This window comes from Tenrec ecaudatus, chromosome 3 (genome assembly GCF_050624435.1).
Source record: "Tenrec ecaudatus isolate mTenEca1 chromosome 3, mTenEca1.hap1, whole genome shotgun sequence".
In the NCBI taxonomy this organism is placed as follows: domain Eukaryota; kingdom Metazoa; phylum Chordata; class Mammalia; order Afrosoricida; family Tenrecidae; genus Tenrec; species Tenrec ecaudatus.
Window position 1 is genome coordinate 74564877 of NC_134532.1, and position 72089 is coordinate 74636965.

At 42.0% G+C, this 72089-nt stretch overlaps 1 protein-coding gene and 1 pseudogene across 1 annotated transcript; one reads left to right on the forward strand and one right to left on the reverse strand.

The window, feature by feature from the left end:
• The first annotated feature begins 3677 nt into the window (after positions 1 to 3677).
• On the forward strand, positions 3678 to 4413 carry LOC142443436 (protein tyrosine phosphatase type IVA 1-like; annotated as a pseudogene).
• A 19292-nt stretch (positions 4414 to 23705) lies between these two features.
• ZNF330 (zinc finger protein 330) lies at positions 23706 to 42532 on the reverse strand. The gene is made up of 10 exons (XM_075543758.1): positions 42351 to 42532; positions 38760 to 38891; positions 37119 to 37138; positions 36959 to 37029; positions 34119 to 34198; positions 32503 to 32629; positions 31712 to 31816; positions 27865 to 27911; positions 25675 to 25792; positions 23706 to 24644 (listed from the first exon to the last, which is right to left on the reverse strand). Exons 2-10 carry the CDS (start codon positions 38877 to 38879, stop codon positions 24373 to 24375), a joined length of 960 nt encoding a protein of 319 aa, XP_075399873.1. The 5' UTR covers positions 38880 to 38891; positions 42351 to 42532; the 3' UTR covers positions 23706 to 24372.
• Positions 42533 to 72089: the final 29557 nt, after the last annotated feature.

Sequence of the window (72089 nt, forward strand, 5' to 3'; positions counted from 1 at the left end):
TCACAATTGACCTAAAGCGATGGGGCCAGGAATCACTAGAGGATACTCTTTTCCTTGAATTTTGGTTTTTTTTCAGTGCTGATTCAAGAATTTTAAATGCTTAGTCTCTGAAATTCAGTATGCATGTGTGAGATTGGGGGAGTGCAAACCTTCTGTAACTTAAGCAATGGGGCTTTACTTACCTGAGGCAAGAGGGGGGTGGTACTCCATGTCTTCTCTTCAAGGGCACTGCTGTTCACGCTCTCCTGAGGTGTCCTGCCATGGGATTTTCTCTCGGTGTCATGTACCCAGTGAGTTTGAATTAGTCCCCTCGCCGCGTGGCCCTGCTGTCTACATTACGGCCAGAATGCCCATCCACGTCAGGCCTCAGTGAGATTCAGCACAGCATTTTCCTGCGGCACCACCGTTTCCTTTCCTCCTCTCCCAAGTGTGTCACCCGTCTTAGAAAACAAACGAACAGGGCGGCAGCTTCCTCTGATTGGCTCATTTCTCCGTCCTCTCTGTGGAGTGTTAGCCAGCAGCATCCTAACTGGCTGGGCTGAGCAAGCGCTCCTGAGCTTAGTAGGCAGGTTCCCCGGGCTTCTGTTACCTCCTTCCTCCTGTCTACCCCACGCAGGACTCATGCTGACTCTCCGCAACTGCAGCCGCCACCCAGACTCCTGACCTCCTTGTCTAGGGGGTCAGTCGTTGGGGAGGCTTTGGTAGCCTCTATTTATGTCACCATCGTGCTCTACCTGGGCAATTGTGGTTTCTACGGGTTCCTTTTGACAAGATGGACAAGCTGTATTTGCCTAAGGAAATAACATTCACGCTGAAATTTTAATTATCCAGAAAGAGTCCGCTTTCCCACAGTCAGAGGGAGGGCATTCTCTTCAGAGGGAAGGACTAGTGGAAAGGTCCTGTGGCAGAATCAAGCTTAGTTTGAGGAAGAAAGAGGAGCTGACTGGTTGGTGCCTAGCAAGTAAAGAGCGGGCAGAAGTTCACATCAGAGAACTTTTCAAGGTATATAAAATGAGGCTTCTGGATATTGCTCTAAGAAATGTTTAGCGTTTGGGTATAAAAGAAACATGCGCTATCAGGTTCAAGAAGATTGCTGTGTGAAAAAAATTTAAAAAATAAAAAAAGAAGATTGCTGTGTGAAAAAAAAGGTGGTAAAGGTACATGAACGGAGATAGCAAGACCACTTCTAGGATGCTACATGGTTCCATTGAGAGATGGTGGTGTCTGAGGCCACAATGAATTACTTATACAATAGAATGAAACAGGTCCCAGGCCTGCACTCTCCTCACAAATACTGTTATGTCTAAATTCATTGTTGCGGCCACTGTGTCAATCCAACTTTTTTTTAATGTGCAAGATAGAGCTTTACATCAAGAAGCTTGCAGTATCAGGAAAACAGACCAACGCAGTCCAAGTCAGGGCCATAAATCCGATATTAGTACATAAGTCCCTCTTCAGACTTATGCTATGACACAAAATGCAGGAAAATCACAGGCTAGTGGGTGAAAAGTCCTGTGGATCCAATGGCCGTGGAGGCATCATACGGCTCTGGCGGGTATCAGCATGGCTCGCCAACAGGAAGGTAAAAGCAGAAAGGCATGCAGGGTGGGGGCTGGGAACTGGGGTTGGGGTTCTTGGGAGCCCTCCTTATGAAAAGGCCAGACTCACAAGAGGCATCATCACACTGTGAGCTAATTGATAGGCGAGACACCACCACTACACTTTTACTTATCAAGGTGACATGAAATGATGTGACTACCACAGAGTACCCCTGTGTCCACTTGACCCCTTTGCACAACTCTTTAGCCAAACATAATTTTTAAACAAAAATAATAATAAAATATTATTTGTGCCTAACAGGATAAAACTAAAATACATACAATTCAAAATGTGCCAGTCTCATTTAAACATAATATTCTATAAGTGAACAAAACAAAAATATTCTATGTCTAACAAGTGCAGTTACGTGAATACTTATACCATAATCCCATAATCCTGTGAATATATTCCTCCATCCATGGAAGCTTGCAAGCCAACACATCATGCCTTTATACTCTCCATTTTGTGTATCCAATTTCTACACTGCCCATTTATATCAATCCAGTGCTCTGAGGAGACAAGCATGTTCTTTGAAGTGAAGAATCTTCCTTCCAGTTAGAACCTCGTGCGTCTGCACCCATAAGCAAGGTGAAATCAGGACAGGTCACCCATAAAGCCAGCAGCAATATGCACCAAGTCACAGGCTTATAAACCTTATCTTCATCTGGTTGGGTTTTGGTCAACTCAATGTGGGCCATCTCCCTTAGCTTCACCAGGGTGCCCATTGGCCACCTTGCCTTTTGACCACGGGCCCCATCACCATTTCTCAACAAGTCTAGCCCCATTGGGATAGATCGTGCCATAGGCTCAGTTTACACACAACTCTATAAACTTCAGAGCAGTCAACCTGCTTTCTTCTCCGCTAGTCCCTGTGAGCCAGGTCCATGGGTCAGTGGCCAGACTCAACCCATCTCTCTATTGCTGCATTTCTCCCACTTCCTCTCAACACGTGGATCCAGGTAGTCACCTATTGAGCATTGCAGGATGCCCACAGGCTCTTTAACTTTCAGTCCTAGAGAGGAGAATTTCTTCATGACCTCACAATTTTCCAGCTTTAGGTGCAAACCCCTAGTTAAAAATTCAACAGGATCCTTTCTCTTGTATGCTGCCACAATAGTTGACCAAGCATGATGTACTTTCCCACAGACCAATCCCTTCTGGTCACATGTCCAAAGTAAGTGAAACAACATCTCACCATCTGGTTTCTAAGAAGCATTTTAGCTGTATTTCCTCCGAGATTGATATTTTTAAGTCCTTCTGGCAGCCCATGGTATATTCAATATTCTTTCTTCTTCAGCATCATTATTCACATGTGTCGTTTTTCTTCAGTCTTCCTTTGTCATTGTGCAGGTTTTGCACCTATGTGATATGATTGAAAATACCCTCGATTGGGTCAGACACATCTTGGTCATCAGAGTGGCATCTTTGCTCGATATGATTTCACAGATATTCTTTGGATCTGCCCTCCAGAGACCACCGCCCCCTGCCCTGCTGCCACTGCCACTGCCTGTGTCGCCGCCGCCTCGGGATCGGCTGTTGGATCAGACCACAATCTTCCATGAGGAAACATGGTCCTCAGTTCTATGGTGTCCCAAGTCACACATTCATGGAATTTCTGAGGGTTTTGGAGACTACTGCCAGGCACAGCATGACCCAAGTGAACCGGAGAAATGCATTGTTACTCCACCCAGAAGCCCCCATAAGAACTGATAACGTGGACACAGAGTGTTGAATTGAAATCCACGCACAGAGAAATTTTCGAGAGTTCTGACCTTGAGGGGGTAGACCTCAGTGCACTTCCTTTCCATTGCCTCAGTGTTACTGGATTGGAGAATGGCTCCTTCTTATTAGAAGGTTCATTTAATTTTCCATTACTAAGACCATCATACTCAGAGGATTTCCCTGAGTAAAGCATAAACTGAGAATTTCAAGTGGAATATTTTGAAAAAGACTTCAATTTCTTTACATCATTTCTGTATTCACTTAAAAAAATCCATTCATAGCCCTATTGAGTGCTTTTAAAATTAAATCAACCCGGCTTGATTGAACCAGCTGCTGTGGAAGTCACGCACAAGAACATGAGATTTCTTATTACACACCATCCAACCAACGAGACCTTACACAAATGTATAGAGCAACTTAAGAAGTATGGATACCACAATAGTGAGATTGTTAGAAGCAATTTATTACACTGCTCTTGTGGAAAAAGAAGGCTTTCAGGGTCTTTTTTTTATAAAAAAATATTTTATCAGGGGCTCTTACAGCCACTGTAACAGACCATACATCAATTGTATCAAGCATATTTGTACATATATTGCCATCAATATTTTCTAAATATTTACTTTCTATTTGAGTCTTTTGTGGCAGTTCCTCTTTTTTCCCTCCCAGCCTCGTGACCCCGTGATAAATGATAAATTATTATTATTTTCATATTTTACATCCTTCACCCACATTTCTGTTGCACACACCCCTAGGGTTGGCGGGAGAGTCAGACATTCAGGTTCTTGATTGGCCTTTGGAGGGTGGTGCACCACCTCCAAACAATTGTGGATGACTGGTTCCCGCTCCTAAAAATTAGGTTTCATGCAGAGCTGTTCAGCTGTTCGTGGTGTTCAGGATGTGGAGCACTCCGGTACAGTACATGCTGCCCTAGCATTAAGAGAAGGTGGAATGAAACAAGGTGCAGTGCAGCTCACAGGACAGAATGCCGTGGGACTTTCAATAATAGTAAGCGGCTTGGAGAAGTATCGCCCTAAAATGCAGCTGCACTTCAAAGACTCCTATAGCCATAGAAACAACTTTTGCTTTCAATAAACAGATGTCTGAATGTGTGATAATCTTCCCAACATGATTGCTAAAGGCAAAAAGGGGTGCAGAAGCAAATGTAGTGAAGAAAGCTGATGGTGCTCAGCTATTAAAACACATAGTGTCCAGGGTCCTAAAGGCTTGAAGTTAAACAAGCAGCCATCTAGCAGGGATTCAGCAAAGCCCACATGGAAGAAGCACACCAGCCTGTGTGATCATGAGGTGTCGATGGGAATAGGTATCAGAAGTTCAAAAACAAGTAATCAAACAGAGGTGAAGGAACATAGGCAAGGTGGAGGAAACCCCAAGCCCACCTGTGAAATAATGGGACAGCCCCGCATAGAAGGGCCATACGGAAGGGAGCTATATTGAGGGTGCAGTAGAGCACTGATGAAACACAACTATCCTCTAGTTCTTTAAAATTTCCTCCTCCCACTATTATGGCCCTAGTTTTACCTCACTAATCTCGCTAGACCTGCGTAAGTACATGGGTACAATGAAACTCTTTCAGTTCATGAAAGTCAAGATAGATAAACCCTCAGAAACAGTAAGGGAAGTAATGACCCCCTGAGGACATGGAAAGAGAGGGGGAGGGAAGGGAGGAAGGTGGAACAGATAGCAATGATGACTGTATACCCCTACTAGAAGGGAACAAACATCAGAATTTCAGGTGATTGGATAAATGGGATGGTGGAAGTTATGATAACCTTTTCAAAAGCAATAATAATATATAACCTATTGAGGAATCAGGAGTTGGTAGGGTGGTGGAGGGAGGTGAAGAAAGGGGAGCTGACATCAAGGAGTTCAAGAAGAAAAGAAAACGTATTGAAAATGATGGTGGCAGCAATTGTACAATTATGCAAGATCTAATGGGACTATGGATTGTAATGATATCTGTAAGAGCTCCCAAAAATATATTTTAAAAAATTAATTGATTAAATATAAAATAAATGGGTACCAGACGGTACTGCTTTGAAATTGGAACTTGAGACAGGACCTGCTTTGTCAAGCACACTGACCAGCATGTGAGCTTGGTGAATAAGTCTAATAAAGCTTCCGTAGAGCATGGAAAGCAGTTCTACCAGGTTACACATGTGACAGAACATGCAGGTTCCCTGTTTGGGTTGAGATCCAACTTATCTGGACAGTTAGCAAAGGTGTCTTACGATTCATCACTTAACATGTGTTTATCATTTGCCCCAATTGACCTGTCCTGAAATCATGCAGTTTGTTTTTTTTACATCTTTAAAATGTTTCCCATGCCGGGACCTTATCAACATGTGAGACACTTAGTGAGATTAGGTGTCCAAACACGCAGCCCAATATTTGTGTATTTTCAGGATCAGGCAGAACTTAAGAAGAAAAAGAAACCCCAGGAAGTTGAACACGGTAGACCGTTTGTGGTTTCTTCCTTCCGTCATTTAACATTGAAAGCGGGACCTGGATGGTTATTTGCCGGTTCATTGTTCGTGCCCCACATTCATACAGATTCATCAGGTTTTCACAACCAGTGGTTTGGAGAGATTGCTACCAAGTCTTACAGTCCCACTAATGTCTTCGTGTCCTTTTGTGCCTTTATGGAAAACCTTCACTTGAAAACAAACTACATTACACAGAGCACAGGTCTTTAATGTCTCCAGACCAAAGAAAGAATCATGAGAAGCCTCACAAATAATAGAATGCCTCCACTTTGGGTGCTTCCGAACAGGACAGGCCAGGAAAAAGAATGAGAGGGGAGGGAGTTGTTAAAGATTTTTAGCAAAATGTTACTTTTGTCTTGTGCAGAACAAGTAGAATATTCTCTTTAATTGAGTAAATATTTTTAAAGGCAGAGATGCTTTGTTGTAAATAAAACAATTCTTAGGCATAAAAATCTCTGAAATTGCCTTCATATCAATTGGAAGCTGTTTAATAACTTTTTGTTTGAAGTGTTACTTCCACCCCCCCCCTTCTTCCCAACCTCTTGCAAAAAAGGGGGGGGTGGAGTGGGGTTTCTGCTAATGGATTGAACAGCCTGCACTTTGTACAGATCTTTTGAGCTGTGTAACTTAATATTTGGACACTTGATCACTTGTTTTACTATGTAATTGATAAAATGGTGATGTGGATTAATGTTAGTTCAACCATGTATTTATACTGTCTGGGAATATGTGGTTAAAATTCTGTGAGAGAAATACTTTGTCAGTGTTCACCAGCTTGTAAAAACCTAGTTGCAAGAACTTAAACAGCTTAATAAATGATGAAATTAAAAAAAAAAAAAGAATGATTGAGAAAGATTCTTTGTAGCAAATTTGACCAAAGGAATACATCTACCTCTATAACAGCATTTTTATATAATATGTAATTGTTAATATAAGTAACCAAATTGGTTGTATGTTTAACTGTTTTATTTCCTTAAGAGTGCATTTGTTTTTATTGTTAAAATGAAATTTTAAAAATGTTTTCCTTTGTTTTGTTTCTTTCACTGAGAGAGTGGGAAAGCACTTTCCTTTGAATCTACCTTATATTTGGGTGATAAAACTAAAGCCTTGGGGCTGGGTAAGATCATGTATGCATACATTTACATATTTCGTTTCAGCAATTAGCTATGATAGAGTGGGAAAAAGAGAAAGGAGATGCCAGAATAAGAGAATAAGATGGAAAGCCCACTAGGATGAGAGAAAATCTGGAAGACTGCTGTCCTCCACCAGTCTTGCTCCCTCCTGATGCCATAGCCAAAGTGAGACGGACAATCTTCTATGGTAATCCATAAATCTTTCACTGCCTAATATTTGAGAACCGAGTACCACATCTTTCTTTGTAGCCTGTCTTAACCTAGAAGCTTCACCAAAACGTGTTTCACATGTGTGACTTTCCTAGTATTTGAAATAACAGTGGCCTAGCTTTTAGCATCACAGAAACACACACGTCACTGTAATAAAATGAACTGACACGTCGGGTGGAGAGAGAGGTTAAATAAGGTTTGAGAATGCAAATCATTGGGATCATGGATCACTGGTAGACTTAAAAGTGGTCTGAGAAGTCATTGGTCGGATAGAAGCCAGACTGGAGTTCAGGAGAAAGCATGGAAGGAGGTGCCTTAATTAAAGCTTCATTAAGTATTTGCTCCTGCTACCAAAAGCTGCGTGGAGTCCAGGTGGCGAACCCATTGGGCTGTGAACGACAAGGTCAACATTTCCAAACCACCAGCTGCTCAGAGGGAGAAAGCGGTTTTCTACTCCTGTAAAGAGTTACAGTCTCAGAAACCCACAGGTGCAGTTCTCAGTTCTACGCTGTCCTTCAGGGTCTCTAGGAATCAGAACCCACTCGGAAGGCACCTAGCAATAACCACCACCCAAAGCTGCACATTTGGCTGTGGCCTCAGCAATTATTTCTACCCCAGAGTTCAAGGTGCACCTGGTGGCACCCCCTGCCAGTCCTGGGGGCTTGTGGGAATCCACTGGCTTCTATAGAAGACAGTCCTTCCCAGTCTCTTCCACAATTACATTGATTTTCTTTATTCTGCCTTATCTGTTAAGAACAATGCTCTCTTCCATTTTCCTTAGTGTCTCTATGACATTAGGTTCGCTGGGGTTATGGTGTCTATTTCTAGTGTCAGCTCATAGACAAAATTCAAATTAAAGTCTCCGTAGTCTTGCACTCCGCTGTTAGAACACGTCACTGTGCTGAGAAGTCAGGAGCTCTCTGGATGCCAGCCAAACTTTTTACTTTATAAAGTAACGATTGAGTAAAGTGACAAATGCCAGAAAACAATATCATAGGTTAACATTTAATGCTTTAATTTTCGAGAAGTAGTCCAAAGTGCTACAAAAATGCATTTGTTTGAACTACACACAATTATATTATTACTTATTAATGGTGATCATAGTGGTTTCCCACTGAAATGGGCTTTCTGACATATTTTAAGCTAGCAGCTAAGTTGCTTGATCCAATTTAGAATTTTTTTAACCTCTATTCTATTTCCACCAAATCAAGGCAATAAAAGAGGTATCCTGCGAAGAGCTTATCCCAAGGTCAGAAAAGGTCATTTAAAACAAAGATTGGGCTCATCTTTTCCTTCTCGTCGACTTATGTGACACACACTTTAACAAACTCCATTCCTCCCTGTATTGTTCTTTGTGTGTGTGAGCGACTCTTTTGGCTCTCTATTCTGGCTACTCTTCACACTCATCTATATTTTTCCACTTTCATGGAAAAGAGACATGGAGTGGGCATTCCAGCTTCATAAAATTTAGGAATGAGTTTTTCATAGAGCTCAGCCTAGATCAGTAGAGTTTCATAATAAGTTAAAGCAAATTGCTCACCTGGTAATACAATATATTTGTCTCTTTTTCCACCCCCTCTACATATTTACAGTGAAGTGAAATTCCCTGATGTGGCAATCTGCCTCGTCCATGATCTTTGTAACTGACACCCAGAGAGTGCATATACCCAGTTGCTTTTATGACAATCTAATATAGAGGACTCAACTTAGGGATTGGTCCATTTCTGCCATTTCTCTGAGTATGTAAGTGAGCCATCTCAGAGAATCCTGTGACCATCCAGGAAGAAGCGTCACCAGCGGCACACACGTGAGATCCCTCCCTGCAGTGGCAGGGCAGCAGAAACACCAGAGACCAGAATTGAGATCAGACAGCAAATGAGCTGCTCCAAGACCATGAGAAAGAGCAGAGGAGCAGGACCGAGCCCGTGAGCTGGAGCCACGAGGCCGAGACGTAGGCTCTGATTCCCTGGACCACGTGAAACTGAGTGCCTTTGGGGCAGAGGCTGCCTTTCAGGCGAGGTACCTTTTGAGTATCTGTCAGTGATAATGGAGCTTTATAACTTTGGCTGGAGCAGGGCAGAGGGCAAGGGGGCTGAATGGCTGAGAAGCCGGGAAACAGAGAGGGATGGAAGACTAGAAAGAGACATGTCAGCCACCATAGTTCAGAAAAAGTGTTGCCATGGAAAACAGGATGGCATCCTTAATGTCTCTAGTAAATCCCCCATACTGTAAGCATTGCCTGTGAGTTCTGTGAGGCAATGGATTAACAAAGCTAACAGAGTACAGTGCCCTGGGGCCAGCAGCAGGTGTCCTAACAAGGTAAAGAAGTTGGGGTGGGGGTGGGCCACACAACTAACCTCCACCTCCCAGAAATTTTCCATGGACAGTGGTGGAGCTGGACTGTCTGTCTCCTTTGTGTAGCTGAAGGAGGTCAGACATGGTCCCCAATAGCTTTTTGCTTTTAATTCATTTAAGGGGAAATAACTGGATTCTAGAATCCTTAGTAATTTGACCAAGAAACATAATAATAGTTGGCAACAAATATGTGTTGTTCCAGTAAGACCAAACATTTTTGAATTTATGAATCAAGAAGTCACTTTTAAGTTTCTTTCATATTAACCACAAAACTCATTCATACTAGATATGGCAGCTTATTTTTCAATCAATATTAACTTTTACCACACAGAGGAGTCCCAGCAAATATTTTTGAATGGAAAAAATATTCACATTGAGATGCTTGTTTGTTTTTGTCTTTCACACCTCTAAGAAGCAAAACCTAATACTCCCAATTCTTATTCCCAAACGACTACAGGAACAACAAGATTTTAATGAACAATATTTTGGGGGTGACAACATTGTGCTGAGCATAAACCAAGAAGACTCATATTTAACCCCCGAGAGCTTTACATTTCGAAAACACACTCTGAAACATAACCAAACGTGAAACAACAAGGAAATTTCAAAGGAAGAGAAATGTTGGCAAGTTGAAAGACAAAGAAGATCAAACATTTCCTTTAGGCTCAAGTTCAAAGCTGGGTTAAGAGGCCTGGGAAACATTCCAAACTGAAATGCAGAGGGAAAAAAAATCTTTCTTTAAACTTTCCTCTTATGCCAACAAAAAGAGTTTCCAGGTAAATAAAACCCCAATAACACTATTCCGTTTTTTATGATTGGTAACATTAAATACAGACTTCCCTTGCAAAAATAGTGATACTGACAGAAGATGAAGCCAGTCTGAGGAACTCATATTGAAATTCAGGTAGACGCTATCCCTGCAGATTCACAAGTGGTTGGCACAAGTACCTTAAAGGTCAGCCCTGCAAAGGTCACATCAGTCTTACATTTGTGATGTGTACTGTTTTTGAAATACTACATCTTCCTTTGGGGGTGGGGGGCTAAGAAAAATTTGGTATTTAAGTTTAGAATCAAGTGATACATCCGAAGTTATTATAATAAATCCTTACAAAGGTATTGGTTCCTGCATATGATGTGGAGTCTTGCAGACAAGTTACACAGGTTTGAGGTTACATGTTAAACCTTAAATGTTATGGTACTATCGTATGTGCGTCCTGATTCAGCTCCACAGTAGCCCTTTCCTTGCATTAACCGTATACATATTATCTCTGCTTTACAGCTGCATGCACTGGGAGCCTATTGCTGGTTTTACTCTGCTTTTTATACCTGTAAGGAGCCCTGGTGACATAGTATTTTACAAATTGGGCTGCTAACCACATGGTCAGCAGTTCAAAACCATAAGCCACTCTGAGGAAGAAGATGAGGCTTTCTGCTGTGGAGACATACAGCCCTGAAAACCCACAAGGGCAGTTCCACCCTACCCTCCAAGGTCACAGAGTCGGGATCCACCCCATAGTGATACATTGGGTTCTAGTTTTCTTTCTGTGGTTTTCAGCTCAAGATTGTGCTCAGAAAGAACTGGGCACTGTTAATTGATATGTTCATGGATTGCAGGGACCCGCAAGCACATTCTCAGTCTGTATATGTTCACACATACGGGATATAGTCAGAAGCAGTTCTTTCCCATCCTCTGTTTCCTTCTTTTAACAAAGATGAGGAATTCTCAGCAGACACCTAACTCAGAAAACTCCTACTGCAACAAAGCTTATTTGTCCAACGTCTAGACTGAGTTTGTTTTGAGGCTTCATCATGACTCAGTCTTCATTGAGCTAGAAAGAAAACACACAGCAGTACTGGATAAACAACTCCAGTTACCACCAGCTGATTTTGACTCATAATGAACCTCATATGACAGAGTGGAGCTGCCCCAGACGGTTGGTTTCCTCAGCTGGCATCTTTATAGAAGCAGGATGAGCAGATCTTTCTCCCATAATGCTGTGGAACTGCCAGTCTTCTGGCAAAGGACCGAGCACATCACCATCGTGCCACTAGGGTTGCTGGAATTAAAAATTACTATTGCTCTAATGACTATTTCCTGTAGTTGAGTCAATTTGAGTTAAAAAACTACACATGCAAAACTAACAGCCACAGTAATTGCCAATATCAATGACTTGCATCTTTTGTTGCATACTAAATAGAGCCTGGTATAAATATCTGAAAACATCCAGATCCTTGAAAGAGTGGCCAATGCTCATGTTAGAACATGTTCTTGCAGTGTGTAAGTCTTGATGTGAGAGGCTTTGTGTTTATCTACCTGCCTTTCCTTTTCCTCTATTTGAAGAACTGATATTGCAGTAAATAGGTGCACTTCACTCATGGTTTAATGCATACTTCACAGTAAGCTCTTGGACATTTTACAGTGCTTAGAAACAACAACAATCCTGTGTGGAGAACATTTGATCTTAGAGGCACATGAACTAGGACAAAGTGGCTACCCTTTCCTTGAAGGTCTGTAAGAAGCTTAGTGGCTTAAAACACCACAAACTTATTTTTCTACAGTCCCGAGAATTAGAAGTCCAGCAAAGAGCTCACTGGGTTTCCAGGAATGCAAATCCTTAAGGAAGCAGATCACTACATCTTTCTCCTGCAAAGCAGCTGATGGGTTCAAAACACCAAACTTTTGGTTAATAACCAAGCTCTTAACAGCCTGTGCTGTAACTGGATCAGTCCTTCTTGGTGAAGGTCTTCCTATTTTAATTTTTTTGCTGACCTTCTACTTGACCAAGATGATGTCCTTCACCAGCTACTGGGCTCTCCCAATAATATGTCCAATTGAAGTGAGACAAATTCTTACCACCTAGGGAACATTCCAGTTGAAACTCTTCGAAGACAGCCTTGTTTGTTCTTCTAGCAATCCATTATACCCATAGCATAGTACAATTTTACAAGACTCTTATCAAGTTCTACCAAAAATAAAATCTGCTAAAATTATGTTATGCTCAGGGTATAGTGGTCTGCTAGAAGAAAAAACAAACCTCTCTTGGAAGAAGCACAGCTAGATTTCTCCTTAGACGCAAGGGTGGTAAGAATTTGTCACATATACACATGGACATATTATTAGGAGAGACTCTTACCAAGAGCTGTGGTGGTATAGTGCTATGAGTTGGAGAAACCACTAGCTGATCTGTGAAGAAAGACAATGCTCTCTACTCTTGTAGTGAGTTGTGTCTCAGAAAACCCACAATGGCAATTCTACCCTGCCTTTATACCCTGCTGTTCTACCCCATAGGGTTGCTGTGCGTCAGAATTGACTAAAAGGCAATGAGTTTGGTGGTTTGCTTTTTTGTTTTTGATATCAAGTGTTTTTAGAGAAAGATGAGGCCATTTGATTCCATAAAGATACAAAGTTTCAGAAACTCTATATTGGGTCACCATGATTCAGAAGCTACTTGATAAAAATGGGTTTGGTTTGGGGGTGATCGCGATCTAAGGATCACAAATGGCACAGTGGTTAAGAGCTTAACGATTTACTTTTTTTTTGGAAAACCCTATGGGGACATTCTATTCTGTCCTCTTGAGTTGCTATGAATCCAAATTGTAAAAGGGGCTTCTGTTGATCAAGTTCTAGGCTTCTGCCATATCAGAGATGTGATGTGAACTATGACACAGTTACTATGTCTGAAAGAATATTGCAGAATTCAGATGAATTTATATTGTTTATTTAATCTTCAAAATAGTCTATGAGGTATTGAAATCAGTTTGGAAATTGATCCATTTATTCTAAAAGTTCCAAGAACATCTTTTTAAAAATCCTCTTTTAGAATTTCATACAGATGTCTTCAAAAAATCATAAATCATTTTTTAACAATGCTTCTCAAATTTAATTTCTTGAAAGACCAAGAATTGTGTAGAGCCAGTATAGCAGAGGTAAGAAACTAACATAAATTTAAAATCTAAGTGACAATAATGCTTACAAAATTCAAATGGCTCCTGAAGAAATATTAAATAATACAAGTATCACTAGCAATATATATAACCCCAAGATTATCTACTTGAAGAAAGCATTCCAGATATCTTTGTTATTTAGCCTAGAGAGTGTAAGGAAAGAAGCGCATGTGTGACCCCATGGGTGAATTCAAAGGCAGCTAACAACTTCAACTATCAAGATCATTATACTGCATCTTATTTTTCTTATAAAATATAAACTTTAAGGACATCGATCATACTTTGTTTGGCTCTAACCCTTTCACCTATATTTCCAGTCTAGTATTTTGACGATAAGTATGTAGCAAGACCAGTGGAAATTCTGCCTGGTTGTAAAGTAGACATGCTGCTGCTTATGGCTAAATTGAAAAGCACAGGATTTAGCCAATATCAGGTACCATATTATTTTGCTTTCCTTCAAAGCATCTATACTGTTTTCATTCAGATACCGTACTAAGACTGTTTCAATGTCTAAGTTGTCATTGTACTATGTCTGATCCCACAAAGGATGCTTAGCCCTTCGATGTAGTGAGATTCAGCCACATCAAGCAAATCAGTAGCCAGGTCATTCTGTAAAGCACAGGTGTTCGTGCTATATGGTCTATGCACTTTCTCAAATGGCCTAATACATCCTGCAGGAACAAAAGCTTGTAGGTGACTTATAAAGGTCACCCTCACACATATCATTACAATATTCTACAAATGAGTTTACCAGACCATGAACAAAATGCAAAGGAGGGAAGCATATTTACCTTTGGTAAGTGTCAGCTATTAAATTCTAGGCCAAGATATTAACATATTAACTTGCTATTGGTCATAGTTGGGCCATTTTGAGCCCAACTCTGCCTACTGAGAAGAGGACATGGAATAAGGGACATCAGTGCTGTTGGCAGATGGAGCTCGGCTCCAAGCAGAGAAAACCATAACGATATTGACTTGACTGAACGATGTTTCACTGACTGTGCCAAGGCATTAAACTTGTGTGGAAAATAACAGACTATGGATGGCCTTGAGACGAGTGGGAGTTCCAGACCACTTGGCTGTTCTCATGTGGAGCTCGTGCATAGGCCAGAGGCAGTTGTGGGAATGGAGCCAAGGAATGCTGCCTGGTTTAGAATGGGGGTGGGGGGGTGGGATTTTATCCTCTCACCAGACTCATTAGGTTTGTGTGCTGAGCAAATCATGGGAGAATCTGGATAAAATGAAGAAGAAGGTGGCCTCAGGATTGAAGGAACGCTTGCTGGCAGATGATACAACCATACTTTCTGCAGATGGGGAAGACTTGGAGCACTTGCTGATGGGGACTGAGAAGAGTAGCCTTGAATGGGCATGGCAACTCAATGTAGAGCTGTATTTGCCACTCAGCAGCAGTGGAATATGGATCAGCCTCCCTCAATGGGAACACAGGATATTTGCCCAATGGGTAGTTATGATTTCTGCCTTCAGTCATTTCATTCTTGAATCTTTGTGGCAACACTAGAGTGGCCACTGACAGAGGCCAGCTGACCTGCATTTGGGGCATTAGTTTCTCATTGTGTATCAGATGTTTTCTGGTGGGCCCGAACCTGTGCTATACAAAGATTTTACACTCAGTGCCCACTTCCACATGACTTCACGCCACATTTCCTTGTCTCTGGTCTCCCAATGTGTGATGAAGGCTTCTGACTAGATAGTTAGGCCATTAACACTCCTCCCAAGTCTGTGTAAAAAAAATCTTAGCATGAGCCACATGAAGTGAGTGACCTACTAAAATCTTTAAAACTGTGTGATGTGAGAGGACTCTCCCTCACCACTGTCTTTTGGGGCCATCCAAGTGATAATATTAGACCTACCATACAATCTGGGGCTTATACCCAGCCATACACTGAGCCAACCCATTTGTAATGTAAGTTTTCCATTTCGTAAGTCATATGAGAGCCCACTGTTCAGTGAGAGGTGATTAGAGATGCTCTGGGAGAGCAGTAGCTGATGTAATAGGTTTCCAGTCTACTGCCTTGCTTGTGACCTTTACTCTTACCCATGCTTAATCCTTGAGTGTTACTTGTATTTTCTTTTCTTTTCTAATGGCATCATTGTCTTCCTGACATTATAATCTAGTGGTTCTGATGATGTCGTTTTGGATGGGTAATTCTGGCTGTGTAGTCCCTTAGTATCTTCAAGCCAGCAGCAGTCGGCAGTCATTTTTCAATAGGTGTACACATCTCTAATGGACATGGTACGGTCTCCCTCTAAAGCTCTAGGTGCCTGCATCATGATTTTCCCATTGGGCCTTGTCGCCAGCTCCAAACAGCGCACTCTGCATCTTTTCTTACTACTGATTGACAATACTGGAGCAGCTACTTTCTGACCCTGGGACCAGCTTGCTGAAGCTGCCGCCTAGACCTGTTTTGGAGCCCTTTCCTGTGGTGGCCCACATTCAACCACCTTTGCATCAACCAGTAAATGGGTCAGGCTACTGTCCTCAAGTGTGGAATATGTTTCCTCAAAAACCCAAGGGTGTTAACCATATACTGTGCTTCCTTACTGATGGGAGGAGGTGTAGGGAGTAATTTGTCCTTTCCTTCACCAGTAATGCACCTACCTGTCTTTGGCAAATGGACCCTACATTTTAGGGATGTGACGAATTTTTCTAAGTTTCTAAGGTTTATCTCCTTCACACTGGACCATGTATGTCTTACCAAGGTCTCAGGGCTCCTCATTTCCTACCCATACAGTTTCATCAGCATAATGACACATATTCATATTCTTCAGGGTGAGGTAGAATACATAACAATGTGTTCTTATGTAGCCCTGGGATAAACCGATGAATGCATACATCCATTCCATGTGCATGCAAACTCTCTTAAACCCTTTACTAAATGGAATAGATAGGAATGTATTAGCAAAATAAAAGACTGCATGCTATGTATATGGGGCTGAATGTATCTGCTTTAAGAAATATACCTATATAGCATAGTAGTTGCAATGAGGGCCAATGCTTGGTTGAATTGATGGTCATCTGAAGTCCTTTTCCAGGACCCATCTATTTTCACCACTACCACCGTCTCTAATTTCTCATACTGTAGTGACTTGTGCGTTGCCTTGATGCTGGAAACTATACCATCAGTATTTCAAATATTAGCAGGGTCACCTACAGTAAGACAGGCTAGCACTAAGAAAGAGGCGTCCATATCTAACAATCTACTTACTGAAAAACTACATGAAGTGGAACATTACCTAATATAGTTCCAGAAGATAGGCTCTTCAAGTTGGAAGGCACTCACACGTAACTGGCAACAATGGCTATCCACATGTAGAAAGATGAAACAAGGCGTTTACCTCACCCCAAGCACAAGAATAAACTCAAGGTGGATCACAGATCTAGAAGTTAAACTCCAAACCATCAGGACTAACCTCAGAGCACTGGCCCAGGGAACTCATAGGCTCACTGCAATAGGGAAGGGTACACACACAGGTGAACTGGAAATCAACAAATAGGATTTAATAAGAATAAAGCACCTGTGCACCTTGAAAGACTTCACCAAGAGGGTGACAAGACAACCCACAGACTGGGAGAGGATTTTTAGTAATGACACATAGGACAAAGGGCTCAGTACTAAAATCTACAACACCATCATGACCTGCAAAAAGATGAAAACAGTTAACCCCCTAAGGAAGTGGGCAAAAGAACTGAAAGAACTTTCACTAGGGAGGAGACCCATATGGCCAATAAGCATATGAGAAAGTGTTCCATGTCCTTAGCCATAAGAGAAATGCAAATCAAAACAACCATGAGATACTACCTAACACCCCTGAGGCTAGCCCAGATCAGCAAATCAGAGAGCAACAAGTGTTGGAGGGGCTGTGGTGAAGTAGGAACCCTCCTCTACTGCTGGTGGTCATGTGGATTTGTACAGCCACTGTGGAAAGCAATCTGGAGATACTTAAAGAAAATGGAAATTGATCTACCTTATTACCCAGCCATCCCTCTACTGGGCATATACCCGGTAGAAACAACAAACAAAACATGACCAGTCATATGCGTTCCAATGTTTATTGCAGCACAATTCACAGTAGCAAAGACTTGGAAACAGCCTAAGTTTCCATCGATAGATGAGCGGATTAGTAAACTTTGGCACATACACACAATGGAGTACTATGCAGCACTGAAAAGCATGGACAAGCACATGAAACACGTTATTTCGTGGGTAGAGCTGGAAGGAATTATATTAAGCGAGGCAAGCCAGACTCAAAAGGACCGGTATAACATGAGTCCCCTGAGGTAAGTATAATCAGCACGCCAGGAACAGAAGAATAAACATCTATCTTGCAATAAATGGGGGGAAGCATAGATAGTTGGAGGGAGGGCAGGCCACACCTAGGGAGGTACATGAGAGCCCAGCAAAAAGAAGGGAAAGTGGGGCAGGTGGAGGGAGAAGCGGAGTGGGGAGAAACCGAGTGGATGGCATGGGGGAACAGGGCACTAACCCACTCAGGAGAGAGTATTGGTTGTGTCCCCACAGAACTGGAACATGCATACAGACCCCATTACACGCCAAACCAGGAGGGCAACGTAAAGTGTGGAGAAATACACAAAGAGGCTGGACCATACGCCGGCCCGAACCAGAATTAGCCCGATCCCCACCATTGAAGGGAGTACCACAGAAAATGAAAATAGATCGTCTGGTGTGGGAAAGGAACTGACCTACCACACCACACCCAGAAGGAAGCTGAAGCAAAGGAAGGAGGAAGAACAGAGCGGAGCACACCTGGGACCACCAAGCTCAGAGGACAATAGCCCGGCTCGAAGGGCGCAGTTTACAGAGAGGACCATACAGCCGGCCCCAAGGAAAGATGCAACATCGTGCACTGACCCACGACGCTGTACGGGACAGCACCTGCAAGACGGTGGGGGATGTGTGACTGAGCTGACCCCACCACACTGAGGCAAAACACTAGGGGCGTGCAATGGAGCGGCGGGGGAAGCAGAGCAAGGAGGTCCCAAGGGAGTATAAAGGATGGACTTTGGGGCCAGGACGTGGCACCCCATCAGACTTGTCCGGAAAACACTCCTGAAGGTCAACAGACCTCGAACTACTAACAGGTTTTTTTTTAGGGGTTTTTTTGCTGTCATTTTGGCTTTTTCTTTTCTTTTTCTCTTCTTTTAAATTTTGTATGTTTGTGGATATTTTGTTTGTCAGCGTGTTGGTGTTGTTGCTGTCAAAGCCATGTTCTTATGTGCCACTTTGGTGCTGTCAAAGCCATCTGCATTACTATAACAGCAGGTCCACCTAGATAGACTGGACAAACAATGTGAGAGGGAAATAACAGGACCAACAGTCCCAGAGGGACATGAGAGCGTGGGAGGTAGGGGAAGGGAGGAGGTGTTGGCCAACTCAGGTACAAGGGAACAACGAGTGGTTCAAAACCAGTGGAGGAGGGGATGGGAGGACTGGTAGGGAGTGACCAAGGGCAAGGTAACTGAGAGGAATTACTGAAACCAGAATGAAGGCTGAACATGGTAGTGGGACAGGAGGAAAGCAGAAGGAAATAGAGGAATGGAGTAGGAGGCAAAGGGCATACATAGAGGCCTAAATACAGAAATGTGCATATATAAATATATTTATGACTATGGGGGAAATAGACCTATGTGCATATATTTATAGGTTCAGTAGTAGGGTAGCAGGCAGACATTGGGACTCTTCACGCACACTCTCTCAATACAATAGTACCTTGCCCAGCTAAACGGTCATTCCATGATACACACTTTCTTGACATGATCGCTGAAGACAGATGTGTGTATAAGCAAACATGGTGAAGGAAGCTGATGGTGTCTGGCTATCAAAAAGATATAGCATCTGGGGTCTTAAAGTCTTGAAGGCACACAAGTGGCCATCTAACATGGTAGCAACAAAACCCACAGAGAAGACACACAAGTCTAAGTGAACACAAGGTGTTGAAGGGATCAGGTAGCAGACACCAAAGAACAAAAACCATCATTGTGTGATCACCTTCCCCATATAAACGCTGAACACGAATGTGTGCATAAGTAAGTGTGGTGAAGAAGGCTGATGGTGCTCGGCTACTGAGAGATATATCATCTGGGACTTAAAGGCTTGAAAGTAAACAAGTGGCCATCTAGGCCAGAAGCAACAAAGCCCACATGGAAGCAGCACACTAACATGTATGATCATGAAGGGCCGAGGGGACCAGGTTTCAAGCAACAAAGGCGGGGGAAATATATCATCGTGAATGAGGGGAGTGCGTGATGGGGACCTAATACCCATCTGTAGACAACTGGACATCCCTTGCCGAGGGGTAGTGGGGAGATGAGTCACTCAGGGTTTAGTGTAGCAACAATGAAACTCAAAACCTTCCTCTAGTTCTTAAATGCTTCCTCCTCCCAACTATCATGATCCCAATTCTACCTTGCAAACCTGGTTAGGGCAGAAGATGCACAGTGGTACAGATGAGATCTGGAAGCACAGGGAATCTAGGACAGATGAACCCCTCGGGACCAAAGGTGAGAGTGGCGATCCCGGGAGGGAAGGGAGTGTAGAAAGGCAGAACTGATCTCGGGGATCTACATATAACTTCCTCTCTGGGGGATGGGCAACAGGAAAGTGGGTGAAGGGAGACGCCGGGCAGTGTAAGATAAAATAATAATTTATAAATTATTAAGGGTTCATGAGGGAGGGGGTGCGCAGAGGAAGGGGGAGGGATAAAAGGAAAATGAGGTGATTCCAGGAACCCAAGTGGAAGGCGAATTTTGAGGATGAAGGTAATGAATGTATAAGGGTGCTTACTCTATTGATGTATGTATGGATTGTGATAAAAGTTGTATGAGCCTCAATAAAATGATTTATTAAAAAATAAAATAAATGTGTAAAACTGGAAAAAAATGTTACAGTGCCCAAGAGCCAAAATATGACCATGAGTACATCCTACTTGTGTTTAGAGATCATTTCAAGAATAGATTTGATGCATGGAACATGAATTAAGACCAGCTGAGTCGTGGGATGTCATCAAGAACACCCTATATGAAGCACAGTGAAATATATATTTATATAAAATACAAATTTATATGAAATAAAAAATCTACATAAAGTATATATATGAAAGATAATACCAAATTGGATGTCCAAACAGACTCCAAAACTTGCTTTTGAGCATAGCAAAGCAAAAGCAACTGAAAGAAATTATGATATTAAAATAATTGACCAGAAAGCTTCAAAGGGCAGCTCAATAAGATAAAGTATTATAATGAAATGTACAAAGACCTGGAGTTAGAACACTGAAAGACACACTTCACATTTCTCAAACTGAAAGAACTGAAGAAAGCATTCAAGCCTGAGCTGAAATATTGTAGACGCTCTGGAAAAAATAATGAATAACGCAGGGAGCATGACAAAAAGATATAAGGGCTGCATTAACTTTACCAAAAATTGGTAGATGTTCACACATTTTAGAAGGTAGTGTATGATCAAGAAATGATGATAATGAAGGAAGGCCAAGCTATACTATAAATAAGACCAGACAATTACTGCATTTGAATTATAGTATTTGAACATTGAAAATACTGTGGATTGAAAGAGCAAACACACACACACACAAAGAGCTAACACACATTATGGAAGAAGTACAGCCAGAATGACCCTTAAAACCAAGAATGGAGAGACTTAGCTCACATTATTTGGATATGTTATCAGGAGGCCCAGTCCTGGAAAGGCTATCATGCTTGGTGGAGGGCCACCAAAAAACAGGAAGCCCCTGAGCAGATTAACTAGCTCAGTGGCTGCAACAATAGGCTCAAACACAGCAATGGTTGCAAGAATAGAACAGGTCTGGGCAGTATTTTGTTCTGCAATTTGTTCTGTAACTCTTTTAAACATCTTCAGAAAGATTTTACTTCTCTGTCATTCCTGATTTTAATCTGATTTTGTTGGATCAACTTTTGGAATGGGCACAAATAAAGCTATTTACCCAGCGGTTAGCTGGTAGCTCTTTAAAATGTCTTGGCACAGAGAAGTGCACAACTCCCAATTTGTATTCATCGGTTGACATTTCAGTTGGTATTGAGTCAATTCCGAGCCTTGTTGTTGATGTTTTCACAAACATGGAGTATTTGTTTTTTGTGAGAGGGTGGTTTTGTGTCAACTTGGCTGGGCCAGGATATTCAGTGCTTTGCCACTTACGGCCAGTAAACATTCATGATCTCAACTAACAATGTAGTCAAAGCCAGTCAATCTTAAACCTCTATAATGAGCTAAGATTAGGATGGACTACAACACCCTTATAATCAGCTCACAGCCCTGAGGGATTTAAAAGGTTGTTTCCTTAGGGGTGTGGCCTCCTTCCAATAAAAGGACCCTATGGAAAAGTCTGCTTTGGGTTTTACTGGGTCTGGAACTTGCAACTGCATTTACCTACAATTCTTTGGCCTTGAGTCAACAGTGTGCCACGTTGCCTGCCCATCCTGGGTGTTATCAGAGGCCTGCTATCTGATCCATTGACCGTGTATTCCGCCTCTACAGCCAAGACTCTGTGGTCTTCTTGCTGAGCTTGGATTCATCAGCTTCCAAAGTTATGCAAGTTAAAAATCCTCCAGCTTAACATGTGACCCAGAGCTGGAACCTGCTGGACTTGAGCTTCCTGGTTTCTAAAACTACAGGTCAGTTCGGCCCTCAGTGTCTTGTATTTCCTCTTACCACAGATAGAATTACCCAAGTAAATGTCTGCAGGTCCCTTTGTGGAATCACTATGAGAATTACTACTGTGCCCTGGGCTAACAAGGTCAGCATTTCACTCACCAGACACACCAGGGTTCTCCCATAAAGAGAGAAACCAATATAAGCCACTATGAATCAGAATCAACTGGGACCCTGGGTCATTTTCACTTTACCAGTCATTAGAATCACTGCATCTCCTAGACTTTTGGCAGTTTTAAGTTTCAGGGTCTTGCCCCCTTTGCCATCAGCAAGTGCAGGTTCTCAGGAGATAGTGTACTACCAGTACAGAGCCTTTGCTAAACTTCTGAGTCATGCTTGTGCTCATCAGTTCATGTCTTTATGGACTTGCTAACTTGTGTCCCTTCCTGCACACTATAACCATCTGTTATCTTTCAGCTGAAGTCTCTTTATTCTAGCTCACACACCTCCCTCAATGTTTTAATCCCTTCTTTCACCAAGACAATCCTAGCAATTCAGTTTGTTCAGGATGGGCCATTGCTAGTCCATGTTTCTAGAAACTACCCTTGTAGTGATTTCCTACCACTTGCCAGGATCCTTGCCAGGTTCTTCAAACTTAAAACTGATGCAACAATCTGTTTCCAGTCCTAGGGTTCTACCAGTTCCTCATGCCTGATTCTGGCAACTTTATTGAGGTAAAGTTCAGCCCAGCATCATCTTCAAAGTTTTGCTTAACCCTAATTATAAAGTGTATGGCCAGAATGAGAGTCAGGTCCTGAGGTCACGTGTTGCCTGGGGAAAGACCTATGCAAGGTGGAGGGGGAGTAACTGCTCTGAATAGCAAGGGGTGCACTATGACCAGACTCAGAAAGGTAAGGAGCCTTGGGAGTAAAAATCATAAGACACCTCCACCTCGCTTGCTCTGCGTTTGTATTCCTAAAACAGTGCCCTGATCTTGACAGAGCACATCCACAGTGCTTGCCAACTGTCTGAAGTTTATCCATGCAGACCAGTAAATCCTGAGCTTGGTCCTAAGTTTTTTCAGCCCTCCTGCTGCAAGAGATTAAATATTTTTAATAGGCAACCAGCCAACTGTTCTCTTTTACACCTGCCTTTCCAAGGCCTGTTATTGGCCTCCGTTGTTCATAACGTGGCTGTAAAGGAGGGCTTAGCAATAACCATTCAACCGTGTGTTCTCATAGCTACAATTTTTCTCCATACACCTCAAAATGCCACCCACCCGCTAATGCGTCTTTTTACCAAGACACGATCCCAATTTATTGCCAGTGTAACTTGTAACAACTGGATCTGATGCCAAGTACTATCTAGCATTCACTTAACACCAATGATGGTCCAGCCAGCATCTCTTTTATCTGCCACACTGTTAATCTCCGCTACCTCTCTGGCATATCAAATGAATGAAATGAAGTCATTGAATCAAGTATCTTTAAATGCTTCTAAAATTGAGTTTAAAAAAATTAACACAAAATTAAACATCAGAAACAAAGTTAAATAAAGTTATCAGAAATATATAAGTGAAATACTAGTTTTATTCAGGGAATTTTGGACAAAGCATCTACATAATTCACTACGGGTGACTGTGTCACTGAAAAGTGAGTAGTCACCTTTGTCTACACTCCGGCACTGATGACAAGCACGGTTCTGGCCACATACTGTAAAGACATAAATAAGTCCACTGCTGAAACATACGTATCGTTGACTGTGTAAGCGAACATGGATATGCAATGAAAACTTAGACCACAACACACGACTTTTATTCTGTGGACAGAAAAGGAAAAATTCGGCAACTCATTTTATCCATTACATTTTACAAAAAAATAGTGAATTGATAAGCGATGCTGTGTTATAAAGACAGCAATTTAAATTCAAATATATTAGCATCCTATTCCTTTATCCTGTGTATGGGTTTATTTGGCAAGCCCTACTACTAAACTACAGAAATCAATAGTGAGCCACTTCATGGTGCTGCAATTGCTTGCATCAGTAAAAATGTACATTGGAACTCAATTTTTTTTCTTATCGGTCTATGAGTTCCTGTAAAAACTGCCCTCCCCGCTCCTGCCCCTCTCCTGCACGGGCCCAGTGACAGTACTTGGACACCACGCAGGTCGGTTCCATCAAGCACACAGCGCTCGGCGCCTCCAGCACCAATCCCGCTGCCAGCCGGCACGCAGCCTCCTAGCTCTCCTGCTCCTCATAGTGAGCATAGCCACTGGCATACGTCCTTCCTAGATTCAGATTGGTAAACAAGTCGGACGACTCCGCGTCAGAATCCTTCCCTCCCTCGTCTTCCTCGTCATCATCGTCTGCGTCATCCTCATCCTCGTCCTCGTCCTGGTAGCTGGTATCGCCGTACTTGTTGGATGCGAGGTTCTTCCAGTAGGCGTCGTAGCCAGAAGCTTCATAACCCTCCTCACCTCCGGTCTGCCTGCCAAATTTCAGGGAACGGGCTGCAAAAGACACACAGGAATTCGGCATGTTCCTTACTGCATTTCGTTCTGTCCTCATTGTCCTCCACATGACATGAAATAGCATAAATCGCATTGACCGCTTCTTAGTCTACAATGAAAATATATGCCAGCTTCTCGTAATCCCCTCATGTAATATTTAAGTCAATTAAAGGCGGGAAACTTTGGAAACATCTAGCTCAATCCTTCTCATTCGCAGTCTATGCACACACCAATTATAAAGAAAGCAGTGCCATTTCATTAAGTCTAGAAAAAGGGGAAAGGCAAAATTAGAACAGCACTCTCTAACGGTAAGTTAAATAAGGCTTGATAAAAAATAAAATGTCTTTTTTGTGGCCCATTAAAAATTTATTTTCAAATCACATAAATCACACGACATGGTTGATTTCTTATGTCATGATATTTTTCTTCAGGCAGATCTTTAAATAATAATTCAGATGCTCTGGAAAACAAATCTTTCACTCCTCCTGTACTACGAGGAACACCAGACGCATCCCCCCATAGCAAAGCCCGATCTTCAACGAAACAAAGCATTGCAGAGCCACTAAGAAGTAGGGTTCTACTCTGATACATCTGGCACACTTTGAGCTACCTTACTATCAGCATGTCGACAGCAGCCTCAGTGCCACTGAACACATGCCCACAGCAGTGATGTTACAGAACCAGCACAGTGGCTCAGCTCGGGGAACACACACGGAAGGAGAGCTCCAGAGTGAATTCTAACTTCCAAGTACTGGAGCGACCAACACTTGACTATCCAAGATTTTAACTGCTCTGTTACTTAACAGAAGAGCATCAACCACGGAGAAAAATTATGTTTCTGTGTTCTGAAATTTCAGCATTTACTATGGTGCTAGCGGAAGAAAAGCCAAAGATCAAAGTAAAGGCATGTATAACAAAGGAGGCTGGAAGTATGGGAAAATTCCATTGTTTCTTCATTCCATTTTCCCACAACCACCTTGCCTGAGTAAGGCAGCAAACTCGTAGCCCAGGGCCACAGGAAGACACCTACTTGACATGCTAAGGTCTTTCGTCTCCTGCGTTTCGTGTCCACATTTGGGACAGGGAGGCTGCTTTCCTTTCTCTTGTTTAAACACCTTGCTCCGTGTATGTTCATCACAGAAACACGCCTACACGGGAGGAGAAGACTATGTTACCCAAAATATCCACTAGTAACTAAACATTTTAAAAGACATCATTTAGCATCTTAAGGACATGTAAACATAGTTTTGGTAGGACAGAGAGATCAAAGTTTTTGTTGAACTAGCTCCTGATTCCATAGTCCTAAGTTTCAATTGAAGGGAATGGTTTTTACTAAGATGCATGGACTAATAAAAGGCATTACTCAACACAACCAACATGTGTCAAGCATTAGACTGTGTCCCCAAATCATATTCTAGACCCTGTATCTGTGAATGGGATCCTGTTTGGAAATCACGTGTTCTAATTAAGGAGCTCATACCTGAAGAGTGTAGTATTTGGGTCCACACCCTAATACATTTTTCAATGGTTTCTTATAAGATGGAGAAAAGCAAACACAAAAAAAGGGTAGGGGGAAGGGCATGCAAAGACTGTCTACAAGGACACGTGGAGCTACCAACAAGGGGGTGCCCTCTCCCAGTGTCCGTGCATTATGGATTTCTAGCCTCTGAAACTGTGGAACAGTACAGTTCTTTCTTTAAAGCCACTCACCTGTGGTATCTGGACAGGGGTGGGTCGAGAGGCAATAAGTCACTGAGGGGTAAGATATCCACACACATTTGGTCCTCTAGAACTATCTGAGTATTCATAAGGTTCCTGATGATACGACCAGGCTGTCTACCCTGGTGCACAGTATAGGGAAGATCAAGACAAGTGGATAGGAAATTATAAGACACGGTGCATTGGGGCAGTGAAAAAGAGAAAGCCCCAACGAGGTGGAGTAACACCCTGGCTGCAGCCATGGGTTCAGGCAAAGGAACAACTGCAAACATGGTGCAAGACCGTGCGGTGTTTTGTTCTGTTTGACATCAGGTTGCTAAGGGTAGGGAGCAACTCAGTGGCATGTAACAACATGGTGCTCTGAAAGGAGTCCTGGAGGCTGAATGGTTCTGAGTTGGATGGCTAACAAGGTCGGCAGTTTGAACCACAGCTGCTCTGTGGGAAAAGGTAAGGGTTTCTACTCCAGCAGAGTACGACAGTATTAGAAATGCCTACCCTGCCCACGGGGTTGCTATGAATTGGAATCACATCAATGGTAGTACGTTTTTGATTTCTCAGTGAATTGCAAAACAGAGGTCCTAAGCATAACACAAGACACAGGAAAGCCTTCCTGAGAGACAGGATATTGTTAACAGAGATGCAAAAGAGAATGGGGTGTAGCAAGACACACAAAACTGAAAGAAGCACAGTGTAAGTCAGTGTTTCCCAAAGTGGGTGACCATTCTATGCTGGAATGATCCAGGTGGGTGACAAAAGCAGAGTGTGGGATATAGCAAAATTTTAAAATTGTGTGTAGGGGAGGAGATGCAGAATAAAATGATTTTTTCCTGAAAAAAAAGAGGGAGGGGGGAAGGATAGGGAGACATGTGGCTCTAGGCCAAATAAATATGAGAAACTAGGCAAGGGAAACGACATATACAAGACACTTCAAACATTTGTGGACAAGTAAAATTCAAAGTTAATGGGATTTTGTAAAGGTACTTCTTATAAAGCCTGAACATCTTAAAATGAAAACTACTTGTTAAAAGTTGGGCAAAGACAAGAGATAAGGATAGAATTAGTATTAGAAATTAAGGATCAGAGGACCGCTTTTGCTGAGTAACTTGACTGTGTCTACTTAGTGACCGTTTACGTGCAGAAAGGAGATGAAGATCTAAGGAAATAACATGGAAATCTTTAGCTCACCCACTCTTCCCAAAAGATGAATTTTTATATTAATTAAAACATACTCTCATTTTTATCATGTTCTCCATACATATAAAATGCAAAAAACCACAAAATTCGGCAGGTATGTGTGTTCAGGCTCATTTTACTACAAGCCAACCATATTACCATTGCAATGTCACGTGTTTTCAACCGCAATGTCCAAAATAAAAGAATCTACGGTAACTAGATAATTGTACACATCTCTTGCCGCTTCAGTCTATCAACAAATAATCCAAGGAATGCAGAGGATTGAAATCAGAAAACAAAAAAAACCCCCAGAAAAACACAAGAATACCTTACAACGAAGACAGGAATGCTGGCCAAGCCGATTGCAGGAAACACCTGTGGGAGAAAACAACATATATTCAAATTCAGACCTGGAATGAAAATGCTGTTTTCCAAAGATTTATATTGACTGAACCTATTACCTCAGATGCAAGAACAATTGGGTTTTTGTCTAATCGAACCTAGAGAATACATAAAAATGAGGCGGAATCTCCGCCAGAAGAAATGACATCAAGAACTGCCCCCGCTAGCATTTCACTTCCACAGCTTCAATTATTCCCACATTCCCTTTATGTTTGCAGGCCAAAGAAACAGCTAGCTGTATTTGGCGAGCTGAAATGGCAGGACATCCTGTTTGCCCATGATATTGGCCCAAGACTTCCTCCCATTCATCTAATGGTTGATATTTGTAAGAGATTGATTATTCCATGTTGCTTTCTGCATGACTTCTGAGAAGAGACAGAGAGACAGGGCGACAGAGAGAGAGAGACAGCGATATCCAGGAGGGCAATGAGACAGCCGAATGCTCTATCTCTAGTGAGCCACATGAATATTGGTTGTCTAGCATTGATGAATACTAAATTCAAATTCATATACGCTAGCAAAGTATATGTGGGAATATGAAAGAAAAATTAATTAACAAAAGACAAAACAAACTAAAATTTGCTCTGATGAGATCTGAATATAAATCATTGCCTTTCACTTCAAGGTCTTGAAACTTTTAACTAGAAAACCAAAGTATTTCTCTATCCTTACAATTAAAACCTTTGGGCAGATGTACCTAGTTTGGTGTGGGAGAAAGATGGGCTGTCTACTCACAAGAGTTCCAGCCTGGGAAACGAACACAGAGGTTAGTTCCAGCTTGGTCTGCAGCATCGCCACGCGCAGAGTTTGGCGTCTAGCTTGGGAACTCTTTGTCAAGCTTAGCTGGTTCAAGGGGAGACCTTTCCATCCAAATAGGCAAGCTTGTGTGCTCATTTTGTTTAAACTCAAAGATGACATTCTCGATGTGAGCAACTGGTTATGGCCAACTGTCCGCTTTCTCCGACAGGAACAGGAATCATTCCATTGGATTCCGTTCTCCACGCGAACAATAAAAGTTAAAAACCAAGTGCTTACTGGATCTTAGGGATACATACGTTTATCATATTTTGGCCTGTGGGGGAGGGGAGATCTGAAATCTCAATCATTTCTACGTCAAGCCATGTCCAGAGTCTTTAGGGCTGCCCTGCCCCTGACGCCCCTATTAATCTAACCAGACTTCTCTCAACTCCCTTTCGAAATGCAGACACACATTCAAAGCAGCCCCCACTGCTGACAGAAAATACAGACTCTTTTCCGACACTCAGCCTGCGCACGGATATGCCAATAAGACACGAACTCAAGAAATCTTCCGCCTTCCCAAGCTCACACCTTTACTTCTGAGAGGCCCCAGTCTGTCCTCTCCCCTAATTATCCACTTCCATACACATATCATTAACACCCAGGGGTTTCTGGTCCCAAAGTTAATCTTCAATTAAGACTTGTATAAAGATAGATTTCTCTCAGATTATAAAAATAGTACAACTTTTCTACTTTTAGAATGTACATTTTCTCTCTTAATCTATTTTTATGTCTCCGGGCTCTTTTAAAAGCAAGCAAGTTGGGAGACATCAAAGCCTGCTGACACAACGAGCTATTTCAGAATAAAGGTTTCAAGGTTACTCTATCCATTTAAAGACAAAAGCAGAGTACTAACAAGTGTGATGTTTTGGTTTTGGTTTTCTTTGAGCAGTGCTCCCAGTGATTACACACACACACACACACACACACACACACACACACACACACACTAGCAAGTCCATAAATCTTACATTAAAAACACTGAAGCGGTGGAAACATGCATCGAGTCAAGGCTCACTCATGGTGACGTTCTCTAGGACAGAGTGGAACTGCCCCTGCCAGTGTCCGGGACTGTAACCCTTTAGAAAAATAGAAAGCCCTGTCCTTTCTCCCTTGGAGAAGCTCGTGGTTTCAAACTGCTGACCTTGTGGTAAGCATGCCAAAGGGTAACTACTATGCCACCAGGACAGTTTTCAAAAAAACACTTCAAGCTTCCAATAAAAACCCCTGAAAGAAGACTGTCCAAAAAGATAAAGCAAGGGTAAAAAAGAGCTAGGTTCCGATGCCCTAAGGAAATGTACTTATCTCAGCAGACGGATGATTTAGTCAGCTCTAAAGTTATAGAAGAGATGAGAACAAGGATTAGTTCTTCATACATGAATCAAACTGAACAAAATGACTGTCTGTAGATTTCTCTTTCCTGTAATGACGCCTGATATTGAATAAGGGTCGTCGACGAGCCCTAGGGGTGCTGTCAGGTAAGTGCTGGGCAGCTAACCGCAAGGTCAAAGGTTCAAATTCACCTGCTACACCTTGGGAGACGGATGGGGTCATCTGTTCTTCCAGAGATTTACAAAACCCCAGAAACCATGGGGCAGTTCGACTGTGTCCTATAGGAGTGCGGCTTAGGTTTTCTATAGTTCCAAGACTACCAGTTCTGGTGATTAAGCACACAGGTCACTAAGTGGATGATGTTCAAACCCAGTCTTGAAAATCTGTTGGGGTCACTCTACTCGGCTCCACGGGGTCCTTATGGCGCAGAATCCACTTGACACTGAGGGTTTTGCTGTGTTTTGAGTGCCAGGCTTCACAGGAGATGCTTTCTATGGAAGATCATTTAAATGAACCCTTCAGGAAAACTTTAGGATCTTCTCATAGATAAGGGAACTGGGGCTGGAAAAAGTTAGCAAGTTTCCAGCCAACAAACTGAACTGAATTAATGTTGGACTCAAACTTCATCTGCTGAAAAATCAATGTAAACTCGAGAGAAAAAAACAAACCAAACAAAAACAACCTCACTACCATCAAGTTGATGCAGACTCAGAAAGACTTGGTAGGACAGTAGAACTGCCTCTTTGCGTTTCCAAACTTTAACTCTTTCGAGGAGTCAACCGTCTCATCTTCCTCTGGTGGAGTGGGCTCCAATTGCTGAGATGCTGTGGTTAGCAGCGACCCGGTCATAACGATGGTAAGTTTGACCCATTCGGCAGCACTGGGCCTCGCGGAGAGATGCATGGGGATGTCTGTAGAGGTTGGCTACAGGACTGAGTGCCGGCCACAGATGTCAATGAAGACTACACAGACGTGAGGGCTAGGCACCTGTATTTTTTTTTTAAAAAACGTCCACAGGTGTTTCTGCTTCCCATCCTAAGAACCAGTGGAATCGACATGCACACAGCAACCTCACTATCCTCAGGTCAGATCCGTCGCATTAACAACCCTCTGGACAGGGCAGAACTAACGGCACCTAAGAACTCTACGCTGTCCGTCCTGATGGGTGCAGAAAGCCTCATTTTCCTCCCAGGGTCGCTGATGGCCTTGAACCACCAACTTCATGTCTAGCAGACCCACTGTTTAACTACTTACCACACCACCAGGAATCCGAGAACTCAACTAGAGACAGCCAAGCGGAGCTACGGTACCTTTCCTGGAACCCTATGGAACCGTGTGTGAAGGGGAGTGGAGGAAAGGTGCTGCTGCTGTAAAACTGGGAGAGTAACACTGGCTGACACTCAGCAGCCAGGACCCGGAGAGCTACAAGCCTGCAACAGCTGGTCAACCCCACGGAGCCAAGAAGTGGCCCAGCCAATGCCACGGAGGCTCTGCTGAGAACAACAGAGTGCACGCTGGAAAGCTTCTCTGGAGTAGGAGATGGGCACGATTTCCAAGTATGTTTCCCTAAGAGGCGGCGCGAACAATTACATGTCTTCCCATTCAGCCTAAACCTTGTGACGAGTAAGGACCTAGAAGCTTACATTTAAACGTTTCTGCCTCCAGAACCTGGCAGCTCGCTTGATGTTCAAACTGATCGTCTTCACAGAGGAAGTTATGGCAAAAAGAACAGCTGAATATTCTGCCACCTATTGGAACAAAAAGAGAAAACCACAAATGTAGACATGATATTTTTATCTTTATAAAACTTCTATGCATAAAATGATTTGGGAAAGACGGGATGTCCAAGATACCCCCAAATGGAACAAGAGTTTTGCTCTGTGAACAGCTAAACCGAAAACTGCCAGAGTAGCTGAAATGGAAACCCCACTCCACCGCCACACCAAACCCACACCCAGACTGCCGTGCAGTTGACGCCACCGGACAGGGCAACTGCCCCTGTGAGTTCCCCACTGCAACTCTTTATGGGAGTAGAAAGCCTCATCTTTCTCCCACGGAGTACCATGGTTTCACATTACCGACCTGTGGTAACCACTACACCACCCACTGTCTCCTGGTTATTGAGATACTATTCCTAACGATCAGAGACATATCCTGTTCGCATACAACCAGCCCTCCGCACCTGCCAAGGTCTGCGATACTAGCAATGACTATTATTACACATATAAATCTTTCCCCACACAGCCAAGCCAAGAGCAAATGCACTGCCGCTGAGTCAGTTCCCACTTAGAGACCCACAGCTGTTCGCCACAGCAGATCCCGGAAGTTCGGGTACACAGTTCCGCACATCCTGCAGAGGGGCTGGAAGGGCAGCGCCCATGGTCAACGTCACCACCCCGTGCAGCCACAGTGGAGGCTCCCCCGCGTCACTCACCGTGGTCCCACACGCCTCGCTCACACTCCACACACTCGGCATCAGTCAGGGGACAGGCGCAGGCGTGGGAGCTGAGACACTTCCGTCCATGGCAAACCCAAGCTTCACAAAAGTCACAGATTGCGCCCTGAAAGCCAAGAACAAAGCAGACCTATGTTTGGCCCCTGAAATCATTAAGCAGTGGCGGGCATCAGTTTATACATTTAGCAGTTTTCTACCCTCGAAGATGGTGGGTGACTTCATGAAAGATTGCAAGACTCACTTTAAAGCCAACTTTACCTGATACCAAGGGCTCAAGTAGAAAGCAAATATTTTGAGAATGATGATGGCAACAGATGTACAAATGTGCTTGACACAATGTATGTATGGATGGATGGATTGTGATAAGAAATGTATGAGCCCCCAATAAAATAATTTTTTTATAAAAGCCAAATTTACAAGGAGTCTGAAAATTAAGTTGCTCCACCAGCAGCTCCTAGTCTAAAAACCTTAGCGATCCGCTAAAGAAATAAAGTCTAAGAACTGCAGTGTTGCCTCCAAAATGAATTCTGATTCAAATAAACGTCACGGTCTACTTTCAATATTCTTGTTCACAGCACGTACTATGGTAGTCATGAGCTACAGTCATGGTCGATGGCTTTACTTTTGGTGTGTATCAGAACTTTTTCAAATACTGTGCACACTAGAGAATAAGCCAACCTGCACATCAGCCGAGGCACCTAATTTTACCACAAAAGCTATTTTAAAATGTGCTGGAAAACTCGCTTATACATGAGTCTACAGTACCCACCAATATCCTACAGAACATTCCTCTCTGTGCAATCTATAAAGCAGCACACAGCGTTTCTCGACTGACTGAGAAAACCTTCTATCCCTCTGCCAGCTTTTCTCCTTTTATAGCAACTTATGCTTTAAGTCATTATATTCCTATGTGAAAAAAAAATCTAAGCAAAATACAGGAACTGAACTATAGGCTGGTTCTCCAATTCCACATTGAGGACAGGCCATAAAAACGTACCTGTCAACACACAAAGACCCTACAGCATCCAAACGCCAGAAGGCGGTTTCTGAAGGGAGAGGCCTGGGCAGTCTTTCCTTTACAAATGGGGAGTGACCGAGGGGCCCGATGCTCCTTCTGAGACTTAAGTTCAGATCTTCCAGTATCAGGGCAGCAATTGTGAATAGCAAACAAGGAAAGTGTTTGAGGGATAAAAGTAGCCCACTGATATGTGAAAATCTCACATCCTCTCTTGAACAGCCAAGGATCTTAACAAGAGACCGTACAGACAGCTGGGTAATCAAGAAGTTTAAAAGAGAATTTCACAAAGGACAGTGGTGGTGGTGGCGGTCTTGTTTGGGAAAACCTGAAAGGAATGATGCAGTTACCATTCCCGGACCTAAAGGAAGAAAAGGGGGGGGTGGGTACAGTATAGAACCCTGAGTCTTCCGGAAGGTGTAAGGAAAAGACAGCTCATAGGAGTTGAGGCCTCTGGAAAAAACACAGCCAAATCAGGACCACCAGGCAGGGAGTGCGGTCAGGGACTAATCGCCCAGAAGGCAGTGACATTTTCTTATCCCTGGGAGCCTACTGTAAGTGACGGCGACATGCAGCTTACCACCATGGCGAGGCCAGTACTGTAGACACCAGCATGCTTGATGACACAGTCTGAAGACTTCATCATGCACTTGGTTTTCCCTTTCATGAAAAGAAAAAATGTATTACTGATCTAGTACGCACATGTTCACTCACTTCTCTTTCTACTTAGGCCAAGGTAAGTTACCATCGGTAATAGTCTGAAAAGAAATTGAACAAAATTTGCACAGGTTTCTAATGGTTACTGGTCATACAACTAAAAACTAGGACCTAACTAAGATATGATTGAGGCAGATATTTTGGGATTATAAGATTATTAATAAATATGTTAAAAATAAGCCCTTTAAATGCTAATTTATGTTTCTATTAAAACAAGACTTTACAGTTACGCTTCAGAGTCTAACAATCAGGTATAGCAGTTAATCACCTTGTGAATTTTCAGGTGAACCAAAGATTTTTAAAAATTGAGGCTTAACGGTACATTTTAACTGCTATGATTTATAATAAGAGTTTAACGTTTTTGGTTTTCTTTTTTAAAAAAATATCTCAAACCAAATGAAAGAAAATAACACGTAGCCTATTTGTTTTGTTTGTTTGTTTAAGGTTATTCATAAGCAAAAATGTACAAACAGCCTCCAGCCAAACATTCTGCAAACAGGATTTTGAAATCGTGTTCAAGTGAACTCAAAACACAGGAGCATAGTGAGGGTTAAAAAATCAAAATACACCCACAAAAGTTCTGCTCTAGCCGCAAATTACCACATCGAGACACTGTCAAAAATCTCGTTCATCAAACACTATGGGGAGATCAATAGTGACATGATAACCACCCATCCAAGACACCACGAGTGAGACAAGAATGAAGTGGAAGATGCTCAATTTTCCACTATCTTTATTGTCTGAGGAACAAAGCTGGCCAACAAGAAATGGAAACAAAAGAAAAACCGGAAAGAAGAGGCAGATTGCTCCACAGCTTGATCCTCGGTACAAGACTAGGGAAGGTGAAATGCATTTATACACAGTACTACAGAATACAAACCCGTGATTCAAACCCAGGGACACTAAGAACACGGAATGGTCCTAACAAGAATGCATCCATTAACCATTCTCATTCTTCCCTAGCATCTACTTTCTCACCCAACAGCCACTGACAGTCCACACAGTAAGAAGGCACAGGCTCGCCGATGAGCGTCCCATCTAGGCCAGCAGTCTCATACACTTACAGCTAAAAGCTAGAGCACACAAATACGCAGGGGTGTGGCTCTAAACATCCCTAATTTCCTGTCACGTTCTCATATATAGACATTTACATGAGCATATCCTAAACTGACTTCCACTTGAAATTATTATCCCATAAACAAAGGGGGATCTGGAGAGGCGAAAGTTAAGCAGGTTCACTTACTGAAGGATTTCAAAACCATTCATACCAAAATATGGAGAACAAATCTTCTGTGGGGATTAAGCGATGAAGCATACAGCATCGCTCACACGGGCACAGCCCTATTCCTGCTCAAAGGTTCCATGAAAGACCTCCGGAATCACCATGGCTGCTGTTCTAGGAGCTTCCCTTCCATTTCAGTCTGAGTAATGATTTCAGGAGAAACATTTCCACACGGGAACTGGGTATGCAGTTTATTAGAAAGCTACGGCAATCCCTTGGGGGCTACATTTGTGAAAAGACTCACGTGCTAAGGACACACATACAAGCTAATCATGACCGCCAGCAGTGAGTCAATGTGAAATCAAGCTGTCCTCAGCAGTCCGAGAGTGCAGGGCTCAAAATCCGGAAAGCAATAAATGGATGTTGGTCAGACTCATTAAAAATTCAAGAAATAATCACTACTCATCTGAAATGTAGGTTTCCTAACGTTTAATACACTATGTTGGCAAACTATACCCAAATTACACTTTCATTGTTTTACAGTGCAGGGGCACTGAATTATTGACTGTGCTTCTTCTAGCCCAAACAGCTCTTACCAAATGACCTTTCCCTGCCTGGGTCTGGTAAGAGGACATGGGGGGACACTGATGGGATTCGCCATCCTGCCATGTATAAAGTGAGCCCAAGGAAGGGGAGTTGGGGATAGGAGAAGGGGGAAAGGGGACGGGTGGGGAGGGGGGGGAATCCATTACCAGCAACAGCCAGTGGGGAGAGAATCCTCTGGACCTCCTAGCTACAGAAGACAACTAGATCACTAGAGGAGCAGCAGCAGACCAGGAGCCACAGGCACATGAAACAGTGGTAGTGGTGGTGGGTTTCCCAGCCCACAAAGCAAGTAAAGCTGAGGGCTCTTGTGCAGAAGGCCGCTTACAGAGTAGGACGATTCTGGGCACTGAGTTGGCAAAGTCAGGCTCGCTGACCCTGTGCCTTCGTTCAGGCGGAGTGGAATGCATGGGGCACTTTCTTCAGGGAGCTAGGTTTGCTGGCCCATGGAGCTAGACTTCAGTGCCTTCAGGTTGAGGCTTACAACTGATTGCCCTTTGGGCATCCATCAGCAGACTGGAAAGAACTTAGTAACATGTCCTGATAAACAACTCAACCCTGAGCACTTCTCACTGGCATTACTTGTTAACTTCCTTAATAAGCCCTTTATTCATGAATCTTATCTTTGACTTCGGTGTAACCACTGCAATGGATAACCTGGCGATCAAGTAACAAATATTAAGACAGCAGCATCCAGAATTATACCAACATGGCGAAATCAAGACTTGACAGTAGATCAAATGTGTTACCCTGTTTTATTAACAGTAAGGCTTAATGCCGTAAGTGCTAAGACCAAGCCTAAAGTTTTAAACTCATTAACTTCCAAACAAATGTTGGAAAACTTAAAAGGCATGTGTCTTTAATCATCATATACTTACCACACTGTGCACAAATTGGTAACTTCTGTACAGAATTACAAAAGTAGCAAAATGCTCTATTCTTCTGTCGCCTTGTCATATAAAATAAAATAAATAAATTAGTATCAGATAAAGTCAGAGGGCTTATTTTATATCAACAGAAAAAGAGAAAAATAATTACCTCTGACACTTGTCACATTCCTATAAAATGCAAAAAATATATAGCATTATTTTTCAAACTGACTAAAGACTATCATTTACTTGCATTATATATATATATGTATGCACACACACACACACACACACACACTGTTTTTAAGGCAACATGCAGATGACACTCCTCAAAAACTTCCAATTCCATCCATGTTTGCAGCTTTCAACACACACCGAAGTCACAAATTTCCGGAATATGCCTTTTACTCTGTTCTCCACGCCTTTATTTATTATTCTAATACAATTTCCTAAAAAAATTCTACTCACAATCTCTACCTGAAGACAGCTTGGGTAATGATCTCACACACTCAATAAATCTAACAACCCCTGGATTTTATAAATACTGTACCTTGTTATAAAACCTTGCAGAGTCTAGCTCTGATTATGTGTATGAATCTTACACTTGCATTGTCAGTCCAGCACCTCTCTCCTCTGAAAATGTCCCTGGTATACCAAAGGCATGACAGAAGATGTACTGAGCTTCTAAGAAGATATACTCCTTCTGTCTGCCACCTCCCACCTTGAAAAGGTTAGTCCTGAAATTGCTGCCTGCCCAAACCCAGTCTATCAAAGGTCATCCTTTCTTCTGAGGGCAAGAATCCGTAGTGGGAAGCACGCAGCTACCAGTGACTATGAATCTAACAAATACAGAAGGAAAAGTTGAAAAACAGGAAGCAGTAAGGGAAAAAAAAATAGTAACAGGACATGGTACTGGAAATTAAGTCCAACCCATCTCCTTGCCTTCCCAATTACACAAGTTGGTCTATTATCCATTTAGGATTTACTTCCCCTCGGGTTATTGGAATTGAATGTCTGCACAAGCAAGTACGTCTTGACTAATACCAGTACATCAAACAATACAAGAACAAGTCAACTAATAGGCTATGACGTCAACTAATACAAATATTCCTGAGTCTTCACCAATGCACACCCCACCTACACTACCTGGGACGAGACCTGACCCAATGCAGATACAATACACATTTGCTGAATTAAGTCACAATAATAAGCACATATTTTCAAGGAAGAAATAAAATATCATGGAACTAGAAAAGGTAAGAGAGTGAACCTACGGAGATGTGAACAAATTCAGAGACACATAGCCACGAAAGGAGAGACAATGAAGACTATAGATATATGTGTATACAGACAATGAAGACTCTAGTCTTCATATACAGGTATAAATAATCCCGCCCTCCCCTGCCCCAACTGGGACCAGTCATAGGAACTCAGAAATTAAGAAGACTAACAACTCTGTCTAGGGAACAAGAAGCCAAAAGAGAGATCAAAAATGTGAAACGTTCAGAGACATCAAATGAGTTGGAAACGCCAAAGAGAAAATGGAGAGGCTAGAAAGCTCAGTACATTTTTCATCTATGTATTTTGTTTAGTAGCTATTTAATACCAATAATATCGAAGGGAATACATGAACTTTGCAAATAATAAAAAACCTTACAAAAAAATCACTGTTGTGACATATTAATAAAAATAGGCAAGCCTGTCCAACAGATTTCACACTCCACAGTTGAATGTACGCAGTCACGGTGCACTTGTGAATACTGCAGTCGGGGGTAATTTAGATAGCTCCTATACAAGTCAAAGCCCTTACCATCGAAGCATTACAGGGGTGTTTAGCTAGATCGATGGTGCTTCGGGAGGCTCTTAGTTGTTTTTCACGTTCCCGGCGGTTCTCAGCCTTCTTCCTCGCACCAGTCTTTTTCTTAGGCATTTTCCCGTCTTTCTACATGAAGGGCAAAAGGCGTAATTGTCTAGTTACATTTGCTGTTTTATATGAACTAAGAAACAGGACCACCAAGTGTTCTTACTCATGTGAAACTTTAAGCTCAATGGTCAATTTTGACAGTTAGTTTAGCCTGACACAAAGTATGCATAACATATATTTGGTGAACCAAGTCACAGGAACCAGATCGTTATTTGTTCAAAGAAACAATTAGAAGACATAAAACTAGCGGAACTGGAAAAAGTAGAGAAGTGAATCTACGGCAGTGGTTCTCAACCTTCTTAATGCTGCGACCCTTTAACACAGTTCCTCTTGTGCTGGCCCCAACCATAAAATTATTTTTGTTGCTCCAGCTTAACTGTAATTTTGCTACTGTTATTAATCGTTCAACCCTGTTGCAACCCAAAGGTTGAGAGCAGCTGAACTAGGGAGATGTGACCAAAGTCAGAGAAACATAGTCTAGAATGGAACCTTATTATTTTTCAAAACTTCACGAATCATCAAGCACATGGTATCCAAAATAAAGTACAAGACTTTTATGATAAGGTGCTTGTATTCCCAACCACCATGCCATCCCCTAAAGAACCATTAACTGTTACTGTCTCTGTAGATTTAGCTATCCTGGATTTCATATACAGAAAAACATTAAAAAAAATAATAAAAAAGGATAACAAAGTAAAACATCTAAAAGCTTCAATTAAAAAGAAAATAGAAACAATTTAACAACTAGAACACATTTAAATGGGTCTTAAGGGTCATCAAATGCTAGGGTGCTAAACTTGAGCCTCACTGCAGCCACCCCAATCCACTCATTTCCAATGCATTCTGCTTGTTAGCTAGGTGATTTACATCCCTGCTCCATGATCAGAGGGGATTCACCAGGGGCTCAATTCATGTGTATTTCCCCTTCAGTTTGTTTGTTTGTTTTTAGACTGAAACAGCTTCAAAAGGGGTCAAGAGGGAGATCCCATGATAAGATACACTTCAACCTAACTACATCTGCCATAATCGGCTTTGCCAAGTGCTTTCTGCTTGTTAACAGGGCTATATTCGCATCCCTACACTAGGATCAGAAGGAACTCCCCAGAGGCTTTAGTCCAGGTATGTAAGAAGAAAGGTTCTAAAACTATGGTGATGACTATAGGACTGTTCTTGGTGTGACATAACGATTACATTGTATGACATGTGAATTATATGCCAGGAACATTAGTGGGGGAACCCATAAATCAAACTACAGGGGGAAAAATAAAGGTACTTATTTATACTACCAAACAAGTTTAAAGGATGTAAACACCAAAAACATTTATCTTTAAAGCCAATATTCTTGTTTTACATTTTCTTTTCAACTGGAACTAAAAAAATCTAACATTAAATATGCATTAAAAATTTCTACATCACATAAGATAATTTTATTAGGCATATATGAAAGAGAAATAATTAAAAGGTGAATTACTGTCGAGTTTACATCACTGTATTGAGCTATTCAGGTGACCTGTAGGCTGCCAACACGAAGTTAAACTAGTCTAATTTTTCCTATTCAATGTCTAAATAAAACATTCAACAGTCAAGTCAAAGGACAATATTAACTATACCATTTTCTCAGAAAAGTCTTGTCCTAAATTACTATCTTTGGGGGAACCCCGTTGGTGTACATGTTGGTTACATAATTGAGCTGCTAACCGCAAGGTCAGCAGTTGGAAACCAGCATTCCCTCTGAAAGATGAGTCTTTCTTCTTCTGTATTTCCAAGAATTACAGCCTCAAAAACCCACAGGGGCAGTTATACCCAGTACTATAGGGTTGTGGTAAGTCAGAATCAACTTGATGGAAATGATTTTTTTTTAAGTTGCTTTGACTCTGAAAGCTACTCTTCTATCTACAAGCAGTTTTGACATGATTCAAACAGATGTTTAGGAGTCTATACTTACATGTGTGTATCAAAGGCTTTCAAACGTGCTTGTTACTTAATTAACACTACAACATTTAGAAAAACAGTATTTTCACTAAGTAACTTTTTAAAAATGGTTATCCAATTGAAAGACTTCAAATTCTCTAAGCAAAGAGCTTCCAGCAAAAACTCACTGCCATTGAGTCAAATTCCAACTTTGTCCAACTCTATAGGACAGGGTAGAACTGCCCCTGTGGGGTTCAGCACCTGCAAATCTTTACAGGAATAGAAAACTTCACTTTTGCCCATGGGAGCTGCTGATGGGTTCAAACTGCTGACCTTGCAGTTACCAGCCCAACACATGGCCCACTATGCCACCAGACAATTGTGTAATATAGTCAGTATTCATGGAAGGATGGGAGGGGGAATGACTATGTGGTTCAAACATGAAATTGGAAAATTGGAAAATTCTTAATATTCTTTCACTGTGTGTCTTCTTAAATTGTGAGTCTTAAAAAAAACCAACTATAGATATTCCTTAAAAATACAGATTCAGCCTTCTAGGCCCTATTCAAATGTACAAATTCTAAAGTTCCAAAATGGCCTCAGCGTCACTGTGTATACTGAGCCCTAGTGGTGTAGCCACTATGGTTTGGGCGGTCATCCACATTGTCCGCAGTTCGAATCTACTAGCGCTCTTCTGGAGAAAGAGCTTTCTACTCCAATAAACAGTCTCAGAAACCCACTCAGGGCATCACTTTTGAATCAACCTTGACTTGACGACTGGGAGTTTGGTTTCAATGGCCCTGGGAGACTAACAATACATGTATTCCAAGAATCCTAAGTGCATCCAAAAATCATTGGAAGCAAACGTCCAAGAGAATTCACCGGATTTTTCCTTCAGAATGTCACATTACAAAAACATGCTTCAGTTCTACTTGAAACCATGCTAAGATCACTCAGTCTATTGTTATCCTGCTTCCTGGGTTCCAAGTCATGTTACACAATCCCATCAAAAAGTGCAATTTAAAAAAATCACAGAGTAGATAGGCTAGTGACAGTTCAAAAATAAGGGGCGGGCCAGGCTCCTGGGGGGGGAGGGGAGGCGGGGAAGGCGGCGACTTCAATGACAGGGTATGTAACCAGTAAGTGCTTAGAATGATACAGTCTACACTGCGATAAAACTGTGCACTGCGCTGTCTACGAAACTCAGCAAATAATCATGGGTGATGCTCCGGGGGGATTGTAAGCACCCAAAGGTGTCTTCTGAATCGGCCAAGAATGTTGAGCCTCAATGGATTTCTTCCAGTTTGTTCTGGAGGGGCTTTCTCTCTCGGCCTAACGCAGGTCCCGGTCCTCCTCCAGCCACGCTCCGATTCCCTCGGGAGCTGGCCGGTGTCCCCCAAGCAGCAGGGGACCCAGGGAAGCGCGACGCTAAAGGCAAAGGCGAGTCGGGGGCCGAGCGAAGCGGAGCCATCCGGGCGGCCCGGCGGAGGGGCCACGCGGCAGGCTCCTGGAACCCGCCCCGGGCCCGCCCGCCAGGCCCCCTCCGCTCCGGCCGCTCCCGCTTACCCGCGGGGGAAGGCTGGACTCGCTCCCGGTGCTCAGGGCCGGGGAACGGCGCGGGACCAGGCGGCGGCAGCAGGACACCCAGGCAGGGACCCAGGCCTCTAGGGAAGAAGCTAAAGCGAGCCGGCGGACGCTCACAGAGCCCGTGGCTGGCCCTCCCGGAGCGGGACCGGATATCCGCCTACGTCAGCGGCGTGCTGACGTCGGCACGTCGGTGATAAAGGACCTCCCACCGCTTTGGGCCCCGCCCATCCCCCCCCACCTTCGGGAGGCGGGGCTTCGGAGGCTCAGTCATGTTTCTGTAAGAGGATGCCAAAGGGAAGAGGAAACATTGGAAAACCAAAAGGGGAAAAGGAGAGAGAAGCTCCATTAACTACGTTCTCGGGAAAAGAGGGATAGAAGAGCCCTAGTGGCGTCATGGGTTACGAGTAGGGCTGTGTCCCCTCAAGGTCACCAGTGCCCAGCCACTAGCTGGTGCTCTGAGGCGCTCAGAAAGCACCTAGACAGTTCTACCTCGCCCTAGAGTTGAGTCCCATGAGTTGGGGGCTGGTGTCTTTTTTATTGGTTTGGGGTTTCTTTGGGGAGAGGGGGTGTATTTGTTTTAGGGGGGAAGGAAGGAAATAGCCTCACATACTTGATCCTGGATCACTTGATTTCAGTATCTGGTTACATTGTTGCCTCATTACTTTCAGCTTTGTCTTGGGGACTTGCATCCCATCTTTCCCCCCCTCTTGCTCAAGGTGGGCCTTGAGGAGCCTGGTGAAGTTCTGTACTTCCCTCTTCAGGGCACTCCAAAGTTCCAGTCCATTATGAACACACCCCTGCGTTCTGAACTCAGACTCGGTGTTCATTCTGCCCTTAATTTAAGTCTGAGTATCCTCATAATTCGCTTTAGATTTCATTTCTTTTTTTAATTGATGTTTATGAGATTACTGAGATGTCAATGATCTTGTTCATCAGTGCTCAAAAAAACAAAACAAATTCACTGCCTTGAGGCTGTGCGAACTCACAGTAACTATAGAACGGGAGAAGACTGTGACTTTCTGAGACTAGTTCTGTCTGTCTTCTACAGGTGGCTGGTGGTTTCAAACTACTGATCTTGTAGTTAACTGCCCAATGCTTAACCACTGTGACACTATGTCCAAAGTAGTGAGATGAAGTCTCTCCATTCTTGCTTCTACGGAACATCCTGGTACCATCCTTGCTTTTCAGTACTCCAAAGAGGTCTTATGTAGCAAATTTTCCTAATGCAATGCATCTTTTGATCTCTTGACTGTTACTACCATGAGCACTGATTGGGGATCCAAGCAAGACAACATTCCTAAAGACTCTAATCTTTTCTCAATTTATCATGATGTTACCTACTGGTCTAGTTGTGAGGATTTTGGTTTTCTACTCATTGAGTTGCTATAATCTATTCTTCAAACCCTCCTCAGTTTCAGCAAGCAAGGTCATGTCATCTTCATAAGCCTTCCTCCAATCCTGATGCTGCATTCTTCATGTAATCCAGCTTCTCTCATTATTTGCTCAGAGCACAGATTGAATAAGCATGGTGAAAGGATACAACTCTGAAACACGCCTGTTCTGACTTTTAACTACATTTGTTGTGTTCCTACAACTGCCTGTGGATCCCATCATAGGTTCTTCATGAGCACAATGAAGTTTCTGGAACCCCCATTCTTCTCAAGGTCATGCATAGTTTGTCATGATCCACACAGACAAATGCCTTGGCATAGTCAATAAGGCATAACTAAACATCTTTCTCATAGTCTCTGCTTTCAGCCAAGATTCATCTGACACTGGAAATTACATTCCTTGTTCCACGTCTACTTCTGTCCCCGATCTGAACCTCTGGTAGCTCCCTGTCAATGTATTGCAGCACCATTATTAAATGGTCTTCTGATAAATTTTACTTGCATATGGTATTAATGATGTTCTATAATTTGTGCTTTCTATGAGCTCATTTATCTTTCAAACAGGAACAATTATTGATTTCTTCCAGTTGGTTGGCCAGGTAGCACAGAGGAATGAGTGCTTCATCAGTGTATTGAACCATTTCAGTTGGTATTCCTTCCATTCCTGGAGGTTTGTTTTTGGCTAATGCCTTCAACGCATGCTCAAAAAGCCTTGAGCACCCCAAAAAACTGCTATGACTTTTGTTCTTGACCTTTTCATTTTGCTCTGCCTGGACACCCTGGGTAGCCATTGTCTTGACTGTGCTTTGTCGTCAGGATTGTACAGTTTCATCTTCCTGATCCGTCTCCTGTTACAGTTCTTCCAAGTAATGCTTCAGGGTCTTGATTCTGCTTATTTAAAAACTCTATCAAAAGCTCTGCTTTTGTCTAAAGCTGACCAAGCACAGCTGTTTGGGGGACTCAACAAAAAAAAGCTTTTTCAACTGTAATTTTTTTTTATCAGAATTGTGTAATTCAGGACCCTTTGAGATGTTGTACTACTGGATATTGTTTCTGTGATTAATAATCAGTTAGGGCATGAACAAGATTAATTTTTTCCTCATCAATTGTTGGTATTTTCCTTGTTAAATGCCATCAAATTAGTTCTGACTTATGGTAAACCTATGTATGCTTAGGAAAACACTGCATGGTCCTGCACAATCTTCATAACCTTTTAAAACTGGTGGTTCTTTAGGACATTGATCCATAATTTTTAGTAAAATATAAATGATTTCATTTTAACTATTCTTTGACCCAAGCTCCACTATAAAATGGATGTTTGTTGTTTCTTCAATTTAAACAGAATTCTTGTTGCTCTGATAGGAACCTTTTCAAATGGATGTCTTATTCTTCTAAATGGCTCAAACTAGATCCTGATCAGATATAATAGTGTATGAATTTATTTGGGTACAAACATTATTGAAATTCTTATTTAGTTTTTCATAATACACATTTCATGTGAATTTTTGTTTATCCTTTGTATTATCCCAATCAGTTCCATTATTCTCATATTCTGAAATTACTATATCAATTTTTTTCTCAATGATATAAGATATGAAAATAATAATCTATAACTTATCAAGGGTTCATGAGGGAGAGACAGTAGGGAAGGGAGGGAGGAAAATGAGGAGCTGATAACAGGGGTTCAAGAAAATGCTTTGAAAATGATGGTAACAACATATGTACAAATGTGCTTGACACAATGGATGAATGTATGGATTATGATGAGATATAAGATCTCCCAATAAAAGTATTTAATAAAATAAATAAAAGTATTTAATAATAATAATAAAATCTTTTTCTCTTTAGTCCTCCCTCCCTCAATTTTAGCAAATATTACACCCTCCTATTTTACAGAGAAAAAACTATCATGTATATACCACTTTGAGATCTTGACACTGTCAGCACTTTATATATGTACACCCACACCACAGTTGTCAACTATCTTGTTATATGACAGTTCACGTTTGTTATGTAGATTTAGCAGTAAATGACAAGGGGGCAACATGGTTGTGATGATTAAAGTTATGCATTAGCTTGGCTGGACCATAATTGTCAGTGCTTGGGCACTTACTTATTTTTATAATTTGGCCAATATATAGTGCGGAAATTTGGCATTCCTGTAATAGCACAAGACCACACTAAACCAAACTCACTGCCATCAAGTCAATTCTAGAGACCCTATGCATGAGAGGAGAACTGACCCTGTGGGTTTCCGGGGCTGTAAATCTTATGGGAGCAGAAAGCCTCATCTTTTTCTGACAGAGCAGCCGGAGAGTTTGAACAACTGCCAGCCTTGTGGTTAGCAGCCCAGTGCTCTCCAAAGCCCGTTGAGCACGGGCCCGGGCAATGTTTCACTCTGTTGTACATGGAACCACTGTGGCTCTACTTTGTAATCTGATATGGTCATCCTTCACTTTGTTATAAAGACCTGGTCTGTGGAAGGTAACCCTGTTAATAAGTGAGGAGTGTACTGATTTTTCATATGAAGAAACTCCAGGACATAAAGAATACGCAACTTGTTCCAAGATTACATAGCTAGTCAAGCTTGTGGGATCTTCTATTATTGTAATTTTCAAGTATTTTGGTCTCAGGACCTCTTTGCTGTTGTTTTCATTGCTAGGTGTCGTTGCATGAGTTCTAACTCACAGCTACACTACATGCCACAAAATAACACACTGCCTGGTCTTGCACCATCCTTCCAATCCTCCTTACATCCGGGCCCATTGTTGCTCTCACTCTGCCCATCTGCCTTATCCAGGATCTTTCTCTTTTTCACTAACCCTCAGCTTTTCCACACATGAGTTACCTTCTTCAGGAACTGGTCCCCTCTGATAACATGGTGGAAGTATGCGAGACAAAGTCTCTCTACAAGACTCTTTAAAACCCTTAAACTATGTGGGCTCTACAGGCTTATGTTTATGTGGTTTATATCTCTTGATATTTACCGTATAAAAAATCAAAAATGGAAAATTAAGACCATTATTTATCAAGCTATTAAAACTAATAAACCCACTGAATTTTAATGTAAGACATGTTTTATGAAAAATAATCATCCCAAACAAAAGCATAGAAAGTGAGTATTATTTTCTTTTGCAAACATCAATTTAAAGCATAAAAAGATGCACTGGAATCTTTTGTCTGCTATTCTCCACGAAGAAATTGTGGGGAACAGAAAGATTTCTCCCAAGTCTTCTCCCCCAAATATATGTTAGACTTAGGACACTGCTTTACAGCAAATGGTAAATGATTGTCAAGTTACCTCCCTGGAGGCCGTCAGTTGCCAGACTACTGTCTGGTCCCACCACAAGAGGGCCCACTCCCTGCTGTTAAGGACAATAGGCTACTTCTCCCTAAAGGCTTGCGGTCATCCTCTGGTTCATGTAGGTGGGGTTTGTACCCTACTGATAATGGTTTCTATAGTGAGCCAGAGAACAGGTCAAACAGCTCAGTGATATCCAAAATTAAGCTGCCTCCCTGAATCTAGGATCCGCCCATCTTGTTACATGTGTGCTCCCAATACCTCTCCTTCCTATTGCGTGGATACCCTTAGATTGTCTCCTCTCATTGCTGCATAATCTTTTGACTGTACAAACTACCTGTTGCCTGCCCTTTTGTCCCTAAGGAAAATCGGCTGTTTCCCATTCTTCTGGTGTTCAAGCCCCATCCTTTGCTGCCACTCTGGTCTGACATACTCATTCCAATCATTGTGATATGTTACAACTTAACCCCCACTTTCCACCTAATGGACAGGAGGGAAGAAGTCGATGTCCTGGATCTCAGGAAGATGAAGGACCAGATTCCAAAGGGAACAGAGGTTGTGTTATACAAAGAAATCCTCTATATCAGGGGGTCTCAACCTTCCTAATGCCAGAACCCTTTAATACAGTTCCTTATGTTGTGGTGACCCCAATCATAAAATTATTTTCATTGTTACATCATAACTGTAATTTTTCTACTGTTATAAATCAGTTGACCCCTGTGAAAGGGTTGTTTGACCCCCAAAGGGGTCGCAACCCTCAAGTTGAGAACTGCTGCTCTATATCATGTTCAAGCAAGGGGAGAGCAGTAGCCATTTATGGGGACATGGAAGCAAATATAGATTCAACTGAGAGTCAACTGAGTACGGAAGGTTTTGAGTGGCATCATCTCAATGCCTCCAGTCCATTGAGTCATGGTCTGTGCCTTTCCTTATCGAGCCTTTCCTTACCTAATTGTTCATCTTCTTTTGGAGTGCTGCCACACTTAGGGGTAAGTGCTGGGCCAGTCCCTCGGCTTTTCCTGCCCTTGCTCTGCAGGACATAAAAGCCTCTGTATGCTGCCAAAGAAGCCTTCTGAACTTTTCTCGCAGATTTTAACCGCCAATTAAATTTCGTCAGTCTCATCTTTTTGTTATTTTATTCACCTATGACATTCTGTCATTGGATGGAGCTTGCTGAGAAAGGGGTTGCTACGAAAAATCTTGTGCTGGAGAACCCCTGAAGTAGGGCTGACTGCTGAAACTGTGGAGATTAGTGCTTCATTTCTATAGAAGGGTCTGGGTAGTGCCTCTACTGCTCACCACAAGAGTAATGACAAAATAAAGAAATCATCATAGATAGTCTTACATGAAGCAGACATTAAGTCTAAAAGGCTTATGGCATCCTCTTGCACATTTCATGTTAGAAAAGGGCCAACTCCACAGGAAGATTTCAGTGAGGCTGTTCCTAGCTGTCATTGAGTGGGAACTCAACTCACAGTGACCATGAACAACAGGCTTGGACCATTGTAATTTATAGGGTTTTGGGGGGCTGGTCTTTGGGAAGTGGTTAGGCCTTTCTATATAGGTCATCTTGGTCTCAAACCACTGACCTAAAATATCATCAAAGACAAAGACCTTTATCCTTCACAGATACTAAACTCTAAAGGATAGACTTTTAAGGAGGTAAAAATGGAGTATGTACCTGTGATATATGGGTGTGAATATATACATACTATAATATATGTGTGTGAATGTGCCATTCATAGAGGCACTCTTTGTAAGGCACTCAGAACTAGAAACAACTCTAGTGTTATTCAATAGGAAAATGATTAATGGATCATCACATATTTATATAACAGGAGAGTATACACACAAGAATGGGCAAGCTACTACACATAAGAATAAGTGTGAACCTCACTAGAAGAATAACTCTATGAAAGAAGCCAGCAAAGGAGAATTTACAAAAATTCCGTTTATATCAAGTTCCCAAAAGTTTAAACCAATCTGGTGAGAAGAAAGAATACTTGTTACCTCGGGGAAAAGGCAACAGCTAGATGGTTCCAACGGGGTTTGGGGCGTACTAGACATGTTCATAAGGGCTGTTACCAGAGTAGATTCAGGTTGTCAATGCCCATCAGTATGTAAACTTAAGATCTATAGTCCAGCTAAATATAAACAGAAGCTGGACACCTGGATTAAAAAATAATACTAATAAAGGCTATCAATAGTTAGTCTTCCCAACTGTCCCCTCCCAATGGAATAGAGATACAATAGTTATAGAATGCATACAAGTTGTGTTAGTCTGGATAAACTAGGGAAACAAATCCACAGACACACTTATATGTATGAGATAGAGTTCTATATGAATGGTAGGTATACATTCAGAAAGCATCCCAACCCCGTCTTGTCCAACCCCTTAAGTCCGACTTACCCATATGTCTGACACCAATCTACAAAATCCTCCTCAAACTCAAAAAACACACACAATGATGCCAAATGCAGGAGGATCACAGGCCAGTGGGTAGAACGTCCTTGAATCCAGTGGCAGTGTAAGCATCTCAGCACTGGCAGGGGCCTCCACGCCACTTCCCCAGCACCAGGGCTGCATCAGGGTAAGTTCATGTGGCTTCTCTTCAGGGATGTCTTGCAGGAAGTGAGCCTTGCCACCTGAGGCAGAGAACTGGCTAAGGCAGCTGCACCCTGGTCCAACCATCAGAGAGCAAGAGATTCGAGAACCAGAAAGGTGAGGCTCACCGAGCCATTTATCTCTCCGCCCTTCAATTAATCCGACATTTGTTTATCAGCCAGGTTGGCACAATAAACCTTAACTAGCACACAAGTGAACTGAAAAAGTTCCATTTGTTGCCAGACATGGCTGATTTCAAGGCCTAGATCTAAGCATAACTGAGATCTTTACATGTGCTGGAGAAGCAGCTTAGGGCGCTTTGATGGACAGAATTCCATAACTTACCCATTTAGTATTTTCAAATCAGCTCCTTCTGATTTTAATACTGCAAGCAAACACTCATTTGCCAGCTCAAAAAATCATTTTCCTTAAGCAAACTCCTATTTTCTATGTCTTTTGTATATCTTACTATTCCCTTGGGAATTGTGAGGAAAATAGTTGAGCTTCAAAATATAACTTCATGACTACTTCCACTTCAGTACTTATTTTTTAATCATGTCAATTTTCAATGAGATTAATAGATGATCCTTTTTAAAAAACATTTTATTAGGGACTCATACAACTCTTATCACAATCCATACATACATCAATTGTGTAAAGCACATCTGTACATTCTTTGCCCTCATTATTTTCAAAGCATTTGCTCTCCACTTAAGCCCTTTGCATCAGGTCCTCTTTTTTTCCCCTCCCTCATGAGCCCTTGATAATTTATAAAGTATTATTTTGTCATATCTTGCCCTGTCCGACGTCTCCCTTCACCTCTTTTCTGTTGTCTGTCCACCAGGGAGGAGCTCACATGTAGATCCTTGTAATCGGTTCCCTCTTTCCAACCCACTCACCCTCTACCCTCCCCGTATCACCCCTCAACCCCTGGTCCTGAAGGTATCAATCGCCCTGGATTCCCTGTGCCTCCAGCTCCTATCTGTACCAGTGTACATCCTCTGCTCTATCCAGACTTGCAAGGCAGAATTCGGATTATGAGAGTTGGGAGTGGGGGAAGCATTTAGGAACTGGAGGAAAGCTGTATTCTTCATCAGTGCTACATCACACCCTGACTGACTCATCTCCTCCCTTAGACCCCTCTGCAAGGGGATCCTTTAACAAAGAATTTGGGTGTTATTGAAAAGTCATATGCACCTTGTCTTCTGGCACCTTATTTCCCACTTCTCAAGTTATCCTTATTATTGACACTTCCAATAAATCATGCTGGTGGCTATAAGCGCCTCCTTTGACCAATTAATATGGAAAGAGGGATATAAATTTATCATTTAATCTGCATACTTACAAATAATCAGAGAAGCTGGATTTTGAGAAGAATGCAGCACCTTCAGGGTTGGAGGAAAACATTAACAACCTGTGATATGCAGATGACATGACATTGCTTGCTGAAAGTAAGGAGGACTTGAAGCACTTACTGATAAAGATCAAGGATTCTAGCCTTTGTTATGGATTACAACTCAATGTAAAGAAGATCAAAATCCTCACAACTGGGCCAATAGGTAACATCATGACAAAAGTTGAAAAGACTAAAGTTGTCAAGATTTTGTTTGTTTGATTCACAATCAATGCTCATGGAAACAGCAGTCAAGAGATCAAAAACTACATCATATAACAAAATCTGCACACACTCTCTTTAGCGCATTGACTCTTCACTTTGAAGCATCAGGTACGCCTGACCCAAGCCATGGTATTTTCAATTACCGCCCATGCATGTGAAAGTTGAAAATTGAATAAAGAAGACCAAAGACAAATCAACATATTTGAATTATGGGGTTACAGAAGAACATTGAAAGTATGAACTGCTAAAGGGACAAACCCTCTGTCTTGGAAGAAGTACTGCCCAAGTGCCCTTTACAGGCATGGATGGCAAGACTTCATCTTACATATTTTGGACATGACCTTTTCAGGAGAGACTAGTCCTTGTTTGGTAAAGCAGAGGTGCTGTGAAATGGAGGAAGGCCATGGATGAGAGGCATTAACACAGTAGCTGTAACAATGGACTCAGTCCAAAATGCTGGCAGCATTTCCTCCTGTTGTCTATCGGGATTCCTATTGGATAGGAATCAACTTGATGTCCCCTAACAACAAAAACAAGTCTTGCCTATGATATAGATCTTCACGTGTTTCATTTCATTTTTAATGACTTTCAATTTTCCTAGATTCATGCTTTGTACATTCCAAGATCAAATTTTTAATTGATATTTTCAGCTGTTTCTTCTCATTTTTAGTAGAACCTCATCAGCAAAAGGAGGTCCTGAAGGCGTTACTCCTGTACCCTTATTCCATCTGAGTCATTGTGGTTGACTCCACTTGGAGAAAACATCTTTCCCTTAGTCATATTTTGAGTGTTTTCCAACTTCATCTTCTGCCACTACCTCAGACAATGCTCTGCTTCTGCTTATGAGGTTGTCAGTAACTGGCAATGTTTCGATGCTCTCCAAAAGGTTTCAGAGGCCAATTCCTGTTAAGTGCACTGCCTATTCCTTTTTATAATCTGTCCTATCTAGGAAGCTTTGTTGCAATGTGTTCACTTTGGTTGACCCTGCTAGTATTTGAGATTCCAATACAGCTGCCAGCATCACAGCAACTCACAAGCCAACACGGTGCAAAAAAAAATTAACCGACATCCTTGCTTGTTCAAAGTGAGTAGGACTTGGAAGCGCTCGCTGACGAAGATTAATGATTGCAGCTTTTACTGTGGATAACGCATCGACGTAAAGAAAACACAAATTCTACAGCTGTGCCAATACACAGCTTCATGATAAATGGAGAAAAGATTGAATTTGTTGAGGGTTTTGTCTTCCTTGGATCTACTATCAATCATCAAGGAAGCAAGGGTCAAGAAATCAAAGGATGACAGACAAGACGTGAATGCCACATACCGGCATGAAACAGGGAACCAATAGAGAGGTCTGAGGGACTGGCCCCAATCCTATCTACATGGGCAGCAACTCCTCCCCACAGAAGAATTCACTTCAGAAGACAGCACTGAAGCTAAAGCTCAAGGGGAGGTGCATGTGTGATCAGAGCACACAGGAGCAAGTAAAGGGAGAGGAAGAGAGAGTGGAACACATCCTCGCCCACAAAGCCCTGAGGATGATATTCCTGCTCAGAGCAGCCAAAGAACAAAGAGGACCACAGGGCTGGCCCTACTGTGAGGCACAATGGCCCTCACTGACCCATAGTGCTACAGGGGACAACACTGGAGACACGGTTCAGGAATTGCGTCCGATCTGACTCCACCACACTGAGGTGAAACACTAATGGTGTGCAACAGAACAGCAAGGGAATCAGAGAAACGAAGTCCCCAGGGAATACCAAAAATAGATTTTGGGGCAGGGTGTGGCACCTCAGCAAACCCTCCCAAAGGTAAACAGACAGACCTTGAACTATTTACAGGCTTTTCTTTACTGTTATTTTGTTTTCTCTTGTTGCTTTGTTTTGCTCTGTCTTGTTTTTGTGCATATTACTATCTCTGCAAGTCTATCTAGATAAGATAGGTGGGATAAACAATCTGGAGGAGAAAACAACATGATCAACGTTTCTGGCAGGACATGGAAGATGGGGAAGCAGAGAAAAGGAAGTGGGTGTTAACAAACCCAGGGACAAGGGAACAACAAGTGATCCAAAATTAATGGCGAGGGTGTAGGAGGCCTGGTAATACTTGATTAAGGGCAATGTAACCTAGAGGAATTAGTGAAACCTGAATGAAGGCTGAACATAATAGTGGGACAAGAGGAAAGTAAATGGAAACAGAGGAAAGAACTAGGAGGCAAAGGGCATTTATAGAGGTCTAAATACAGGCATATACATATGTAAATATTGTAAGGTTGTTGAGAGGCGTTAGAAACCAAATCAGCCGTATTTAAGCAAACAGTCTTTATTAGGGAGAAAAACCCTGCCTGGGCAAAGTCCCACAGTCCACAGTGTCTGGACTGAGAGAGTCACACCCAGGCTACAGGGGTGGTACTTATATGGCCAGGGAAAATATGATTGGGCTGCTTTGAGTCCCTATACGGTAAAGTAGTCAGGGATTGGGAGCTATAGGTATGTCCAGGTTTCTGGAATGTATTCCGGGTGTATTCGTGCCAGGTGCAGGGCAGGCTGTGAGCAACATAGGCCGTGTGAAAGGTGCAGGTGCAGAGCAAACCATGAGTAAAATGGGCTGTGAGCCAAACGGGCCATGGGAAAATAAAGAACTTACAAAGTTGCTGACAGGTTACATTAGCCAGGGCAGGTCAGCTCCGCATGTGGGTGGAGGAGATTCAAGGTCACTCACTGCTGGGTACCTGCCTGATGTTGATCTGGCCAGACAAATATATTTTTATATGATGATGGGGAAATAGATCTACGTGCATATATTTATAAGTTTAGTATTAAGGTAGCAGATGGACATTGGGTCTCTACTCAAGTACTCCTTCAATGCAAGAACACTTTATTCTATTAAACTGGCATTTCATGATGCTCACCTTCCTGACACAATTGCTGAAGACAAAGCGGGTGCATAAGCAAATGTGGTGAAGAAAGATGATGGTGCCCAGCTATCAAAAGATATAGTGTCTGGGGTCTTAAAGGCTTGATGACAAACAAGCAGCCATCTAGCTGAGAAGCAATGAAGCCCACATGGGAGAAGCACACCAGCCTGTGTGATCACAAGGTGCTGATAGGATCAGGTATCAGAAAAAAAACATCATACCATTGTGAGTGCGGAGTGGAGACACAAAGCCCATCTGTAGACAACTGGACATCTCCTTACAGAAGGGTCTCAGGGAGGAGATGAGCCAGTCAGGGTGCAGTAGAGCATCAATGAAACATACAAATTTCCTCTAGTTCTTTAATGCTCCCCCCGCTCCCCGCCCATCTATCATGATCCCAATTCTACCTTACAAATCCAACCAGGCCAGGGAATATACACTGGTACAGATAAGAGCTGGAAACACAGGAATCCAGGACAGATAAACCCCTCAGGACCAATAAGAGTAGTGATACCAGGACAGTAGGAGGAAGGTAGTGGAGAAAGGAGGAACTGATCATAAGGATCTACATATAACCCCCTCCCTGGGGGACAGACAACAGAAAAGTGGGTGAATTGAGACATCAGACAGTGTAAGACATGAAAAAAATAACAATTTATTGATTATCAAAAGTGAGGGAGGGATGGAGGGAGGGAAGGTGGGGAAGGGAGGGGGAAATGAGCTGATAGCAAGGGCTCAAGTAGAAAAAAGAGGTTTTGAGAATGATGATGGCAACAAATGTACAAATGTGCTTGACACAATGGATGTGTGTGTCTGGATTGTGATAAGAGTTTTATGAGTCCCCAATAAAATGATTTTTTTTAAAAACCACCACCACCACCACCAACAACAAAAGAAATCAAAGGATGATTTGAATTGGGTAAAGCTGCTGTTCAAGACATCTCTAAAGTGTTGAAGAGCAAGGATATTATTTTGAGAACTATCATGCACCTGACCCACGCCATGTGTGTGTTTTCGCGTGCCTCTTATGCATGTGAAAGTTGGACATTACACAAGGAAGACGGGGTGTATTTAGGGTGCTGGCATCAGTATTAAAGAAAGTACAAACATCTTTCTTGGGAGAAGTACAGCCAGAGTGTTCCTTAGAGGCAAGGATGGCAAGAATTTGTCTCAGGTAGTTTGGATATGTTCTCAGGAGAGAACAGTCCCTGGAGAAGAGCATTATGTTTGGTCAAGTGGGAGGCAGTGAGAAAGAGGAAGGCCTGAATGAGATGGATGGACACCATGGCTGGAACAATGGGCCCTCATAGCACACTAATTGTAAGGATCTTGAAGGACCAGGCACTGTTTTGTTCGTAGCTGTGCATCAGAGCTGATTCAATGGTACTTAACAACCATTAAAAGAGTTGTTATGAATCAGAATTGCCATGATGGCAGTGATTTTAGTTTGGCTTTAGATGCAAATGAAAGCTAGACCGTGAATAAATAGGGAAGAGTGAAGAAGAAGTAACACGTTTGAGTTATGGTGTTGGCCAAGAATATTGAAAGTTCCCTGGACTATCAAATGAACAACAACAACAATCTGTCTTGGAAGAAGTATAGCCAGAATACTCCTTTGAAACAAGTATGGCCAGACTGTCCCACATACATTTGGCACGTTACCAAGATACCATATTCTCTAGAAAAGGACCTTATGTTTGGTAAATCAGAGGGTCAGCAAACAAAGAAGACCCCTGACATGATGTTGTAATGCCTGTAATAACAGGGACAATTGTGAAGATGGCTCAGGACTAGACAATATGTTGTTCTGTTTCACACAGAGTCGCTAAAAATCAGAGCAGATCTGAAGGCACCTAAGCACAAGGAAATCCTGGTGGCTTAGTGGTTACAAGTTCAGTTGTGATCCACAAGGTCCAAAGTTCGAAACCACTAGAAACGTCAAGGAATAAAGACCAGGCTTTCTACTACCATAAACAGTTGCAGCCTCAGAAACTCAAAGGGAGCAGTTCTACTCTAGCCTGCTGGGCGGCTATAGGATCGAGTCAGCATTGACTCAAGGGCAAGTGAGAGAAGGAAAACAAGAATAAAAGAAGCTTTAGAGGCGCAAGCATGTCCATAAAGTTTGGTGTCCCTGCTCTACAGTTACTAAGTCCCTTCCCCCCTTTGGGGGCTGATGGGAAGTATGATGATATTATGTATAGTCATACATGTGCATAAGTAAGGCACTTGGTACAATTCTGGAACTTGGGAGACAGGATCAGGTTTCCTCTACCTTGAGACTACGACCTGTTACCATCCTGTTCCTTGTGCCTCGAAACCACCACCGCCCGCCAGTGGCTTGCAGTGGGTCATCCGCATTATTGAGGGAGGGATTGGCTTTGTGAACCGTGAGGCTGAGAACCCTGCAGTGAGACATTCGAACCACACTGAGCAGTTGGAAGTTGTATGTGAAGGATCAACTGAGAAATCAAGGAGTCTGCTTTTTCCTCATTTCCTCTATTAATTTCCTCACATGTATACTTTTGGAACGATCATTCTTATAACCTCCCCTGAGTTTGGAAGTTCATATGGAATGAGTTTTTCAAAAATTGATTAAAATATTGACAATGAAAGTTATACTGCAAAGTCATACTGTCCTATTTGCCAAACCTGAGAAGTCATTTACTGTCAGTTTTGAATACAGAATGTGATTCTTATCCAATACAGCCATCTGGATGATGGTAGTTCACCACATGTTCAAAAATTAAAAAAAAAAAAACCTACAGTAGAGGAAATGCAAATGGATCAAAGACCCTGTTGGTTCTGTTTCTGTTCTAACTTTGAAACTGGTGGGAGAACAATGCTCATATCGTGCATTGAAAAGAGTCTCAATATGATGATAATTGAGCTGCGTCGAGGGTTGGAACCGGAAGAAGCAAAATCAGATCATTTTCTAACTGGAAGTATTAAAAGTGTTGACCTCAATAACTATCTAATAGCAGATAATAACCACTGACTTCGATTGCACTTTCATTTTCCTTTGAGTAAATCAAATGATAACTTCAGTAAGGTTTCTTTCAAACAACAAGCATCCAATCACCAGCTGCTTCTGTAATTAACCATGATAAAACAGAAGCACTTTAAAATCCCAAATATATAAAATAAGCGTGATTTTTTTTCTACTGTGATTTCTAAGGTTTGATATTTTAAGTTATTAAGACAATTAAAATTTACATCAAAATCATATTGTTAAAGTAATTAATGTCTTTTAAGCAGTGGTCTTTTGGAAAAACATGCATACACACACGAACAATGAATCTTCAAAAAGTTCATGGAAAAAAATTCCATTCTTTTTAAATTTCATGTTCTATAAACTTTATGCAACCCCCTCCTATAATTGAGCATAAATCAAAAAGTATTGCTAGTTGGTTTCCAGCTCATACATGCAAGTTTCCATTAGAAACAGACATGTTTTTATATGTCTCTGTGATCATTAAATGGCGGCAGACAAATTGAGTAATCCACTTGACTAGTGTAATACAAAATACAGTTTAATCAAAAGAGTTGCATCTGTGTGGATCTTGGGCCAGTTACATACAAGGCATAGTTTATGGCCATTGCATCTTGGGATCTCCAAGCGGTAACCTTGATAAATGTTTTTCTAACACAGGATGATAACGAAGGCTTATTATGGAAAGAAAACCCCAAAACCAAACCTCACAGCCATTGAGTCGATTAAAGAAAGTATTGGAGAGAAACATCCAGGAGACTTCTGTTGAGGAGTTTGCACCATAAAGACAATACACCTACTCATTCCCTGAGAGTAGCAAAAGCTGTCCACTGAGAATTAGGCTGGGAAACCTTACTTTATCCACCCTAGGTGTCCACCATCAGGTATCTCTGACCTTGTCCCCTCAGACTTCTTTTTATTCCATGAACGGAAGAGATATTTAGAAAGAACACAATGCCAATGGTGAGGTGAAGTGACCCAAATCAAAGAGCACGGGATTCTTCAGGAAAGGGTTGGAGGAATGGAACACCGCCTTCAGAAACATACTGTGGTAGTGACATCATCTGGTGCCAACTTGAGAGGATCACGAGTGAAGGGGTGGAGTCTGGCTTGTCAATCAAGATATAACCAATGAGGCCTGTGTGGGCGTGGTCTTCTCTGGAGAATTCTGGGAACTCCTGTATTTCCTTCTTGGAGGTGGAAAACACATCTCTCTCTCTCTCTCTCTCTCTCTCTCTCTCTCTCTTTGGTCACTCCCTTGGAGACACGCTACTGACATCACATTCTGCAGCACCCTGGGAGCGGGAGAAGCCACATGGACCTTCCCTGGTGCACCCAGACCTCTAGAGGTGGAGAAGCCACGTAGAGACCACTGCCAGCACTGAGATACTTACCACACCACTGGATCCACTGGCCTGCAGTTCAGCATCATTGCATGTGTTTCGTGAGTCTGAAGAGGACTTTATAGATTGGTATTGGACATATGGACTTAATCTGGACTGGACTGGAAAGTTTTCTCAATATTCAATTGCTCTTGTATATAATCCTCTCTCTTACACCCACATGTGTGTCTATGAATTTGTTTCTCTAGTCTACCCAGACTAACACACATCCTGACCTAATGGAAGGTATATTGAGCAACAGTAGCTTCACGGTTTGTATTTTGCTTAATTGAGGTTTACATCCTATTATAGAAATACTTTATGACTTACCTGTGAGCATGTGCATACTTATATATCTTCGTGTGTGTCTTGAATCATTTTCTGCCACAAGTAACTGAACATGAAAATAATAGTGGATTCAAGGAGGTAAGAGGTTATTTTTTTCCCTCTTATGTTACAGAAGTTCAGAGCTGGTGAAATGACTCCGAAACTTTACTGCTGTAGTCTTTTGGATTCTTTTAGCCAAGCTTTCAAGAATAAACACCATCAGGCAACAATTTAGGCAGGAAAATTGAAGACGGGGAAAGGGCAAAAGGACACCTGACAACGGAGACAATCCAGCAGCGAGCTCTCCTAAAAGCTCGATCTAATGGTTCTGGCTTCAAATAATTGACCGAAATTGAGTCTCAGCAGCATGCCCAGCTGCCAGATAAGCTGACAAATGTAGTGTTTCAGCTGAACATATTGCAACCCTGAAAAATTGGGTTCTGTCGTTAAGGAAGATGTGGCTAACGGACATTAAGAACAAACCAGCTCTTGGCCACTCCTTGATGTTTATGCTCCATAAACAGAATACTTTAAAGTTATTTAAGCATAAATTAAAAAAATACATATGACTAAAAAGAAAGCTATATACTTAAAAAAAATTTTAAAGCATTGCTGAGCAACCAGGAAAAATTTTCACTATCACTCTGCCCCCACCAGAAGAATTCCACAATAAAATTAAAAACTAGAGCTAAACCAAGATGCTAAAAATTAGGCCAATGTGGAAATACCAAAGCCAGCATCAGTACTGCAAACACAAGAGTAAGGTTTTGACTGGAACCAGTTCAGGTAACTCAATCAGAGACTAACCTTTGACCTGTAGAGGCGGCTACGGTGGTTCTGGTTTAAGGTGCCCCACGACTTCTATGAGAAGTAATCATAAACATTTACCAGAGGAAAACATTTTCTATGTAGTCTCTGGGTCGTTCATAGTTTAAAGTAACCAAACATGAGATCAGAATCAATAATCTTTAAAAGCAAAGCAAAGCAAAACTCACTGCCATTAAGTCCATGCTGACTGCCAGACTGCGTAGGACAGAGTTGAACTGCCTCTGTGGGTATCCGAGGTTGTAAATAAGGAACTGAAAGCCTTATCTTTTCCCTCAATGCAGCAACTAGGAATCTCTGACCTTACTTTGTATCCCACCAGGGCTACTTTTAAATGCACACAGAAGCTAAATACTAATAAATTAGGTTTCAGACTAGAACTGCTTGGTGAGGTTTTCCAGGCTGTGACCTTGCAGGAGCAGATCTTCAGAGCTGTCTTCTGAGCCACCCTTGGGAGTGGGCTTGACCTGACCATCTTTCTGTCAGTAATGAGCATTTAGCCACTTTTACCCACCAGGGACCCCAGACTCTGCATAGCCCTCAAGAACAGCCTCAGAAACTGGAAATATATCAAAAGATCTTGACCCTGTTTGGTCACTAATTAACGGTCTTGAGTTAGAATAAGCAGAGGGACTTACAGACTTTTTGTGACAAAAGGAGTGAATTGAAGCTAGTGGTCTCTAACCTTCCGCAATTCTATATTATATGAAAAGGGATCCCGAAGCCTAGACGAAGGACACTAACGAGGATAAAATAGAACCCGAGGGAAAGAGTGGAAGCTCTTTTATCATTTCACTTTGGAAGTGTCCAACTCTTAAATCATTTGACAGCTAGGTTTTTGTGTCCACTTGGCTAGGCCAGGATTTTCAATATTTAGGCAGTTGAGCTCTCCCTCATGATATGTCCTAACATAATTTAAGCAACTCCTTAAGGAAATGTGTTATGAGCAGCCAAGACCTTGTAGGAAGATTAGGGTGGGGTATTATCCCCTTGCCCAGGTGACAGCAATGGAAATTTCCACAGGGGTGTGGCCATCTCTTATTCAAGCAGACTCTCTGGGAAGACTGGGCTCTTCTTGCTGCTGTGGGTCCTGTATCAGTCTCCTTGACTTCCAAGCTGTTTGGACCTGAGGCAACAGCCCATCATATTGGGAAGCAAAGTAGTTTCTCAATATCTATTTTGACCATAGCCTGCCATGAGGTAGAGAAGGAACTTTGGGTTGTTGCTAGGGACCTAGAAATTCAGAGATGTCTGAATGGGACATGAACACTTCCCGATCTTCTTTTCAAATAGCAAAGCTTATGCATGTCCACTCTTATAGAGAGATGACATTTATTCCCTTCTTGGCTTTCAAGAATAGACATTTCTCATCACAATGAATCCCTCCTCACACATAAACCATGGAAAACGTGTGCTATTATGTGGGACAAAAATATTCATTTTGAAGATTGACCGGGCCTTTTGTCCTGCATCTCTAAATCCATCTCTTATCTCAACAATAGAAACTGATTTTCTTTAATTTCATCCTCCTAGACCCAATTTATTTTTCTTTTTTGGTTCTTATACAGGTCACAAGGAAAGAAAGAATAAAAAGGGGGGGTTTGCAAAGATAAAAAATAACTTGAAAGGATCATCTCTTTTATTATCTCAGGTACTCTGATTTCTGAGCATTTATGGGAAAAATAAGGGAGGAATACAAATGTCATTCTACATGTGAGGAGCCAATTTACTTTTAATAGACACTTAGGGTTTGACAGAGGGAAGAGAAATTCCAAGTGGGTTAATAGGGCTTCTAAACACTTTAGATTTATATTGTACAATAAATGTGGTGAATTTAAGTTGCAGTTATTGGTGAGAAAACATCCATCAATACTATCCTTCCTCTTAATATTCTAGTCCTGTGTCAAATGACCTTAAAAAGCATGTCAATATTTATTTGATGCAAGATTATTTTATTTTAAGAATGTTTATCCCAAATGGGATAACTATGTTGAGAAAAATCCTCAAAGCAGGCATTTAGAGAACCTGTATCATATGACCTTGACAACTTTCTACACTTGAAATACACCTGGGTTTTACTTATGTGGGAAAGGTCCTTAAAATAATAAATAGTCTAAGCATACAGTCATACTTCGATGAGAACATTGCTTCCACTAACCTTAAAAATACATATTAATTGGAGCAAATCTCAGTGCCCTAGTGCAGGGAATACATGGGCTCTCAGAGATAAAAAAAAAGGAAACACTTTGTGGACGACAAAAATAGGTGAGTGGGACCTATTAAAAATAAAACACTTGTGTACATCGAAAGACTTCATTTAAAAAGTAAAAATGAGAGCCGCAGTTTGGGGAAAGATATTTAGAAACTATATAACAGACAAAGGACTAATTACTAAAATCTACAGAACTTTACAAACCTACAACAAGAAAAAATGAATAGCCCTCTGAGAAGGTTGGCCAAGGACCTGAACAAATGATTCGCAAATGATGACACTGGAATGGCTAATCAATACAGGAGGAAATTCTCTCACCCAGTAGCCACCCGGCAAATGAAAGTCAAAATAACCACAAGATACCATCTCACACCCATACCTATAGCCCAATTTAAAAACAAAAATAACCCACAATACTGAGAACAACAAATGCCGGAAAGGATTTGGTGAGACTGGAACCCTTATCTACTGCTGGTGAGCTTGTAAATATGTACAGCTACTGTGAAAGGTGATATGGTGATTCCTAAAACAGCAGGCCACTGAACTACCATGTGTCCCAGCAATACCATTACTGGGCATACACCCACAAGAATTAAGAAACAGATCATGAACAGATGTTTGCTCCCTTATGTTCACTGCAACACCATTCTCAATAGCAAGTAGGTGGACATAGCCTACATTCCCACCAGTAGACTATTGAATTAAAAGTAATCTAGTTAGAGACACACAATGGAATACTATGCATCCCTAAAAAATAATGATGAGACCATGAATCACCTCAAAACGTGGAGGGATCTGGATGTCATGCGAAGTGAAGTTAGTCAGTCACAAAAGAACAAATCCTGTGTGAGTCCAAGAAGCAGAATGAGGACTGCTAGGAACAGAATGAGGACAAACTCAGGCCTGTAGAGCATCCAGTCTGCAGGCTGGGGGGCCAGACGGCCTAGCAGAGAGCCTGACTGGTGTCAATGAACCATCCACCAGCCATTCTAGGTAATGATTTTGAAGGTCACTTGGCCTGGGGTGAAATGATCAAAGGAGGGAAAGGGGATGTTGTCTACTGAGTGGGTGCCACATAAATCTATGATAAATTCCCCCCTGACAGGTAGACAGAGCTATCAGAGGGAGGAGGGATACTGATGGGAAATCAAGTCAGGAGAGAGAAAAAGGAGCAAACATGTCTGGGGGAACCCAAAGGCATACCTGCTGGTGGGAAACGAGGGAAGAGCGACCTCCAGTTGGAGGGAAAAAAATGACCAAAAAATGTTTTGGGGGACGCGAGGTGGGAAGAGTCTTTGGTAGTAGACACTATATAGGACACATTGACCATATTCTGGGGACCCAAGCCGGGTGAAAAGGAACTCTGGGCTATTCTGCCCTGGATCTTCAAGGTGCACAGCAGACTCCAGAGGCTGCAGCAGTGAGATTCCATATGGGAACTTCACTGGGTAACCTGGACTCTACCTCAGACACACTTATAACCTGAGAAATTAATACATGGTGTCTGAGGAAGCAGAAGACAGCTGCACCAAGACTGTTGAACTGTGGGTAAGTAGACAAACATGGTCTTCCTACATCAATGTCCTGTCTTAAGAGATGTATTATTCTGGTAAACATGTGACTGAACTTCTGAGGGATTTTTATTGTAAATTTCCCCGACAATTACCCCTGATGGTTTGTGTAAATACCGTTCAGTCATGAAAGGATTGATTCTGTACAACTGAATAATTCAGGTACTCTGATACAGAGTTAGGCTACATGGGCCCAATATACCTCTCTCAACAGGGCTTTAAAAATAGTAGTAACAAGGGCTAATCAAAGACAATATTAACAGAAGTTTGTGATGGCCCACTGGGAAGATTGAAAAGAATCTCTACTGTAATTTAATAAGTAGTTTTTGAAAGGGAGCCAAAGGCAGATTAAAAAACAAACAAACAAAACATAGATCCATGAATGGGTTTTGGGATCTGAGGTAGTTAGTTTATTTTGCCAATCTGGCTGATAAGCACATGTGGGGCTAATTGAAGGGTGGAGGGGTAAATGGCTCGGTGAGTCTCGCCTTTCTAGTTCTCGGGTCTCTTGCTTTGTAATAGTGGCAACAGGGTGCAGCTGCCTTAGCCTTTTCCCTGCTTCAGCTGGCAAGGGTCGTTTCCTGCAAGATCCCTGAGGAGAAGCTACATAGACCTACCCCGATTCAGCCCTGGGTGCTGGAGCAGCCGTGTGGAGACCCCTGCCAGCGCTGAGATGCTTACACATTCACTGACTCGGCTTTCCTCCTGCAGTCAGTGCCATAGTGTGTGTTTTGTGAGATGGAGGAGGACTTTGTGGATTGGTGATGGAAAAATGGCTTAATGGGTTAATGTTGGACTTGTGGGCTTGGGCAGCACTGGGTTGTGATGTTTCCTTGATGTGCACTTACCCTTTATACAAAACTCTCTTTCACATGAGTTGCTGTGGATTTGTTTCCCTAAAATACCTAGACTAACACAGCTAAATCCTAGCTCCAAATTAAGAACAATTTGTTCTTACATCTTGGCCTTGCTTAATACTTGCCCCAGAAAAGGAACACAGGCGACATGGGTGCTATAGCAAAATGAGGCAAAAATATTAGATGGTGCCTGGCTATGAGATAAATAGCTTATAGGTTTTTTTCTAAACAAGCAGCCATCTAAGTGAGATGTCAACTAAGTCCACATGGAAGAACCACACCACCATCAACCACGGAAGGATTATAAATTATATAATCCAAACTGAAAGAGGGATTAGTATAAGATACTAAATGGTGAGAATCCAGTTTGCAGAAGGCTATGGATGACAATGAGAACTCAAGATTCATTTGTGGCAACTACATAGGAAGTAAGACTTTGGTGAACTCCATCTGTCCACAATTGAGGGATGGAAGGAAAGTGATTACTAAACAGAGTGCATTGGAAAGATGAGTATAGGGGAAGGGGCAGTAGAAAGGGGGATCCAATCACAAGGATCTACATATAACCTCCTCCCTGGGGAATGGACAACAGAAAAGTGGGTGAAGGGAGACATCGGACAGTGTAAGACACACAAAATGATAATTTATAAATTATCAAGGGTTCATGAGGGAGGGGGCGGGGAGGGATGAGGAAAAATAAGAAGCTGATACCAAGGGCTCAAGTAGAAAGAAAATATTTTGAGAGTGATTATAGCAACAGATGTACAAATGTACTTGACACAATGGCTGGATGTATGGATTGTGATAAGAGCTGTGTGAGCCCCCAATAAAATGATTGAAAAAAGAAGAAAGAAAATCAAAGGATTAACCTGACTGAGCAGTTGAACCTTTGTCAGTTGATCCCCTTCTGATGCACGATGGACCAGATCTGGTTTTCAACATTTTCTCTTTTGGGTTTTGTTTTGTTTTGTTTTTGTTTGTTCATGTTAGCATGTGTTGCAGAGGTGTCATGCCATTGGAAGTCGCCCTCCTGAAATTGTGTTACATGTTTTTCTGGTTTTTGGTATATGAAACGGAGGATTGATGCACCTATAGGGACAGCAAGTAGAATAAGGTTTCAGAAGGAGGAGCATACAGGGGGGGGGGGGGGCTAAAACGGAGACGATGTCAAGGAGTCCACATAGAAAGAGAATGTTTGGAAACCGATTGTGGCAGCAATTGTACAAATCTGCTTGATGTGATTGAACTACAGAATGGTGTGATATACATAAGCTCCCAAATAATAATAAATTATTTTTAAAAATAAAGAAATCACATTATAATGGTTGAAATACAGGTAATCAGGTGGGGGACAGGCTAAATCCAAGGATGTACATGTCATTCCAACACAAAGAAGGGGAAAGAGGTGGGCGTAGGGAGGGAAGGGGAGGGGAGAGGGAGACGATGGCACTGGGGAAGCAGGACACTAATCTACCCGGGGGGGGGGGGGGTTATTGCTTATGTCTCCACAGATTATGGAACTGTGAGTGCAGAGACCCCCATGGTGCGCCAAACCTTGAGGGCAACATAACTACATGGAACAACTCATGGACAGAGAGGTCTACAGGGCCGGCCCCAATCAGAACCAAACTGACCTCCTCCCTGGAGTATGTGATACAGAGGACAACGCTAAACCTACAGTTGGGGAGAGGGGCCGGCCTGCTATGCCCACAGGAAAGCAAACGAAGAACAAAAAAGAGAGAGTGAGGGACTAGACCCCACATTAGCACACCACTCGAGGAGGATATGTCCCTGCACAGAGCTACTAAGGCACAGAGAGCACTCTAGGGCCAACAACAGCTCAAGACATGATGTCCCTTTGCTGGAGCACACCAAGACAGAGCACAGTACTGGGGGCACACAATGGGGAGTGTGTCCAGTCTTAACCCCCACACAGTGGGGCGAACCAAGAAGGGAATAGAACAGATCAGCAATGGGAGCAAAGCAAAGCTGCAAATCCCCTAAGGTGCTCCCAAAATAGACTTCAGGCTAGGAAGGGCAGTTCCTGGGGGACATACCTGGAATCATGTATGCTTTTTCTTGTTGGTTTTTTTTTCCTGTTTTCCTAGTTCTCTCTCTCTCTTTTTCAATCAAACTGAGACAAATTACTAAGAGGCTTAAGAAGGGCGAGCATAATGGTGGGAAAGAAGGAAGGCAAAAGGAAACAGAGGAAAGATCTAGTAAGCAAAGCTATGGGTAGAGGAATAAACATAGGGGTGTACATATGTAAACATATTAATTAGAGTTATTGGCCTATGTACATATATTTATACAGCAATACAATGAGGAAGTGGATGGGCTTTGGACCTCTGCTCAAGCCCTCAATGTAAGAATACTTTGTTCTGGCATTCTGTTATGCCCACTGCCCCGGCAGGATCGCTGAAGACAAATAGGTGCATCAGCAAATGTGATGAAGAAATCTGATGGTGCCCAGCTATCAAAAGATATAGTATCTGGGGGTCTTAAAGGTTTGAGGGTAAACAATCGGCCATCTACCAGAGAAGCAATAAAGCCCACATGGAAGAAGCACACCAGCCTGTGAGATCATGAGGGTCGACGGAATCAAGTAAGAGGCCACAGACGATCCAACAACAAAAACAGCAATAACAACAAAAATATTGTTGAGAATGAGGTGGGTTGGAGCAGGGACCCAAAACTCATCTTTAGACAATATGACATCCACTCATAAAATGGACATAAGGAAGGGATGGGTCAGCCAGATAGTAGTATAGCACCAATGAAACACAGTGTTTCTCTGGTTCTTTGAGACTTCCTCTCCCCACCCCACCCCCCGCTAACATAACCCCAGTTCTGGCTAGATTGGAGCATGTACACTAGTACATATAAGAGCTCACAAAGAATCCAGGTCAGATACTCGCCCCCCAAGAACAGAAGTGGTTGTAGTGATACCAGGAGTGATGGGGGAAGAGGGGAGGAGGGGGAACCCATCAATCACAATGATTGACACATACCCTGCCCCCCACCTGTCCCTCAGGGGGACAAACAACAGAAACGTGAAGGAAGAGAGTGGTTGGCTAGGGTGGGGTGGGGTGGGAAGGGTAGAGGGGGCGGGCAAGCAGAGCTGATGCCAAGGGCTCAAATAGAAAATGATGATGGCAACATATGTACAAATATGCTTTATACACTTGATTTACTGATTGTTATAAGAGCTGTAAGAGCTCCCAATAAAATGAGCTTAGAATAAATAAATAATAAAGAAGAAAAGCATGTATTAATATTCTTAAACTCAGCCAGTACAGCATTTGCAAAAGAACATAATAACAGTGTTTATATTTGCAGTGCTACTTAGAGTTTATTGAGAAGTTTGCCTTAATTATAATCTTATTCAACTTTGACAAAGTTGGTTCTGTAAATTTGGAGATCTAAACTTCCATTTCCAGCTGTTACTGACAATAATATCTGCTTTATCTTCCTTAAAATCTCCCTCCACCCTAAGGAGACAGAATAGAGTCATTTAAATGACACATATTCATAAAACAGCAAAGAAAATGGAAAGGAGAATATTTATTCACTTGGTGTGCTAGTCAGGGTTGACCAGAGAAACAAATTCATAGACACTCATATGTGTATAATAAAGAACTTTATATGAAATAGAAATTGTATATTGCTTTATACACTTGATGTATGGATTGCTATAAGAGCTACAAGAGCTCCCAATAAAATAATCTTACAATAAATAAATAATAAAGAAAAAAACATGTATTAATATACTCCAAACTCAGCTTTTACTACATTTACAAAATAATGTAACAGTGTTTATATTTGCATTACAACAATGTTTATATTTGCATTGCATCCCAGCCCAGTCCAGATCAAGTTAATAAGTCCGATATTAGTGCATATGTCTGATACTAGTCCATAAATTCCTCTTTAGACTCACGTAGCCCACTCAATATACCAAATGTAGGAAGAACACAGGCCAGTGGATAGAAGGTCTTGTGGATCCAGTGTCAAGGAAGCATATCAAAGTGGCAGGGGTCTCCATGTGGCTCCTCCAGCTCTCTGAGTGTCTCAACAGCCTGAAAGGGAAACCCAGAGAGAGTGGGTATCCCACCTCCAAAGGAAGACAGAACTTGCCAGACATCTTAGGAGAAGGCAATGCCTATACAGAGGCCTCATTGGCTGTGACCTTATTGACAGGCTAGACTCCACCCCTTCACTCCAGTTGACAGGAGATTATGTAACTGCCACACTTAGTAATGAATGCCTGGCTCTTTCATTCACGTATTTACTCATTCACTCATTGAGTGCGTATGAAGTGTCTACTGTACAGGGAACTTCAAAAGCGTCTTGGGAAAAAGAAACAAAAGCATAACGGAAGTTGTCCATGGACTTTCAAAGCTCCCTTGTATGTCAAGTACTAGGGAAGCAAAGCACAGAAAAAGGAGTTCTAAGATACTTTACGCAAGGTGGCTGAATGACTATAGTTATTTTCTACAAAGAACTTTTTGGATGTAGCATGAAGAATAGCTCCCTGTCTTTGAATCCTCACATCCCACAGATCATAAGTTGTCAGTAATACCACAGCCTCTCCTCTTGTTTTATTTGTGCTGTGGCTGCATAAGCTCAAGTCTTCCACCTCTTCTCAGATGGAAGATTACTAGGAACTCTGGTCCCAGCCTCGACTCACTCATCAGTGTTCTCTCGGCAGCAAAACCGAGGCTTCAAAACCGCCGCCTGAGGTCGCAGAGCATCTCTTTTTCAAATGAAGAGCAAAGGAGGAAGTTCAAACGTCTTAATAGGTTATTCCATTGTCTGAGACCCCAGTCTCAGCCTGCAGTCCCTGGATGTGTTATTTTCCCCAAATGTTAGCTTTGTGTTTCTTTCCTCACCACTCTGACCTGCTCTTCTGATGAGTCTTACCCACGATCCGTAGCTTCTTAACAGAAATCACACAGCCTCTAAGAAACTCTACATAAGACAGCTCTTGTTTTATTGTTTTAAGTATATATCTATTACTTGCATGATTAGGAGGCAAGAATAATTTAACTGCTTTGTTTTGTTTTAAATTTCTCCCCTAACCTACCCTCTTTCAATGAATTGCCTTGCTATACCCAGCTCAGAAACCATATTGTACTGTTGACTCAAGTAAATGCAAAATGAAATCAATCTCCCTGAGCTACTTAGCAAAAAATACACACTTGAAAAAGTCCCTAAAGTTTTAGGAATTAATTGTTTGATTGTGCTTTGTATTTTGTTGTTGTTGTTGGTGGTTTTGCTTTTTGTCATAATATGACCACGGAAACAAGCCAGTCATTCATAACCTGGGGACAAGCAGATGGATGCTGGGCTCCCTCTTAACTCTAGCCCCGATCCAAGAATAGTTAGTTCTTATAACATGGCCCTGCTTGATATTTGTCTTCACGAAGAGATCACTTAAGATAACGTGCTACAGCATAGTGTGATGAAGAAAGTAGATGGTACCTAGTTATTAATTGCAATTCTGTCTGGGGTCCTAAAGACTTGTACTGAAACAAGCAACCATCTAAGTGAGGCATCAGCTAAGTCCACAAGGAAGCACACCAGCATGTGTGATCCAAAGATGACAATTATAAAATTCCAATAGGATGACAGGAAAAGTATCACAGCTTAAATTGTGAACACCCAATTTGTAAAAGGCTATGGAGACCGGTGGGAACCCCAAATCCATCTGCAGAGTATCTAGTCAGATCAAGCCTCTGGCAGATTCCCTCTAGACACAGGTTTTACTATCAGCTAGAGATAATTGCAAACTTGGTTATGGAGGATGGAAACATGGTATAATATGATACTTGGCCAGTTGACCTCCCTCTTGACCTAACCTGAATTTGTTCTAGGCTCAAATATTTCTTGCTTGTTTCACAACGGAAATTTTCCTCTGGCTCTTAAAATATTTTTGGTGGTTTTCTTCTTCTTCTTCTTCTTCTTTTTTTTTGGAGAAACAAAGTGTCTTCTGGGTCATTTCCTTCTTACTCTTTATTATTTTTATCTTTACATTATGATTATGATTTTTTTCTTTCTGTTTCATTTTGACTTTATTTTTTACTGTTCCTGTTAGATTTTCCAGTTTATGAAGCACCAAAACAAGACACAATAACTGATAAAATGGCTTCTGGAGAGAAGGTGGAGAAGGGTGAGGTGACGGGGGACAAACAATGTGAGTGGGAGGAAGCATTAGAACTCATTGTAATGATGTATAAACAGCTCTTTTTTAAAGTGAGTTAACTAGGGAAGTGTATGATATGTGACTATTACACCAAGAAAACTACTAAGAAAGAAAGAACCCAAACTTGACCTATGGTTACCCTGGATGCAAGAGAAAGACCTTTTGCTAAGGAGGTATTGAGTTTAGGTTAATGGTGCTGGAAAAATTTGGAAAAGGATGTCAACATGTTCTAAAGAAGAACATTCCAAAATTGATTGTGGTGACATTTGAACAGCTCTTCTTAATATGAATGAGCTATTGAATTGTCTGATATGTGGGTGAGGTGCTAATAAAACTGTTGGCAAATAACTTGAGGAATTGGGATAACTTTCCCAGATCGATTGCCTCTGGGAAATGAGATTGAAGTGAGGCTTGTGTATCAAAAAAGCTGAAAGAGGAGGAAATGGCCATCAGAACCTATTAGTTCTCAGTCAATCACACAGAATGATCAGATTTTTTTTCAATATCATCACATAGTTTTCTTTGCATAAATGTGCATATGCTTTTAAAAAATAATTCCTGAATGTAGATTCAACCGGCAGATTGTATAGACAAAATGTATTATGAAACAAAATTGGAAATAAATCATTTGGCCTATCCAAAAAGATGAATTCTCTTTCTAAATGTATTCTAAACAGCATACTCAAGCTGAGGATTTATTGTTACTGCATTATCTACCCTCAGAATGCCATTTTAGGGAATAGTTTGAAGTTGCAGAGTATAAAATTATTGTTTGTTAATTTTGTGTTAATCTGTTACCTAAAGATGCTTGGAATTTATTTCTGCCTCCTTCAACTTAATGCTTTCTAGAGTTTTTCCCTATGACAATTGTTAATGATAAAATATTCCACTATAGAACATGAAATTTGATATATTGTTATCAAGTAATGAGAACCCTTTTTCTTATGTAACTGATAAATATATTTTGAAAACATTATCATGCAAAATTCTATTCTAGGGGGAAAAGAGATCCAAAATTAAAATATAATTTAGAAGTCCTGATTTATGAAGTTTTATACAGAACAAAGACTAGACAGAGAGAAATCACCTAGAGGGATGGGTCTGTCAGCAGGAAACCACATGGGCGTCCAAGGATGCAGAGTCAAGCAGCTACTTAAACAGGACATGGGACACCAAGGAAACTGTCACAAAATCACAACTGGTGGTAGATCAAGTCATCAAAGTTGCAGGCAGAGCTATAGAAGCAGAAAAAGGACCAACATTGGGGTCTGTACACGGTTGCAGAGTTGACAAGCTTTTAAGATTGTTACAGGTTCTTCTGGTCACCTTGGAAAGGGTATGGCTCATGACCATGAGCCTGATACCCCAATTTCCAACCAAGGCATACCATGCAAGTTCCCTAGGCTTGCCACTGGAACTTGCAGCAAACTCACTCTGCCTGAGGGCTAAGCATGTTTACATTGTGGGTCAAGGGTCAGATGACACTGTTGTAGAACAGCGCTTCTCAACCTGTGGGTC

What these genes read in the sequence shown, in the direction of transcription:
- ZNF330 (XM_075543758.1), bottom strand. Translation starts at nt 38,879, where the DNA reads ATGCCTAAGAAAAAGACTGGTGCGAGGAAGAAGGCTGAGAACCGCCGG. An exon ending in GCGAGGCGTGTGGGACCACG is followed by an intron (nt 31,817 to 32,502) that starts GTGAGTGACGCG and finishes TTGTTCCAATAG; the next exon opens with GTGGCAGAATATTCAGCTGT. An exon ending in GAAAGACCTTAGCATGTCAA is followed by an intron (nt 24,645 to 25,674) that starts GTAGGTGTCTTC and finishes TGTCTTTTGCAG; the next exon opens with CCCGTTCCCTGAAATTTGGC.